Below are 72089 nucleotides of genomic sequence, written 5' to 3'. Positions count from 1 at the left end.
GGACTGCAGCTGTGAACAAAACAGAGATAGACCCGGTCCCTATGGAATTTACATTCTAGTGAGGGCAAAGATAACAAGCGGGAAAATAAGTAAATGAGCAACATAATTTTAAATATAAGAGTAGTACTCTAAACAGAATAAAGCGGTGTGATGTGATGGAGTGACAGAGTAGGGAGGGAGGGATTTTAGAATGGGTGCTTAAGGATGGCCTCTCTGAGGGAGGTGACATGTGCGCTAAGACTGGAATGACAAGAATAAAATGAGTCTATAAAGATGTGCTGAGAAGATAAACGGTAACTCTTAGCATACCATGGCTGGCAAACCGCTGTCAGTTTTCCAGTCTGATTTTTATTCTTCCCTAACACGCACCTGCTGCTCTAGCCAAGTGTGTACAGAGAGTGACAACCCTCACCTCACCCCTCCACGGAGGTGACATCTTTTTCATCAGCCCCAAACCACCTTTCACAAACCCCAAACGTATAGATGGCTCTTACCTGTGAATCTTATTGTTCCTTACTTGATAAAATAGAGATGGGGAGAGGAAAATTTTGTGGTATCGTTGGTATCTGGGGAAAACCACTCCCTCACCCATCCACCTTCATCCTGTGGGGAAGAGAGTAGAGTTTTGTGTAAGGAGGACTCTGCCAAAGATATAAACATTAATGGGGGCTTTTAGAACTCAGTGTCCAGCCAACTGGGGCACCAATCTGTGAACTCCCGGTGGACGAGCATTTGGTGCATTGTGTTGACCCATTTGAGATCTGATCAAACCCCAAAGGAAGATTTCTCTGCTTATTTCCAGGGGGGCATCTGGCAGCAGAAACATGACACTGTGTGTTTTATCTAGGAAGGAATGTTCCCGAACCTGCCACCCAGATTCTGATTTCCAGGAGCATTCTAACAATAAATGTCTCCCCTGTCATGCTTCTCCTGCTTATAAGATTCTAGAATTCTAGAATGCTCAAACCTCTCCAATCTGCCCATGTAAACACTGCCTACCATTCAAAGCCATCTCTTCCCTAAAGCCTATCCCAGTCACTCTGGCTTCTGTGAGGCCCTGCTGTGCTCAACATACTACTCTCAGAGTCTCTGATTTAGTATATCAGTATTTTTTTTTTTAAAGATTTTATTTATTTACTTGACAGAGAGAGAGACAGCGAGAGCAGGAACACAAGCGGGGGGAGTGGGAGAGCGAGAAGCAGGCTTCCTGCCGAGCAGGGAGCCCGATGTGGGACTCGATCCCAGGACCCCGGGATCATGACCCGAGCCGAAGGCAGACGCTTAACGACTGAGCCACCCAGGCGCCCAGTATATCAGTATTTTTTAAAAATAGTTTTTGGAGTACAGGTCTTTTACCTCATTGGTTAAGTTTATTCCTAGGTATTTTATTATTTTTGGTACAATTGTAAATGGGATTGTTTTTTAAATTTCTCTTTCTGCTACTTCATTATCAGTGTGTAGATATGCAACAGACTTCTGTGTATTAATTTTATATCATGTGGTTTTACTGAATTCATTTATCAGCTCTAGTAGTTTTTTGGTGGAGTCTTTAGGGTTTTCAAAAAATAGTATCATGTCATCTGCAGATAGTGAAAGTTTTACTTCTCCTTACCAGTGGGATGCTTCTTATTTCTTTCTTTTTGTCTGATTGCCGTGGCTAGGACTTCCAGTACTATGTTGAATAAATAAATCGGTATCCGTATAAGCCGTTTCTCCCAGAGTTTGTGATCAGCCTGGTCCAAGAACTTACTTTCCATCTAAAGGAGACTCAAGAGGAAAGGGACAGCAAGTAGACAAGTGGGAAAGAGACAGGGCTAGTCACCTCCTCTCCCCAGTTCTTTGGTGACCACAGAAAGACCTTCTCAATTTAGATGAAACTGGTCTTTCTAGTTCAAGGTCACCATTCTCAGTGTCGAAGGTTCTCAAACTTTAGGAGGCAGAAGAATCACCCAGGTAGCCTGCTACAAATGCAGATTTCTAGGGATCAGCCACAGAGATCCTTCTTCAGTTAATTGGGTGAGGCCTGGGAATCTGTATTTGTAACCAGCACCTCCAGGTCATTGGGATGTTGTTTACCTGTGGACATTTTGAGAAACACTTGCATAATGGAAAGTAGGGGACTATTGTCTACCTCTGCCTTCTTCCTTGTGTGACAGGGCACTGTTTTAAGACAGGGTCCTAGGGGCGCCTGGGTGGTTCAGTCGTTAAGCGTCTGCCTTCGGCTCAGGTCATGATCCCAGGATCCTGGGATCGAGCCCCATCGCGCTCCCTGCTCGGCGGGAAGCCTGCTTCTCCCTCTCCCGCTCCCCACCTTGTGTTCCCTCTCTCACTGTCTCTCTGTCAAATAAATAAATAAAATATTAAAAAAAAAAAAAAAGACAGGGTCCTAACATTCTCATTCATCCAGCAAGCATTTACTTAAGCAGAGTACCATACTAGGCATACAAGGGAGTAGAGCCATAAGCCATAAAAATATTTGGGACATATTTATTCTAAAAAATTATCCAGGGATGCCTGGGTGGCTCAGTTGGTTAAGCGTCTGCCTTCGGCTCAGGTCATGGTCCTAGGGTCGTGGGATCGAGTCCCGCATTGGGTTCCCTGCTCAACAGGGAGCCTGCTTCTCCCTCTGCCTGCCATTCTCCCTGCTTGTGCTCTCTCTCTCTGACAAATAAATAAATAAAGTCTTTTAAAAAAATTATCCATTGTTTATCTGAAATTTACATTTCATTGGGCAATATTTTATTTGGCAATGCAATTGGCAGGGGATAGGAGGAATTTTTGAGGTTGGGTCCTCTGGCAAGCAGACTGTGAGATGGAGTTTAGTGTGCAGGGTTTTTACTAGGAAGTGCCTTTGAGATCAACACACTCAGGAGGGGGGAAAAGAAAGCTGTACTGGGTTGAGAAAGAAGGTGAACTGAGATGTAGGCCCAACAGCCTCAAAGAACCCTACAGGCAACCAAAAGCACCCAAGTTGTTCCACATTGGGTCGAAATGGCTGGGACTTTCTACCCCGGCTTCCATACATTCTGGGGTATAAGCTGTCCCAGGAAAGCTATGGCCATAGGCAAGGCATCTCTCTGTAGCTGAGGCCGACCCTGAAGATGCTGACAACTGAAGTTTCTTTGTGGACAATAGTCCCAGTAGCTGGAAAAATCCTTCCCTGTAGGGTGACCTAGGATTCGCCATCCCTGTGTCCACTACAGCCTCTGAGGTTTAGCAATGATCCCAGTGGTTCCAGTCATTCAAATGTGGACATTAAAAATTAATGTGATCTTGTGTTATACTTGAGAGATTTTAATACCTGGTTATAGTGGGTAAATTTGTGTGGCAGGAAGCCTCTGGCCTACAGTCATATATTATCATTGGCTTTCTTGAGCTGGTTTATAGTATGACATTTTTGTAGACACCAACTTTTAAATGCCTACAGCCCAGAAAATAGGTTTCTGAAAAATGAATGTGTGATTCATAGTGAAATCTCTCAAGGTTTAAAGAACAGAACTGATGAAAAGCTGGGATTAGTGGTTAATCATGGGGTGACGAACCCCTCTAATTCCCATAACCCAAGTGAGTAGTAAAGCATGACCAGTTTATCCAACACTGTCTCAGGGTTACCTTGTCTCCCATTCTTCATTCATTTATTCATTCATTCATTCATTCAACAAATACTAATTGACTTTGTTCATAGAAGTACATAATTGACTAATTCCCCACATAGCAGAATTTCTGCAAGCTTTCCATTTGTACAATTTAAGTAAAGAATGAAAAGCTCTTCTTGTTATTAATGTGTTCAGGTTTTTAATTTTTTAAAAATATCTTCCAATGCCTCATTTGTTTTTCTTTGAGATAGGCATCAAAGTCTCTTTTTCCTTTACATAAATAATTTATTTAAAAAACACTGGTTCCCATAGCAACTTCAAAGTTTAACAGCTCATGTGGGCCAGAGGAATCTTCAGAAAATTGTTTATGATAGAATCACCAGGTTTTCCAAAAAAAAAAAAAAGATGCTTTAAACATTTAAAAGCTGCTTAAAACTGTGAGAGAAACACACACATGGAATTGGCTAATGGTGTAATGTGGGATTTTCTGCATTCTAGCATCTTATTACAGTGTAGGAATGGGACAGAATTCCCTGAGATGGATGGGTACACACCATGCTAGGGGCTCTGGGGCTAGAGAAGAGGGGTGGGCCCTAGGTATAGTGAGAATAGTATTGTTCTGTTGCAAAATTTCATGGGGGCTTCTTGGAGAGCTGGAGTTCCTCATCTTTGTCAGATGTTAGGAAAATGCATAAAGTTTGGTACCATCTCTGTGATTTTACAGAGGAGGAATAGAGGCTCAGAGAAAAATAATACTTGGGAGATCAAAGGCCAAGAAGAATCTAAAGGAGAGAAAGAGGATGGGGTGGCCATGAAAATGTACCACCTTTATTTTCTACTGTGAAGAGCAAAATTCCCTAGCTGGCCACAACCTCTGCCTCTCTAGATCCACTGCCACCATTGTGTAGAGACCTGCTTCCTAGGGCTGCTCCTTCCAATTACTGAGCATGGCAGAGGGACTAAGGTGAGCCCATTCTATCAAGAGGACCCTGACTTTGGTTTGAGGACTCCACATCAGCTTGCCAGAGATTCTTCCTTCCCAATCTTCCTTCCTTTCTAGTTTTTAAAATGAAGTAATCTATCTTCTCATTATTGAGTTATAAAAGTTCTTTATATATTCTGGCTATAATTCTTTGGTCCTATATATATATATATATATATGAATATTTTATCCCATTACATGGCTTGTCTATTTCTTTTTCAATGGCGTATTTGAAAGAGCAGTTTATAATTTTAATGAAGCCTTATTTATCAATTCCCTTTTATATTTTGTGCTTTTTATGCCCAATCTAAGAAATCTTTGCTTATCCCAGGGTCACAGATATTTTCTACTATATTTTCTTCTACAAGGTTTATATTTTTAAATATTATGTTTAGATTTATGATCTTAAATAAATTTTTATGCATAATATAAAGTAATAATTGAGGTTCATTTTTTATATGGATTTTCAGTTGTTCTAGCACCATTTATTGAAAAGACAATTATTTCAATTGTCTTCAATATCTTCAATTGACCATATATGTGTGGGTCTACTTTAAGACTTTCTGGTCTTTTCCACTAATCTATATGTCAAGTCTTATGCCAGTACACTGTTTCTTTTTTTTTTTTTTAAGATTTTATTTATTTGACAGAGAGAGAGATAGCGAGAGCAGGAACAAAGCAGGGGGAGTGGGAGAGGGAGAAGCAGGCTTCCTGCTGAGCAGGGAGTCCGATGTGGGGCTCGATGTGGGGCTCGATCCCAGGACCCTGGGATCATGACCTGAGCCAAAGGTAGATGCTTAATGACTGAGCCACCCAGGTGCCCCCCAGTACACTGTTTCTTTCCTTTTTTAAAAGCAGTTTTCCCCCCAGTTTTATTAAGAAATAATTGACATACATCATTGCATAAAGTTCAGGTATACAGTATGATGGTTGATTTACATATATCATGAAATGATTATCACAGTAGGTTAGTTAACATCCATCATCTCAGATAGATAGAATAAAAAGAAAGGGAAAAAATTTCTCCCTGTGATGAGAACTCTTAGGATCTACTCTCTTAATTACTTTCCTATATATCATCTAGCAGTGTTGACTATGGCCATTGTGTTGTACGTGACATCTCTAGTATTTATCTTTTGACTGGAAGTTTGTACCTTTTGACAATCTTCCTCCAAATCCCCCTTTCCGCACCCCCACGAATCTGATCTCTATATAAATGAGATCTTACAGTAGTTGTTTGTCTCTGTCTGACTTATTTCACTTAGGGTAATGCTAAGTCCATCCATGTTATAAATGATAGAATGTCCTCTTTTTTAATGGTTACATAATATTCCATCATATGGGTATATATACCACAACTATCCATTCACCTATCAGTGGACACTTAGGCTGTTTTCATGTCTTGGCTATTGTGAATAATGCTGCTATGAACATGGGGAATGCAGATATCTTTTCAAATTAGTGTTTTTGTTTCCTTTGGATATATTCCCAGGAGTAAAATTGCTAGATCATATGATAGTTCTCTCTCTCTTTCTTTCTTTCTTTCTTTCTTTTTTTTTTTTGAGGACCTCCATACTATTTTCCCATACTGGCTGCACCAATTTATATTCCCACCAACAGTGTACAAGGGTTTCCTTTTCTTCACATCCATGCTAGCATGTGTTATCTCCTATCTTTTTGATGATGACCATTCTAACAGGTATGAGGTGATTCCCATTGAATGCCACTCTTCTTGATTATGGCTCATTTTATAGTAAGTCTCAAAATCAAGTATTTTAAGTCCTCCAACTTTGTTCTTTTCTTTCAAAATTGTTTTGGCTCTTCTAGGTTTTTGCATTTCTGTATAAGTTTTAGAAACAGCTTATCAATTCCTACAGTAAAGTTTATTGAGATTTTGATTGGGATTGAGTCTATAGTTCAATTTGGGGAGAACTGATATTTTAACAATACTGAGTCTTGTGAAATAATAGGAAAAAAAAGTATGTTTCTGTCCCTGGTTCCTGGCACAGAGGTCCTAATACCCTTGTAATTTCTTAAGTGCTGAGAGCACAAGTAGCATCTTCTGTTCTAACATTTAGTCTTTGATCTTGGTTCCTAGCAAAGAGCCCCTAAATCCCTTGGGATTCCCTGGGTGGTAGGAATGTTGTTTTGTTTTGTTTTTAAAATATTTTATTTATTTATTTGAGAGAGAGCGAGCACGAGCGGGGTAGGGGGGGAGGAGCAGAGGGAGAGGGAGAAGCAGACTCCCCCTGAGCAGGGAGCCCGATGCTCCATCCCAGAGCTCCAGGATCATGACCTGAGCCGAAGGCAGATGCTTAACTACTTGACTGACTGAGCCACCCAGTGCCCCGATAAGAATGTTTTTTGTGAGGTGACTCTTCGTGGGTTCCTGGATGGCTTCGGGATGCATGCTGGTCACCAGAAATACGTAGCCACAATTAGAAGCTTTGAACTTTCAGCCCCACCCCCTATTCTTTGAGGAAGGGGGAGGAGCTAGAGATTAAGTTAATGATCAGTCATACCTACACAATACAACCTCCATAAAATCCCAAAAGTATAGGGTTTGGGGAGTTTCTGGGTTGGTGAACACATCCATGTACTGGGATGGTGGTACACTCCAACTCCACAGAGACAGAAGTTCCTACATATGGGACACTTCCAGACTTTTCCCCATGTATCTCTTCACCTGGATGTTCATCTGTGTCTTTTATCATATCTTTTATTATATACTAAACATAGTAAGTGTTTACCTGACTTCCATGACCTGTTCCAGCAAGTTATCAGACCTGAGGAGGGAATCACAGGAACCCTGAATTATAGCAGGTTGTTGGTCAGAAGTATAAGAGATAACCTGGGACTTAAAATAGGCATCAGAAGTGGGGACAGTCTTGTGGTACTGAGCCCTTAAATTGTGGGATCTAATGCTAACTCCAAGTAGACAGTGCAGAACTGAGTTGAACTATAGGACACTCAGCTGGTATTGGAGAGTTGGTGGGTGTAGGAACAAATCCACACTTCTACTACCCAACACTGTCAGAAGAGTTGTTAAGTGTGAGAAGAAAGGAGAAACAAGGAGTTTTTCATAGACAAGTCTATAGTTCAGTCTGGGGAACACTGACATCTTAATAATATTGAATCTTCCAGTACATGAACATGGTATATCTCTCCATTTTGGATTGTAGGTTTAAATACAAGTTTTATTCCAGTGTTTCATATGTCTTCTTCAGGGGTTGGGATGATCTATATCCTTAATTTTCTTTGTCTTCCGTTTCAACCACTTTCTCTCTGAATCTTTTTACTTCCTTCTTTATTTTGTTTCTCTTGTTTATCTTCCTCAATACTCTGTTAAAACTTCATTTGAGTCTATTCTCCATTGGGTACACGGAGCTTTCATTCCTAAGATGATTTTGTCTTTTCTTTCCTGACTTCGATCGATCGATCTATCTATCTATCTACCACTCTGTCCATTTCTGTTCTTGGATTTTAAATTTCTGATTTAAGGTGATTTTTCATATTTTCAGATGCTTGTTTGAGGATATTAATTCCATTTGGAATTTTGTGTTTTGTGGTTGCTCTGTGGTTGTTTTTGGTAAAAATTTTCTTCAGCTGAGGTGTTTTTATCCTAATTGTTTTCTTCCCCTTGGAGTAGCTTTGTGTGGATTTATGGAGCTTCATTTCATGTCATGGATATAGAGTAATTTGCCATTCCTAGTTCAAGATCACCCTCTTCTGTCAATGTAGTGAAGTACAGTTCTTTTAAGGGCTGGTTTTGTTTTTAAGTTTGAGGGTGGATAATTTTTGTTATGCTCTTTTCAGTATTTACCTATTCCAGTTTTAGAATATCTTATTGATTTTATTAATGTTACCTTGTTTTATTTCTTTGAAGATTTCAGACAGATTCATTTCAAACTTCTTGTCAGGTGCTTGTATCTCTGTCACCTTAGGATATAAATCTTTCTTTTGTGACTACTTTTCATTGTGCTAAATGTGTTTTTAAACTTTTCCTGGAAATCTCATATTGTGTGGGAATTTTCTCCTATACCTCCCTTGTCTGTGAGGTAATTTCTTAGCTGCCTTAGCCTTGGTCTCATGGATTGACCAGACTCAACCGATGTCATGTATTTGTAGTTCAGCTCAGAGCTCCCCATTTCTGGAGGGACAATTCCCTACAATTCACATGGTACAGACCAGAAGGGGACTGTGCTATGGACACTGGCCCTGAGCAAGTAGTGTGTTTCTGCCACAATTCTAGATGCATGGATGGAGCGATATCACCCACTGTTCTTGAGTGGGAAGTCCAGCTCAGGTTCTTGTTACAGAAGGTGTATTCCGGCTTTTTCTAGGAGGTATTTAACTCCATTTCTGCCTGCCTGGCTCCAGTCCCATCTTCGGTTCCTGTGACTTAACAGTTCCCTTATTGTTTAAGCTTTACTCTGTGTTTTGAGCCACTGAGATTTTTCTCTTGTGTTTTGAGAGTAGTGTATAAATATATATCTTAATATATTATCTCTCATTCTTATGGATTTGGGATACAGTAAAGAGGATTATGAGTATATTTACTTTGAGAACTTTATCCATAAAAACCTTTTAAAAAGGGAGAATGACAATATGTATCGAAACGAACAAACAAAATCCTTTGATCCAGTAATTCTGCTTCTGGAAATCTGACTTGAGGAGGTAATCCAAAAGGTAGGGGGAAAAAAGCTACAAGGACAAAGATCTTCATAATTTTTTTTTGGTTATAAAAATCTGGATATATTATAAATATTTTTTGACAATAGGGAAATATTTCATAAATATATTCACTCAATGTAATATTGTGCAGGTACTAAAAATAATAATTTACAAAGAATGTGCATATAAAAATGCTTTTATAATGCAAGAGAAAAAATTACCTTCAGACATTTTTTGTTGTTTTACGCAAGTGTGCTTAAAAAAAAAAGCATAGAGGGCGCCTGGGTGGCTCAGTTGGTTAAGCGACTGCCTTCGGCTCAGGTCATGATCCTGGAGTCCCTGGATCGAGTCCCGCGTCGGGCTCCCTGCTCGGCGGGGAGCCTGCTTCTCCCTCTGACCCTCCCCCCGTCTCATGTGCTCTCTCTCTCTCTCTCTCAAATAAATAAATAAAATCTTAAAAAAAAAAAAGCATAGAAAGATAGAACAACGGAAAGAAACCACATCAAAATGATGAAAGTGATTGTGTTTTGGTGACTTTTTCCTTTTATTTTTGATTTTTCCAAAATCTTACGTTATACCTATAAATCTTTTTTTTTTTTAAGATTTTATTTATTTATTTGACAGAGAGAGATAGCAGGAGAGGGAACACAAGTGGGGAGAGTGTGAGAGGGAGAAGCAGGCTTCCTGCTGAGAAGGGAGCCCGAAGCTGGCGGGTGGGGGGGGGGGTGATCCCAGGACCCTAGGATCATGACCTGAGCCAAAGGCAGACACTTAACGGCTGAGCCACCCAGGCGCCCCCTATAAATCATTTTTATAATAGAAAAAAACTTAAATAAATATGTTGTCAAGAAGCTGAATGATAGAAGAATGAAATTTTAGATAGGAATGCTTTCATGATTATAAAGAATGGGTTGGCCACATGAAGATTGATTACAAAACATGGTTCTGATGGACAAAACCCAGAGGAAGCTTTGTGGTGTGGGATTGTTGGTTTTGATCAGATCGCTTTTCAGGAGCACCAGTTGGAGATACAGAGCAAGAAGGCAGGACTAGGAGGGGATGGCAGATGGCAAGAACCTTCAGTTTGCAGGCAACTAGCCAGGATCCAGGCTCTGATGAGCAACTAGGAGACTGCAGTAGGGGCCAGTTGGCAGAAGGCATAATGGGGAGCCAATATTTGTTGAAGGATTGCTGAGTTTGGGCCAGGCACTGTTTGGACCCTGATGATAGAGATGAGCAAGAATGACACAGTTCTTACCTTCATGAGATTTACAGTCTAGGGCAAGGGTTGTCAAATTTTGTTTGGATAGTAAACATTTTAGGTTTCGTGGTGCCACGAAATCTCTGTCATAACTACTTAGCTCTACCACTGTAGCCCAAAAGCAACCACAGAAAATAGTCAATGAACAGGCATGGCTGAGTTCCAATAAAACTTAATTTACAAAAAGAGATGGTGGCTGGATTTGGACAATGGGCCATCATTTTACCAACTCTGATTGAGGGGAAAGACAGACAGTAAATGAATCAACATAAATACTAGATTGTGATCCTTGTCAGGAAGGAATAAAAAGGGATGATGTGGTAATGAATTACTGTGGTTGGCCACTTAATATTTTATCTTTCATTGAGTTGTGACATCCATACAGTAAAACACACAAATCCCAAGATAATATAGGATGTTCTTAACCCAAATGACATGATCTGATTGAAGTTTTAAGCTGACGTGTGAACCCATTTCTTGTCTTGTGCTTGGTCTTTTCTATAGTGGTGTTTGGTTAGGGCTGGAGCTGAAGTGGCATGAGTGAGAAAAATCCATCCGAGAACATCAGTACCGCTGCTGAGCCATAGACGTTGATTTGTTTTGTAAAACACTTCTTTGAAATATTGCTGTGATGGAATTTATTGATACCTGCCACTTAATTGGTAGATGCTTTAAGAGGTGTGTATTAATCACGGACAAAGGCCCGAAAAAAGTGCCAGCAGGGAGCTCAGAGGTGGGGTCAACTGGTACAGATATAGACCCGGCAGGAACAACAGGCAGCTGTAAGAAAGCTTGGTGAGGTCAGTGTGGAGGCACCAGGTGAGGCTGGAGGAGGTGTCATCACACACAGGTAGCATCCAGGAAAAGACAGTCGGAGCTTGTAGGAATCAGAGAGGTTTGGTCTGATTGTGTGTGGCTTTGTTCTGACCGGATTGTTTGAAGACATTGAGTTAGTTAAAGAAAGTTGAATAGTTAAGGAAAGTTCTATGATGATGAGGAGAGAGAGGAGCAAGCAGGAATGGAGTGTGGGTCAGTAATTAGAAACTAACCATTTGGTGTTCAGAGGGTTGAGATCTGCCCTCCCTCCCTCCATTTTTCCCTCCTTCCCTCCCTCCCTTCCTTCTTTTTCTCCTTCCTTGCCTCTCTCCTTTCTTTTTTAAAATATATAGGGGATGAGAGAATAAGAAGATATTTAATTAGTGGGTGCCACCTTATAAGGGTTGCCGTGGAACACAAACCTACTAAAATATTATTTGCTGTTTATCTGACATGCAAAATTAACTGGCATCCTGTATTTATATTTGCTAAATGTGGCCTCCTGTACTTCTGGCTTTGGTTTTTCCCCGTAAGCCTGTAAGGCCATCTCTGGGAAGACAGCTGCCCCCAGGAGGCAGTCGGGTGCTGTGTTGACTCTAGATGCCTGCAGTCTCTGGGCTTCTGGGTAGCTCCGAGTGTGCCTTCCTTTCTCCTCCACCCTCCCCATCCCCACCCCCAACTAAACCACAACTTTCCACTGCTCACTCATAATTTCGCTTTGTTAAAATAGCTAAACTCTAGAAACATTTAAAACACTCTCTAAATGTAAAAGGAATCCATAATGTAACATGCATCCTGCCTTCCTAGTTAATTGCAGTCACAAATTCTTTCTTCCTTTAAAAACCTGAAGTTAGCTTAAAAGCTCCTGTCACTCACTCCGTTGACCTGGGTGTCCCCTCCCCTCCCTGCATTCCTCCTGCCCTCTAACTGCACTGGCTGTTTGCTCCCTCCTCTCTCCACCCCTTTCTTCCTCTGCTTGTTACCATGGTTACAGGGGGACCTGTTTCTGTGGTACCCTCATCTATAGCTGGTTTCTGAGGTAATTTCCCCAGTGAATTCCAGCTCTTCTCAGTTATCTCTGCCCTCATCTTCCTCCAATGAAGAAAAAAATCTGGGAGAGAAGGAAATCCCAGCTGCTCACATATCAAAATTCTATCTGTAACCAGGAGATTTTCTCTAGGTAATGTTACCTCTTCTGTTCGTTTTCCTTTTTTAAGGAGGAAAAGCCACTCTTGTCCCCAGGCCTGTTACTCCCGGTGTCACCCTAAATCCACATGTAACATTTAATTAATTAAGCGCCTTTTGGCCTTGGGGCTATAATAACACCCAGCAACTGTTTTCTTCTTTACATGCCTTCAATTCCGGAAGTTAAAAGGGTCCCTCCAGGACAGAAAAAGGCACTGAACCAAGATCACTGGCTCTGTCATGTTGGGGAGGCATCAGTGTAGAAGGCATCAGCCTGGTCAGTCTGGGTCATAGTGAGAGGTTTTGGAGGACAGCCTCGAGCTGTGTAATGAGATGGTAAAGCTAACGGTCCCTAGAAAAAGAAACTTTCCAAGAGAGATGGAGTGGAAATATCTCTAACAGTTTTCAAGCAGCAAAGATGATTCTAAAAAGCTTTAGGTGCAACAACATGGAAGCGAAGACAGAAACAGCAGAGTTTTGATAAGTATTTCTGGCTTTTGATTTGCTTGGTTTTTGGTATGCTGAGATTCTGTGAGTTAGGTAATTTTCCATGCTCCTCATGAGCTACAGGATAACCTACTCAAATTATGCAAATGATTGTTCAAAGGAAGAGGCAGAATTATGTTAGTGTCTTCTATAATTCTATTGAAACTATGATTCATAGGGTCCATTCTCAAAGAAGATCTGCACCAAATGAACACAGTTGAGCAATATATATATTTTTTTAATGTCATGAAAGGCTGCAACTCACAGAAACACTTCTTAGAATCCCCATGTCCTCGCCCACCCACTCCCCTTCCACAGCTGCTTCTGGGCTTCTCTCTTCTAAAACACAGATTTGGACATGCTCCTTCAGCCCGATCTGTGAGTTTCTTTGTGTTATTCTCCTCCCAATTCTGCCTCATGAGAGCCCCTAAAACAGGAGCCTGCTGGGAGGACCGTGGGAAAGGAAGGAACTGAAGAGAAAAAGGAAGGACCTTCTTTAGCTTACATGGCCAGGGGAAGGACTGGAAATTCATTGCCAGCAATGCTTTTGCCTGGTTAGACTTACATTTTTGATAACAAAGCTAGCCATAATTTCCTTTAAGCATCTGAGTCTGCCCCGACCCTTTGGGACAGTCATCTATTAGGAATAATTCATAGTGGTATGCTGCCCTTGACCCTACCTCTACATGTGAGATGTAAGGAGTCTTGCTATTTTTCAAGGGCAGTAAAATTCAACTATACTCAGTCATCTCTGACTTAACCAAAGAAGAACGGGAGGCAATGAACCAGGCCCTCACTGTGCGTATTGCCTGTACTCACCACCCTCTGAGTGAGAACACTGACCTTCTGGAAAAGAAGATGGAGGGCATGAGATCTATTGGGAAGATGAGAGCAAAGTGTTTATATTATCCCTCTTTGTTGTAGAGGCGGTGGACACTAGGGGCATGGGCAATGTGATGGTAAATCTGTTGGGGCATACAAGGAAGCATGGGTGACTGTTCCAGGCTGAGTTTAATGAATTGTCTCTATCTTGATTGAGTCATTAGGAGTTTATGTTCTAGTCTTCAGCTTTGCGTGATCCAAATCGCTGTTCTTACTATTCCTCTGGGGATGACCAGGCTTTGGAAGATTAATCTCATCTTCCAGGAGGCTGGACCGTGGATTGATTTCAGGGAAGAATATCATCACTGGGAAGGAAATCTCTTTCCCCAAACCTCCTTTCCCACTTTAGCTGTACCTTTTCTAGGGACTACCCTTTGTGGTCCTGGTCTCCTGGAGCACCCATGTCCACGGCAGCTGCCACGGGGTCACAGGGGCCACAGGGGCCACCTGCAGGAGTAGTCTGGTTCTGCTGCCCTCTGCTGGCCACAGTGGGCATATTCTGCCTGTTAACCATTGGGTCTTGTCCCTCGCCCCCAAGAGACTGCATTTCTTGCCCTCCAACTCTTCTTCTTCCACAATCCCTCTTATTATTAAGGAGGTACCAAACCCTCTTATTATTAAGGAGGCTGGCATGGAGCCAGCAGCTTCCACGTAGAGTTTATCTAACATGCCCGGGAGAATGATTCTGGCACCCATCACAATGGATAATGGGTTATTTCTGGGAAGGGCCCTGAAATATGTCCAGGAAATGTCTGAGCTCATCAACTATGCCCTGACTCATTCAGTTTGTTATCAGATGGTGGTATCTCTTGACCTTGCTCCCACATATTATGATAGTTTCTACTTGGGAGCCTCTAAAGAGAAAACCTCTTTCTATAGCATGATAATAATTGTTATTGTTATGATTCATCTACTACAGCATCCTTGAAGCAGTAGCTGAGCATTGCAGAAATCTCAAATCTCAGCATCAAGTTGACCCTTTCAACAAAAAGTGAAGGGGAGAGATTTGGAAAGAAGCTGATGGAGGTAAAATTGGGTATCCTGAAGATAAGGGAGACTAGCTTGAGATAGCCCAATGTGCTGGGTTATCAGGGACTAGTAATACATGCCACATTTCACTGTACATTGTAGATCTCCTCAGAATCTTGGGCTGGCCCCTCTGGCCCTTCCTAGCACACCAGTGCAGGCTGGCAGTGCCATGCTTGGGCTGTACTTCTGGGAGAATTCACCTACCATGTAACTGTTCTTCTTTGTCATGGAGGAGCCTTTTAGCAGATGTGTGTATATATAAGTAGTCTGCACTTTGGCCCTACACCAGTGTAAATATTATAAATATGAGCCATCTGGCTCATGTCATTGATAACTACCTGACATATTGGCCTCAGATTAGGAAGACAAGACAGTAAAATCTTCATCAAAGTAACAGTGATATCTCCGAGGGCTTAGGCCCTTTTAATCTCTCTATTTTGGGGGAAACTTCCCTTGAAAAAAGTTATCCAAATATTAAATGAAAATAATTTTTAAGGGTTGAGAATGTGGAGTGGATGGAATTGATTCAACTGGGTTCCGGGCCGGGCTATGGAGCAGGTAAATGAGCTAAAAGAGAAGGGCAATAAGGCCCTGAGTACGGGCAACATCGTTGATGCATTACAGTGCTACTCTGAAGCAATTAAGCTAGATCCCCAGAACCACGTGCTCTACAGAAATTGCTCAGCAGCCTACACCAAGAAAGGTGACTACCAGAAGGCTTATGAGGATGGTTGCAAAATTATTGACTTAAAGCCTGACTGGGGCAAGGGCTATTCACAGAAAGCAGTAGCTCATGAGTTCTTAAACTGATCCGAAGAAGCCAAGGGAACCTACAAAGAAGGTTTAAAACATGAAGCAAATAATCCTCAGCTCAAAGAGGGCTTATAGAATATGGAGGCCCGGTGGTGCAGAGAGGAAATTCATGAATCCTTTCAACATGCCGCATCTGTACCACAAGTTAGAGAGTGATCCCAGGACAAGGGTGCTGCTCACTGATCCTACCTACCAGCAACTGATAGAGCAACTATGAAACAAGCCGTGTGACCTAGGTACGAACTGTAAGATCCCCGGATCATGACTACTCTCAGTGTCTTGCTGGGAGTTGGTCTGGGCAGTACGGATGGGGAGGAGGGAGTTGCAAAAGCTCCACTACCACCTCTTCCCAAAAAGGACACCAAGCCAGAGCCAGTAAAAGAAGATCCTCCCCAGAAGAAGAAGCAGGCACTGAAAGAAAAAGAGTTGGGGAGTGAGGCCTCCAAGACAAAAGACTTTGACACAGCCTTGAAGCGCTATGACAGAGCCAAGGACCTAGATCCCACCAACATGCCCTACATGACCAGTCAAGCAGCTGTGTACTTCGAGAAAGGCGACTACAGTAAATGCCGGGAGCTTTCTGAGAAGGCCGTTGAGGTGGGGCGAGAAAACCAAGACTATTGACAGATTGCCAAAGCTTATTCTCGAATTGGCAACTCCTACTTTAGACGAGAATGGGCGTGTTCAGGGTGGTATAGCCTTAGATGGCAACTCATACTTCAAAGAAGAAAAGTGCAAGGATGCCATCCATTTCTATAACAAGTCTTTGGCAGAGCCCTGAACACCAGATGTGCTCAAGAAATGCTAACAAGTGGAGAAAATTCTCAAGGACCAAGAGTGGCTGGTCTGTATAAACCCTGACCTGGCCTTGGAGGAGAAGAACAAAGGCAATGAATGTTTTCAGAGAGGGGACTCTCCCCAGGCCATGAAGCATTATACCGAAGCCATCAAATGGAGCCCAAGAGATGCCAAATTGTACAGCAATCAATCTGCCTGCTACACCAAACTCCTGGAGTTTCGGCTGGTGCTCAAGGACTGTGAGGAATGTATCCAGCTGGAGCCAACCCTCATCAAGGGTTACAAATGGCAAGCAGCTGCACTAGAGGAGACGAAGGACTACACAAAAGCCATGGGTGTTTACTGGAAGGCATTAGATCTGGATTCCAATGGTAAGGAGGTGGCAGACGGTTACCAACGCTGTATGATGGCTCAGTAGAACCGACATGATAGCATGGAGGCGCAACATGACAGCATGGAGGTGCAGCAGATAATGAGTGAGCCACCAATGCAGAAGGACCCCAGGCACTCACTGAACACTTAAAGAATCCTGTAATAGCACAGAAGATCCAGAAGCTGATGGATGTGTGGGTCTGATCACAGTTTGGTGATGACTTGCTCATCATCTTCTTCCCTTCGCCCTCATGTGGAAAGAGGAGCTGGGGCTGCAGCAAGTAGCTGGAGCAGAGCAGAGAGCAAGGGAAAGCAAACAACTTCTCTCTATATATTTACATAGACCTATGTGGAAGATACAGAGAGTCCTACTCACGTTACTTGTACTACCACTGCCTTGGAGCCCTCCCAGCACACGCATGGTCTCTTCTGCTGCCCTGGGGTTCCGTGTTCCCTTCCCCACCCTCAATCGCATCAGCTCTCCCATAGTTGTTTTTTTTTTTTTTTAAAGATTGTATTTATTTGACAGAGAGAGAGATAGCGAGAGCAGGAACACAAGCAGGGGGAGTGGGAGAGGGAGAGGGAGAAGCAGGCTTTGCACCAAGCAGGGAGCCCAATGCGGGGCTCGATCCCAGGACCCTGAAATCATGACCTGAGCTGAAAGCAGACGCTTAACGACTGAGCCACCCAGGCGTCTCCACAGCTGGTTATTTTTTTATTTGAGGCAGTGGCCACGTATGGGGAGGGGAGGGTGTTCTTCCCGACCTCAGGTCCCAACTGTCTTCACGTTGTTAACTCCACATGCCCTTCTCCAATAAAACAAGCCAGTTGGGCGTGGTTATAAAAAAAATAAAAGAAAATCATTTTTAAAAAATCAGATAAAGAAATCCAATAAAAGCAGTAGTAGCTGTCATGCATACTTTGCCATGGCTCTTTCCCCTCTGATACTGTTACTTAGTAATGTCCCAGATAGTGGCTATTCCATCAATGCATGCATCAATGCATGCAGATTATGATGACTTGGAACAGTGCTCTCAGTAACATGAACAAGAAATAAGTCTTTATTATTTTAAGCCAGTAATATTTGAGTGCTACTGAAGTATTACCAAATAACCCAGGTTATCCTGACGGATAACAATCAGTGTAAGTATATCAGTGTAAGTCAATCACTAGGGCTCCGATTGCAGAGAGACCTGGTTTGAATCCTGGTTCTGCTGTTAGCTGCATGCCCTAGGTAGACTTCTCTACATCTCTGAACTTCCATTTTTTCTTTTGAAAAAATGGATAATAATAGCATTGTTGAAGGGGTTGAATGACTAAATACATATAAAATATTCAGCACATGTTCTACACATAGTAAGTGCTCAATAAATGGTAGCTATTATTATTATTTTTTTTAAAGATTTTATTCATTTATTTGTCAGAGAGAGAGAGGGAGCACAAGCAGGGGGAGCAGGAGAGGGAGAAGCTTAGCAGGGAGCTACGCAGGGAGGCTGATGTGGGGTTTGATCCCAACATCCCGGGATCATGACCTGAGCCGAAGGCAGACGCTTAACCAAGTGAGCCACCCAGGCAACCCAATGGTAACTATTATTATTGTTTTCAATCATTAACAATATTTTAGCCTATTAATCATAAATAGGCAGGCCATGCAAAGAAAGGAGGAGTGTGTGTGAGCCAGTAGAATTATTAAAGTAGATGTAATACTGCCTTTTAGAAGATATAAAAAGGGGTAAGTTCTTCAAGCTTTGTGGTGAAAATATGTACACATATGACTATTTTGTGATGGGGAGGGGGATTATATTTGGTCTTTTAAAATAGTATCTCTGCTTGTTCACACTCCATTCACAGAACAAGCCCTCTTTACTAAAACTTAGAGAATTCTGTGCTAAAAATATTCCATTCCCATTTGGTGTAGTGAAATGTCATATCCATTAAACACCAACATACCAAATGCTGCTTGCAGATTCTCAACCCAGCAAACCAAGTCAACAGGAAATTATGATCAACCTCGGCTCGTTCATACTGTACATTTTGACAGATTATTTTGGAGAATTATCTAAGGCTTAATTGTTATCTTATAGCTATCATAAAATTATAACTCATTTATTCCAACTAACTAATTAAAAAAAAAAAAGGAAATTGTGAGCCAGGGAGTGAAAGTGACTTCTCAAGGTCACAAAACTATAAAGGCCGTTGTATTGGGCCAAGATCTCTAAACTTCCAAGCGACTTTTTTCTCCATTATAACACAGTTACAGATTTTTCAGAGCTCTAAGGATCTATAGGTTGACCTGATCCAGTTCCAGTATCTTATAGAGAAAACTAAGGCCGAAAGAAACTCCATGTCTTGCTTTAGGTAATCCTTAAAGCTAGCGTGTTCCAAAGCTTTTGGCCAACTTTTGTAACCACAGGCTTGGTGCTCCTGACATGCCACTGGTCAGTTCAACGTGGTTATTTAGAGCAGAGGCCCAGCTAGTGAACTGGTGATGGGCTAGCAACATCACAATCACCTAAGGAATGTTTAAAAATAAAAATTCCTGGGTCCTATTCTTTGAAGATTCAGTTTCAGTGGCTCTGAGTTGGGGTCCCAGGAACCTGTATAGTTAGTTTGCTTTCTAGGAGGTTCTGGGGGGGAAACCAGGTCCAGGAACAATTATTAACAGAAGTCAGTGTTTTATGTTCTTCTCTTCTCTGCTGAGATTGATCTATGACAATTTCCAGCTAATGCCTAGATACCTGTGGGAAAGCTAAGTCAGGAAAAGTCTTGGGCCAATAAAGAGCCACTAAGATTTTAATCTTCAAGCCAGCTCAAGGTGATTAGAGCAAGAAGAGAGCTACCCTTGCCTGGTGAAGATTGATCTGAAGTCAAAGCACATCCAGGAGAACAAAACATGATCTAGGAATGCTTGTTCTCATTTCCCAGGGATGGGTGGCCATGGAATCAGAATTGGCAGCTTGACTTCACTTGGGAAAATATCATTTTGAAACAGAAGATATCAATTTAAATATTTTAAAACAGAATGTTTGAGAGAACACCATTTAAAAATGTATATAGAAATTGTAGCAGTGAATCATCATGAATAATAGACAAAGATGGGAGATTATATTTTGTCAAGTTTTGCAAAATAAGAGCCAGAACGGCTCTTTGAAACCTTTTAGTGAAGGGATTCTAGACACATCTAAGGGTGTGGCCTCTTCCCTGGTAACTCCAGCTCTCTAAATGGAGATTCTCCACAGAGACCACACCTTTGGCTGATGACTTCTGTGTTTTGCCTGTTCAGCATCCTTTCTTTCTTTTTAATAGCACTACAATTTCACTTTAGGGAAATACCCTTACCTCACTTTCAATGCACATGGTTCTCACCTGTGGGTTCCAGGGGTGGGCATATGACCCATGTTTGGCCAATCAGAGCCTTCTATACTTAGAACAATTGCTTCAGGGATGGGTACTGGGCCAATGAGCATCAGCCCCAAAATTTTGCTAGAACTACTGGAAAAGGAGTACCATCTTTCTATTAGGCACAGCTAAACTGGCAAGATGTTTTGTTGGAGCTGCTGATGGGTCTCTCCACCATGAAAGTAGAGACTGACTTAGAAAGAAGTCAACAATAGAGTCAGAGAAAAACAGATTTATGAAAGTATCATCTGAGTATCTGGTCCAGGTATTTCTGAAGCTATACATATTTTTGTATTTAAACTAGTTTAGTTGGATTTCAGCAACTTATAACCAAAAGCATCCTAACCACTATGTCTCCTCAGGGATCAGAACCTGGGTGGAGAAATGATTAATGATTAATTAACTTGTCTAAGTTTATGGAGTTAGTGAGTAGCCACAGTGAAATGCAAACCCAGGTCTGCCTGAATCTAACAACACATGTTGTTAATCATTATGTCCACTGCTCTAAAGAGAGAAATATTGTGGCCACCAACAGGATAGATCTACAGGCAAAAAGCAAGAAAAACACTGGTCATGTTTCACTTCTCCTTTAGATCCCTATAGAACTTACTTTTGCCCCTTTTGTTGTTTCTGCATGCTGCCTTTTAGAAATAAACCCCAGAGGTATGTAAATCCTTTAAGAGTAGGGACAACTTCTTGCTCGTTTTGTTTTCTTTATACCATCTTCCATAGCACTTTGCTTATAATAGATGTTCAAGAAATGTTCTTGATACAATTGAGCTTGTTGTTGTCCATTGGTGTAAATACCAATCAATAGTCCTAGGATACTTAAAACACTCCAGGTTCTTGATTGGGGTGTCTATCTGGCAGTTTACAGGAGTCATGAATTTTTTTTTTTAAGATTTATTTATTTATTTGAGAGAGAGAGAGAGAACACAAGCAGGAGGGGCAGAGGGAGAGGGAGAGAAAATCTCAAGCAGACTTGGTGCTGAGCGCAGAGCCTGATGCAGAGCTCGGTCTAACAACCCTAGGACCATGACCTGAGCCAAAACCAAGGGTTGGACACCCAACCGACTGTGCCACCCAGCCACAGAAGAATTCAGAGTCCTGAATTTTTAGTATATATTTCGTCTTTAAGCACTTCATAGCATGCCACTGATGGATACTATCCAAAATGAATCTTGTCTTTGCTTCTTAACTGGCTATATGATTGGGCAAGTTACTTAGCTTTTCTAAGACTAAGCTTTCTCATTTATAAAACAATGCTCTTATTACAGAATCATAGAGGATGGAATGACAATACAGATAAAGCGCTTAGTATAGTGCCTGGCTCATAGTAAGTGCTTAATAAGTGCCACCTATCATTATAATGAAATTAAAATGTTAAAATATAAATTGTAATATTAAATTAAAATATTAAAATTCTTAAAGTTTCTTTAGAATTATTAAATATGTGTGGGTAGACAGGATTAAGGGAATGAAGGACAAAGGACAGTTGTCCTGGGATCTGGCACTGTTGGGAAGACTGATTTCTGGGACACAGTTTTGCTGAGAATTATTGTTAAAAGCTTCAGCTAGGGAAGATGTTCCCCTTGGGGCATCTCTGAGTAGTGCTGACCATGAATGTGGATCCCTCTTGGGGATAGAAATTTCAAAGGGCATAGACTTTCTGAAAGTGTTAGTATCAAGCTTCTTGTTCTTTGGGTCTCCGTGGATTAATTAAATTAGTTCCCATCCTTCGTTTTTGTGGATTAAGTTTTAGGTAGATTTGCCGCATGTATTTGAATAAAGATTTACTCAGGAAATAAATTGTGTCTCTTTTATCTTCCAGACCACCCCAGTTATACCTGGGAAACAGGTGGTCTTGGTAGGTCTATCCTTTAGGTGTAACCCATGGCCAGGATTCTTTATGAGGCTGGAAATTTGCTGTAGGAGAGGAGGCTGCTTCTCAGATATGCAAACAGGAAGGCTGAAGCTGGTGGACTTAAAGCTATTTCATTTCCACCAGCTTTATGGATTTTCTACAAAGTAGGACTATTCCAGGGGACAGAGGGTGGGATGGGATAGAAGAATCACAGACCCCTAAGACAAAGTCCTGACCAGCAGGGATATGTAACTTGGTAGGAGAGATGGATAGGTCAACAATCAACCATAATACAAGGCAGAATGAATTATGAGCCTTGTTTATGGTAAAAGCCACGGGCTGAGAAAGCTGGAGAAAGGAGAAACCACAGGTAGCTGGTTGGATGAGGACTAAGATGTCCAAAGGTAGGAGAGTAGGGAAAGGGCATTGTTGGTGGTTGGGGTTGCCTAGGCACAGAAGCAAGTACGAACGTGCTCAGATGAACAGGGATTGGCAAATTGTGAACATGAAGGGAGTGTGGGTGAAATGGAGGATGCTGGAGTGGAAGGAGAAGCTGGTCAGATTTTGAACTCCACCTTAAGACTTTATAGGGCCACTTGTAGGTCTTCCTAGGCCTGTGGTGGTCCTGGATGCCCAGTGCCCTTGATAGCAATCATGTTAAAATGCATCTACATCCCACACAAAGATCAACATGTAAGAACTGCGTTGAGTAAGTTGAGCCCTCATCGACTAGCAGTATACCTACAGATGTGGTCCTAGGACCAGTGCCAGGCCAGGAGGAGTTTGGAATCAGTTTGGGATGGAATGAGTACAGGAGTTGAGAGGAACGTTGAGAAACTTTTACAGCAATTTGGCATTGTCACAATAACAAAGCATGTGATCATTTTTCTGGTAATTATTCATTTTTATTCTAATTTCCAAAAATATTGGTCCACAAGACAATGGAAAGACATTGGCCAAAAATACATTGGAGATTTTTTTTTTTATTTCCATAGTTGAAGTTTTTTTTAACATTAGAAAATTTTTTAAAAGTTGAGCAGCTCTGATCTAGTTGGAGTAATATTACTTTTTAAAGAAATTCAAGGTGAGAGATGACAGAGAAGACAGCCCGTGAACTTGAAGATAGATCAGTAAAAAATCACACAGTTTGAATAGCAGAGGAAAAGGTGATGAAAATATCTAGTACTCAGCATCGTACCCACATTGAGGTAACTATGCCTAAACATTCTGCTTAGGTGAAGATAATTGTGTGGCAAGTACAGAAAGCCACTCAAACTAATGCGGAACAAAGCCAAATGTGTATGTGTGGTGATGGTGGGGCAGGGTTGTTATTAGAAGGCTCCAGAAGTACATAAAGGAATTCAGGGGCAGGGAGTGCCATTGGATGCAATGAGGGATGAACGGGAAATGGACAGTCACTAGGAATCTCTCTCACTCTTTTCTCTCTCTTTCCCCCTGTGGTGGATGCTGTGTTGCACTGCCCAGATCCTCCCTCTTTCGGGAATTAAAAACTTACTTTCCCAGCTGCTGGGAGGACTCCCAGAAACAGCTTCTGCTACCGTCTCCTAGTCTCTGGGGATTGCTGTGGCTAAAACACAGCCTCACCTCGGGCCATACTTTCTTCCAGCCCACATCCAGTGACTAATCACCATGGAGGTGGAAAGGTCTGGTGGGTCCCCTCGCTTCAGCTTGGGACACCTGAGAAGGAGCATCTCAGCTCCCTACAGGGCTTTTTTTTATTGGAACTGAATCACGGCTCAGCTGCTCTCTGCCAAATTCTCCTTTCTTCTCCTCCCTTCTAGGTGGCATCTCAAGGGTACTACTTAATAAATATATGTACATTAGCCTCACAGAGTCTGGTTTTCTCAGGCGACCTTACAGGGGCCACCAGACCTCCCCCCTTCCTTTTCTCCCCTTTTCTCTCTCTGCTCTTCCTCCCCTTCCCGCTCAGACTATGTAGCTTCTCACCTCCGCTTCTCTCTGACCTTCAACCTCATTCTCTTCTCACCTTTCAGACCAGCTTCCTCTGCTCTTAGAGATGCTCAGTCACTGTCCCTGTAGCATATGCCATTGTTTCCCACCCAGAGGCTCTTTACTGGGTTGAAGTACCCATCTGCAGCTGCCATGGGTGTTAGTTTATAACAGCCTACATTTGCATACTTCTCTGGAGGATTGTCCTTAGCCAACGGGAACCTTCATCACTGGAGATGTCTGAAAGGTTATGCCCCATCCTCTTGGTTCAATGACTATTAGATGGGGGGTATGAACATCCATCCTCCTTGCCTCAAGGCAGGACACACTGTGTGGTACAATTCATACTCTGGAGTTCCCTGTGGAGACAGTCTGAAGCTAACTTCTCCTGAAAGAACATCTCTGTGTAGCACCTTCCCCTGCCCTAGTCTCATTCCCTTACAGGTGTAACAGGAAATCATCCCCTCAGTCAATCCCTCTGCTTTGAGGGAAACTGATTTAAGATAGTCACTTTACAAATCTGGTGCCTGTGACTAAGTGACCGAGCCTCTCTGTCCTAATTCCAAATATCCAGGAGAAAGAACTGGATCAGTTCTTTCCCAGCCCAGCTTCTGGGTTGAACCCTGGATCAGGAGTTCACTCCAGGTCCAGTCATCTGAGGCTGGAGAGGAGGCAGAGTTATATGGTATAGGGCAGAAGAAGGGTACAGGGAGAGAGGGCAAGTCTCAGGAAGGACCGGCCAATTCCTGTGAAAGTGGATCCTACCATGTGTCCTCCTCCTCAGTTCTTCTTGAATTTCTGTCAGCCTTCTCACTTCTCACCTCTTTCCCATCTACAGTCCCAGGTTCGGATTGGAAGGTGAAGTGTTGAAAGGTAGTTCCATGTGATGAAGATGGATCTGGATTGAATGTCCAGAGGCCTGGCTTGGTGCTGTCTCCCTCTGCTCACTTCACATCTCTGGCTTTCCGGGTTCAGGTGAATTAGAGAGTCGGTTTGCTAATTTAAATAGTCAATGCTTCTGTGAAAACAAACAGAGAAGAATCTAAGCCTTTCATTTCTGCATCCCTGAATTCAGCAGAAGGCCTGGCACAGAGTTCGAACACTGGCAACGTATTGAAAACAAGAGATATCCTTTACAAATGAAACGGCCGTGAATTACATTAAGGTAATAAATGTAGAACATGACCCTGAAGCATGCAATATTCTGGATGTGGAGTTGGCACACTTGGTGAGTGCTAATTTGTGTCAGGTCGGTGTTAAGTACCTTGTATGCTGTTCTGATCACTGCTGCAGTGTAACAAATCACCCCAAAACTTAGATGCTTGAAGTGACCATTTTATGATGCTCATAGATTCTGTGGGTCAGGAATTTGGACCAGGTACCGTGGGGATGTCTTGTCTCTGCTCCGTAATGTCCAGGGCCCCAGTGGGGAAGATTTGACAACTCGGGGCTGGAATTACCCGGAGGCATCTTCACTCACAGCACTGGTGCTTGATGTGGTTGTTAGATGAGACCTCAGCTGGGGCTGTCGACCGAAGCCTGGGCTTCCTCACAATGGTGGCCTCAGCCTCGTGGGACCTTGTGGGTAGCTGTTCAGGGTTCCAAAAGCGATTGTCCCAGTTCACAAGGTAGAAGCTTCATTGTTCTTATGATCTAGTCTCAAAAGTCAAACTGCATCATTTCCACTACATTCTATTGATTATAAGCCTGCCCAGATTTAAGGATAACAGAATTAGGCACTACCTCTTGATGGGGTGGGGGCAAGGTTCTCATAGAACATGTAGGATGGGAAATATTGTGGCCGTATTTGGAAAATTCAATCCACCAAGTGCATATTATCTCATTTAATCCTTCCACTGTCCTTGGAGTAGGCATTATTGTCCCTTTGCAGATAAAGAAACTGAGGCTCAGAGAACTTAAATAACTTGCCTGTGGACAAAGCCAGTACATGGCAAGGCTGGATTTAAACCCAGTCTGTACGAAGCAGGTGTTCTTCAACATATATATCAACATATATCCTGTTTATAGAAAAAGGGAACTGAAGAAAATAAGAAACTCAAAGGCCAGTTCTCCCTGTGTGCCAGATCGGGAATGGGTAAGACTTCTTGTCCCCTATAACTTTAATGTCAGTTAATATCGTCCCACGTGGTAAAGGAATCTGGTTCCTACGCATAACTTCCTGCGGTATTGCTTCTTGGAGGCTGTGTAACTACTGTGTGTACCTTTGGTGTCTCAAGTTTGCCAGATATGTGCCAGCAGAGGGGTTGATGTCTGCCCTCTTCCCCCTACCCATTCATTTGGCAAAGGAGCGTGGGGAGCAATAAGCTGGAGGAAGCTCTGATTCCTGGCAAGAACCAGTTCATGCCAGGAATATCTTCTATGCCGTGATCCCCTTTTGAAACCATATCTCCCCTTTAAGTTAAAACAGGGACCACTTCCTCCAGGAACTCATCTTCGATACTCCTGGGATCTTTATAATCAGAATGTTCAGATGATGATTGGCACTTACGGCTTACTCTGTAGGTTTCTGTGTCTTTTTTTTTTTTTTAAAGATTTTATTTATTTGACAGAGAGAGACACAGCGAGAGACGGAACACAAGCAGGGGGAGTGGGAGAGGGAGAAGCAGGCTTCCCGCGGAGCAGGGAGCCTGATGTGGGGCTCGATCCCAGGACCCTGGGATCATGACCTGAGCCGAAGGCAGCCGTTTAATGACTGAGCTACCCAGGCGCCCCTGTAGGTTTCTGTGTCTTAACCCTCCAATTAGTCTAAGGCTCCAGAGGGCAAGGGCCATGCCCTATTCCTCCTCAATTCTCCTCCCCAACACCACAGGAACAATACCCCGTTCTTAATAGGTACTCAATAAATAGGACTGATTAGATCAAAGGGACTTCGGAAGTTTATTATTATAACAGGAGGACACACATGCGTCTTCTAAAGCAGTTTTTGAGGGCCTAGCCTACCATAGGCACTGTGCTAGGTGCTAACAAACCATGTGATCCAGGAGTAGGAATTTAGAAAATCAAATATGAGCCTCCTGGGCACTCTGCAGCATGTCAGTAACATCCAAACTGATGTCTAGAAGTGATCAGATCAAGAGGCCTACATATTGGGTGAATCTGAGGCAAGTACTATAAGGTTACAATCTCAATTAGCTCTCAGATGATTCTAGGGTCAGACACTTAGAAAGTCCCTAAATAGCCTTTTTAAAATTGAAAATCTTGACTTTTGCTTCTTTTATAAGTTTTTTGAAGAATTTTTTTAGCTAGAGCTGTCAGGAAAAGGATGGGTCTTACTATTTATCTCAAATCAGTCTTCTTGAAATAAGCAAATTTCTCTACCCTGCTTTAAGTTTGTCACCATTTTACCACAAAATGTTCTTAAAAGCATGACCTTTGGAAACACCCTTGAATGTTCCAAATCAGCTGATAAACTTGTTCCTAAATCTTGGGTAATGAATATCAGTGTTTCATCTTCACTCCTTATTCACACCATAAGCTCTTCATCTAAACATAACCCTATTGTATAAAACTATTTCCTCAACGTACCGTCACCAAGAATAAAACAACTGTAAATAATTACCTTTGGGATATGAAAGAAAATGTAAACATTTTATTTGGCAGTTGTTTCTGAACACATGAATAAATAAATGGAAAAGTACATATTAATAATTCTTTTTGGAGTAACAGATACCATTAAACACTTATTTACACATCTTCACTGCAAAGAACAGTCACACGATTCAATTTTGTCTTATAAAAGGTCACTTCCCACATCACTGGACTGGACAGTTAAGGATGGAGATACTGGTAGTGCTTGGTTCTAGCAGTCTCAATGTTTGAAAGGCATTCATTTGCAAGTGTGATAAGAAGAGTCATCATGCATTGAGTTCATCCGGATCATGTACTGTAGAAAGTTTCTGATGGCAGCCAAAGAATTTGGTGTGTCATGCGCTTAAGTCAACTATGACATGTTTGTAAATCTGTGTATTTCCCTTAAAACTGGAAGCAAAAAGAAAATTACGCTTATTAATAGACACATGCGTGAATGATCTTGGTGCCTGAACATTTAATTCCTGAAATTTCACAAATTTGGCTTTCTCTGCATCCCAGTTATACACTTGCGTAAAGGAATAATCACTTCCAAGAATTGCATATTGGTAGTTATTTATCTGAAGAGGCTGGAACACCATGGATCCTCGTGATGGCATCCTCTGAATATCCTGAAATGAGGAGCCTCCCCATTTCATTACTTTGGAATCACCAATGAATCTTGTCAAGCAAATGTACACGTCACCTTTCACTGAGAAGTGCTTAACGGCATATACATCCTCCATGTTAGGGATGTCAGTTTGGTTAGTGAATAATTGTGTTGCTTTGTTCCACTGATAAATTACAGGACGCTGGGAACTACTAGACAGGATTAAATGAGGCGTTCTGAGTGTCTGAGGTGTTCTGGCTATTTCTAGATATTCCACATCAGTGTCCCTGTACCACGCGTGTAAGGATTGATGGGAGTAGAATCCATTTCCATTCCATTTATAAATGGTAGTAAAACCAGCTTTTGAACTGTCAGCAACAACAAAGTACCAGTTGTTTTCAATCTTGAATGTTTCAATGTCATTGGGTTTTCGGATTTTGAGAATTTCAATATCCTGGATTTTTATAAATTTATTTGCAAAACTGTCTCGCTTATAGATGTGAGAGCCGCCAAACAGCTGGGCCACAATAACATAGAGCTGAGTTTCAATGACTATAGGCTTGCACACTACAGTGGACGTGCCTGGGAAAAGACAAATGAGAGATTAGTTGGATGGCCATCCTCTTTTGCAGCATGTAAACATGCAGCCTGAGGCCATACAACTTCCACCAAAATCAGCCTGGAATAAGAGATTTCCTTGGTTGAATAGGCAAGGCCAATTTCCAAGGCCCAATGGCAGCAGGATCCTGAAGTTCTGTGCCTTTGTGCCTCACAAGGCCTTGTTACCAACAACTGAGTTGTCAAGTCACATCCAACCTGCACTAGACATTCAGGACACACAGCTACAGCTTGAGTTTTCTCCTCTCACTTCTTGCAGAAAGAAAGAATTGCTTTCCCTGACACATCATGAGTTAATTATAGTAATTCTAGTGAAAACTTCCATTTATTGATCACCAACTATGTGCTTTGTCAAATCATCTCATTAAAAATTCCCCAAAATCTTATGAGATAAATATTATTATCTTCCCTTTTGCAGATGAGCAGACTGAACTCAGAGAGATTCAGTGTTGTTAGAAGGCAGAGTTGGGATTCAAACTCAGGTCTACCAGCGTCTCTATGCTTTTAACCCAACCTGTGGGGAGGTGAGCTATTCCAGGGCTTCTGACTTGGGCTAGGATCCCACAAGTTTCTAGAACCACGCTACAAAGTCTTGAGCAGTCATCTGGGTAGCCCATGGTAGCCCATGGTTCTACCAGAAATTGGTTTGTTCCTAGTGTGAATGGCTTCTTGCTCTAAAAATAGGTGATTTTCCTCTAGGAAAGGAGAGAGATGCCACTTGTCATTTTTCTGAAGCTTTAGGTCACTGGTGGCAAGAGAGAAGACAAGGAAGAGAAATCCTTGAGAAAAATGAAAGAGGGGTACAGTCATAGGTGATACTCCTAAAAGTTATTTTGAGAAATCTTAGAGAACAATATGGATCAGTATCCTTGCTCAGTATCTTTTTGGTATCAATAAATGTAAATATCATTTATCAGTAAATATGGACTAGAGGCAGCTTGGCTCTAGGAAATCCAAAGAGAGCAGGGCAAATCTGGGCCCCAAGCCTTTTCTAACTTTAGAAGCTCCAAGGCAGTAAGTTCTGCATCAACTCTTTCTACTAATAGGTGAGATTATTCTATTTGTGACCCTTTTCAGGACTCAACTGATTGTGTGTCTTTGGGAAAAATCACTTAACTTCTCTGGAATTCAGTTTTCTCTTCTGTACAATAAGGATTTGACCTAGATCAGGAATGGTCACTAGATTTCAACTATGTATCAATACTGATCAACTGACTGATTGGGAAACTGCCTGAAGAACTGTGTTGAGGATTCTGTAGTCGGGGCTGCACTCTGTAAGCAAGAGCATTGACATTGATTAGTGATGTCTTTCTGGTGTAAAGGAGGTCATAGTGACAGCATATTGGGCATATATTTGTCATCTTAGATGAGATGATGTCTTCTGAAAATATGCATATATGTGATTCATTTCTTTCAAGTATTCATTTTAAGATTCATCTAGAATAACTGATGGACATACACAGGTAAGAAGAACCTGGTTTAAACTGCACAAAGCTGCTGCAGTTCATTGGAGAATTGAGGGGGCTTTGGGAAAAAGGGAAGCATGACCTTCTTCCTTGAGAAAGAAGGAGGTTTCTGGGAGGACCTCAGTTTGGAGAAGATCCCTTCATCTGGGCACCTCAGTCTCGAGCAAGCCCCAGACTTGTCTCAGTCCTGTAAACAATGGGGCTGGCGGCCACCAACACAATCTAATTATGACCCTTCCCACCCAAGAAGGGAACTCTTTTACAGGGAGGTTTGAATGTTCTCAGGAGCAGATTTAAAGGTATTAGAAGCTAAAGCTGATGGAAACATTTTAGAGGGAGCCCCATATTCTAACTTACTTAAAAACTATAAAGTTGTTGAAATGAGAACAAAATTTAATAGGTCACCTAAGTAAAAGTTTTCATGGAAGAAAAGTGGTTTCCAAGGTCAAATTAAATGCACAAAACACTGGAAAGAGGCTTCCTCACTGCTAGACTTCTCAGGGCCTCTAATGCATAATTATTATGAATCTCCAAGAGGGAGATATGGTTCACAGATTTATTGGACCAAAATCCCTTTTTGTCACAGGAGTACATTAACATTTTGAGGGGGTCACGTTTGTACAACAGAGGTTGAGACTCATTGATCTAAAATAACATCTTTATTTTATAGTTAAGAAAAAGGGAAGGCCCAGTGAGGATGAGTGGCTCACCCATCTAGTTTGTGGCAGAACCTAGATTAAAACTCATGATTCCTAGTCCAATATTTTTCTTTCGAAGAAAAATAATCTACCTTTTATTTGGCATTTACTATGCTTGGTTCTATGCTAAGTTTCTTGAATATGTGATCATATTATCTTATGAATACATTATCTTACAACAACCCCGTGAGTTAGGTATTATTATTCCCACTTACAAGTCAGGAAATTAAGGTTTAGGGAACAATCCCCAGTCATTTAGTAAATGGTACAGCTGGGGATTAAAGGACTCTAGCATGCCCAACGATCCCCCTATACCGGTTGTCTTTTTCTGTTGCCCTTGGTCGAACCTGCTTAACTTTCTATTCAAAATACAATCAGGCTTTTCATACCTGTAATGTTGTCATAATTTCGGAAGGTCTTTTCTACATGGTCCCATTCAAGGAAAATGCACTTTCCAGTAAAAGGCTGAGCAATGACTACATACTCATCATTCATATAAGAAAAAGTATCTATGGACAGTGATTGATAAGGCAGGTCTTGAGACTTTGTAAATTCTGCAAAAACAGGAAATGATGATGAATAACCATGTACTAATGCCTCGTTCCTTGGCTAGATCTCAAATGTCCTTAAGAGATACATTTATTTAAGAGAAACAGTAAAATGATCATTTTACTTTGCTTTTAAACCCACAAAGTTTTAATGCTTTATCATATTTTAAAAATTAAAATTGGTCATTTGGTTTTTAAAGATATAAAAAATATCAATTCCTGCACACACACAACATGTAGCCCTTAAGTTAGCTTTATGAGGTGGAATGACTTGGAATACATTACCTGTAATGATGCAATCAAAATCCTTGGGCGAGAGACTATTGATTTTGCGCTTCTTGTATTCTGGGGGGCCTTCGCAGTAGATGTCTTCAACAGTTGCATTGGTGTGGCCCAGCCATTCCACTAGCCACTTCAGTTTACAGTCACAATTAAATGAATTCCCTCTCAGGTCCCTGAAAGACAAACTTCAGTTGATTTTGCTATATGAGGGTCCTACCTACGCATGTATGATCTCTACCTCAGCAATTAACATACGCAGAATGCCTTTACCCGGCTTTACATCATGCCCCATAATCTACCTTGAACCTGACTGACCATTCACTTTGAGTTCAGAGAGTTCCCGCAGTGCACCCTTGAATGCCACCCAGTCAATAGAACCTCATAAGTTATTCCCTCTTGGATCAAAAGCAGCTCTGTTTAGAGCTGTGCTGTCCATAGAAATATAGTGTGAACTACATATGTAATTTAAAATTTTCTAGGGGCACCTGGGTGGCTCAGTCCATTAAGCATCTGCCTTCAACTCAGGTCATGATCCCAGGGTCCTGGGATCAAGCCCGTGTGGGGATGCCTGCTCAGCAGGGAGCCTGCTTCTCCCTCTCCCTCAGCTCCCACTCATTCTTTCTCTCTCTCTCAAATAAATAAAATCTCTAATTTTTTTTCTAAATTTTCTGTATTTCTAAAAAAAGTAACAAGAAATAGGTGACATTAATTTTAATAATATACTTGATTTAAAATAATTTATTATTTATTTTAAAATAATATATTTTATTTAATATCTCACACAAATATTATCATTTAGCTGTGTAGCCAACAGACATTATTAATGAGGTATTTTACATTTTTAAAAAATATTATGTCTTTGGAGTCTAGTGTGTATTTTACACTTAGAGCATAACTCAATTTGGATGCTAAATTTTCATCAGAAGTATGCAATCTGTATTTAGATTTCATAAAATTTATAGTTGGAAAAAAATAGTCTCACACATCCAAGTTGTTCCAAACATAATTAAGTTTTGCAATAACCGAACTGAGAATCAGTTTTTCAATTTAACTTAGTTTTCTACTTAATTTTCTAAAAATTAAGTAAAAATTTAAAACTTTGTTCCTTAGTTACACTTAGAACACTGCTTGGTGACCACATGTGTGGCTACTGTATTGGAGTGCAGGTCTAGAGGATAGAATATAGTGCTTATTATGTCATATTTAATTAAATCAGCTATTTGCTTTTGTTCTTCCTCAGAGATGTAATTCATCCTGATCCTATTCCGTGGTCTACAAATTCAATTTTAATAGGAAATGACTGACACAGCAGAGTTAACTCAGACATCCAGCAGCTCATGTCTGTAATAAACTATACAGCATGGATCATTTAAATTTCCACACATGATCCCAACTCACCAGGTTTTCTGTGTATTTGCATTGCTTCTGTTCAGAAATTCCAGCTCCTTCCTAAAACCCTTCTTGGTCACACAGAATTCCCAAGATAGGTATTGCTTAGTCTCACACAGCACACGAATAACTTTTAAATGTTGAAGCATTTAAAAATGCTTTTTGGGGGATACATTCAAGAAAACCAAGAAATCCTCTAAAAGACAAGCTGTCAAGGATCCTTGTTCTTAGATAATTCTTGATTTGGGCGTATTAAGGTAGGCCCAAGAGGCCAAACCCATTATGGGATTTCCTTAGAGACTGAGCCAATTTCAAGTGGGTTTTGTTGTTGTTTTGGTTTTTGCTCATGCTGACACAAGGATGAGCCAGAAGATGATGCCCGAATAAGCTGTATCCCCAAGTCGGCCATGGTATATCATCTAACTTCCAAGACACCCCAGGGCTGACTTCATCTCCCAAGAATATTCTGACCCCAAATAATGAGTGTCAACTTTTCTGGGTGATTGTAAACCAGAACGGCTAACTGTGGTCTGTCCGAGACTCTCTTGGAAGTGTCCTGCTTCCTGCACTGTCTTGGAAATAAACCATCATTCAGGACTTGGGGTAATAGGCATTGAGGAGGGGCTGGGGAAATACCACAAGGAACAAAGAAAGTTTTTCATTAGCTTACTGATTTGAAGTTAAATACTAGGTTTAGGAGAAAATACTTGACTCAGATCTTTTGTTATTGGAGAAAAGTTGTTTTGAATAAATATTCTATAGCAAAGTACCTGAATTGATAAGAAACATTTTGTTTTCATATATCCTTTCATTTGTTCCTGTATCTACCTTATGACCATTTAAATACCTTTCTAATGTCTGGAAGGCACTTAATGAAGCTAAATTGCTTTTGAGAGAGTTAGGCATATATTACTTGCTTTGCTTACAGCAAAATATACAAATTCCTTACAAAGATCTTTCACTCTGAGGCTTAAAAGTCAAAGTTTGAAAGCTCTTTTGTTTGACAAAGGGTCAAAAATAATTAAGTTCATTCCCTTCCTGGGGTTTAAGCCAAATTCCTGGGGATTAAGCCTAGAGTTGTTGTTCAGTCTAAGGAGAGAAAAGGCAAACTTGCCTCCCTTCCCCCACTTCCTGCTCCATTTCTCTGTTGACTGACCAACCCATGGGTGTAACCTTTCATCTGTACTCTGTCAGTTTCCCAGACTCCTTTAAGTTTTTCCTTTGTAGCCCCATTTCCTGGACCTCGTGAGAAAAAAGGCATCTTGAAATTTCACTCTGGGCCTCCTCTTCCCACCCCCTCAAAGTCCCTTATCAGCACTCCCTCCCATAGGATACACACTTTGCCCCAAGGAATGCCTGGGCATTATATATTCAGAATATAGAATATATATGTTGAGTCTTCACTATAGAAGACTCAAACATTAGTTCAAGTAAATTTAAAATTTAAGCCAATTTAAAATTTAAATTGTAAAATTCTTATTTAATTTTAAAGCCAATTACAAATTCTAAACATCAATACCAAGTTTCTTTGTTAACTATTGCAAATTAATTAATCAGTGATTTCTTAGGTCCTCTTACACATTTGTTAAAGAATCCAGGCCTTTGAAAATATCTTTTGGGAGTGTCTGGAGATTGTTGTTTGCGAGGCTCCTGGAAAAAAAAAAAAAGAGCGATGTAAACTGTGATCATAAACTAAATAGATGCATTTTATGATAAAACTTAATTATAAATCCCTTTTATTCTTTCCTGACTACACTAAATTACTTGCAGTACCTTTTTTATTTCTTCTTCTAAGATACTACTTAGATTCCCGCTATCACACTTTCTTTTTTTTTTTTTTTTAAAGATTTTATTTATTTATTTGAGACAGAGAGATTGAGAGAGACAGAGAGCACATGAGAGGGGGGAGGGTCAGAGGGAGAAGCAGACCCCCTGCTGAGCAGGGAGCCCGATGCAGGACTCGATCCCGGGACTCCAGGATCATGACTTGAGCCGAAGGCAGTCGCTTAACCAACTGAGCCACCCAGGCGCCCCACACTTTCAATTCTTGGTCTCTTTGCTTCAATGCTCACTCAGTATTTATGGCACTTATGTACCATGGCAAAAAAGAAACTAACAAACCAGCAAAAAATGATATTGGGCATTGATCTTTCTATGTAGAATGGAATATGAGATTCATACTCTTAGACATTCAGTCTAGGGCATGTGTCCCAAATAATGACTAACTAAATGGGTGACAGTGCCCATTTCCCCTCACACTCAGCCTGCCCCTGCTCCTCCCTCTCTCCTTCTCACTTGCTCCAGACAGTGGCCAAACCCCCAACTGATAATGCCAATAGCTCTAGAGTTGGGGGACCTTCTAGCCTATCCCCCTGCCGGCACATCCTTTCTTCTTTTCAAAGCATATACTCCCTTTTTATATTTTTCTTTTCTTTTAAGTTCCATTCATTTGACCTCAGAAAACAGCTTTCTCACAAATACCCATCCATCCATCCATCCTCTTTAATCATCTCCTTTCCTTCTCTTCCAGTTCTTATTGTCACAGGAACTGTTTTCTCTTTCTCTTTCTATTTTTTCTTTCATGAATCACTGGAATAATTCTAATCAAAGCTAATGAGTAAGGAGTAGTCCTGATGATATCAAGAAAAGGGAAATGTGTCCATGCTGCAGAAATGTGGACGTAACAAGTAGTAGCAAGGGATGTAGGAACTGATAATTTTCTATTTTTAATCAGCATTGTGTGTGTGTGTACACACCTATCTATTATATAGGTATGAAATTTTTTCCACAAAAAATTTAAAAACTAAACCAAAACAAAAAGAACTTATGTTGTTGGCCTCCAAAGTCCTTGAAAGTTCTCTCAAATTCCATTTAAAAGACTCTCAAAACTCTTCTTCTACCTGCTCTAATTAATATGAGATTTCTCAAGTGCAAACATTCAAGACTTTTAAAACCCATTTTTAAGTTAATTATGTTGTTTTCCTGAGTTTTAGAAATTGCGACTAGTTTGGAAAACTTCAATGAACCTTGGAACATAAGAATGGGAACTGAATCAGAATGTTCCCGTCTCAATGACGGTCCATTATGTAAAGAAGGGCACAGCTTTGGGCCATTCTGAGCTTTGTTTGAGTCCTGACTCCACTAGTTTCTGGTCGTGTGACTTTAATTCTGAATCTTCTTCAGGACTCAATTTTTTCTTTTTTTTTTTTTTAGGCAGGGGGATGGGTAATAATACCTCATGTCACAAGACAGAAAAAGTAAATGAGATAACTCGGGATGGTACCTGGCTTCTGGTCTATGCTCAATAAAGGGCAGCAGGGAGGAGGGGGAGAGGAAAGGAAGGAGAAGGGTTTGCCTAAGAAATAACATTTAGAAAACTGGCCATATGAAAGAACCACTATGACTGTAGTGGTATTGGGATTAATAAAATGTTGCTAAGGGAAGACTTTTCAAGAGAATGTGTCTATAATTCACCTTTCTGCCTAGTGGCTGAATGAAGAGACTTCCTGGTGTCTTGGTCTAGTCCTGAGTCACTCCCAAGTTATGTGTCTCAATTTATTTTCTGGCACCATGTGTCTTAAAGTTCTCCTGTGAACTTCGAAGTGGATGAAACAAACTGCAACTGGTTGCAGGGCACGAGGTTGGAGGAGGCTGGGTCACAGGACAGCAGACGTGAAATGAAGAAACAGTCAAGTCGTGAATTACGACTGCCACCAGGGTTGCCCAGGAAGAGGCACCATGTTTGCATTGCTGCCCAAGGCAGTTCTTTTATTATTATTCTTTTTTCCAAGGCTGTTCTTTTAAACAATGAGCAAATCTGGTAGTTCCACTTCCTGGCCAAAGGATAGAGCTCTAGACCTCACATACCCAAGGTGAAGGCCAACCACAGAAGCGGCTGTTAAGACACAGACTTGGAGCTACAAGGCTCTTGGGGTAAAGAGACATCATTTTTCCATGAGAAGATGGAGGACTTTTAAGTCAACAGAGTTGGGGGCTGGAGCCGATGAAGGCAGGCTGACCTTCTTGGGCTGTAAAATGAGGCGTTATGCCTTTTGAGGACTTCTTGTAACAGGGAGGCTCTCACTCTGGGGACCAGCGGGAGGGGGAGGCAGAGTGGCATGAGGGGTGCCAGAGGCAGAAATGGTGGCTGGATTTACTGCACTCAGTGTTACTCGTTTTCCTGTTTCACTGCCAAAATTCAGTGAAATACTGACTCACAGTGGACTGTTTCTGAAAAAGATAGGATGGGGCTTCACGCCTAGGTTTGGTGAGGAGTAGGCATGAGAAGTCTGCCTGGACTCATAAAAGAGGCAGAACCAAGAGGAAGTAAGACCCAGAAAGGAGAGGAAGCCTTCCGAGTCCCATTAAGTGGAGTTCAGACAGCTTCCCTAAAGTCTTTGGGAGGCCTCAGTGACAGGGTTTACGCTTGTGTAAGAAGAAAGCAGGCAGCAGGGACTGGAGCAGAGAATGTCTTAGGAAAACAATGCTGATAAAGCCTGGGCATTATTCTGCAAAACAAATGTAACGGGGTCGTGATATAAAGGAGCCTTCCAGTGCGGGCTGATGGGTCAACGGTGAAGGATGCATTAGGGCACATAGGAGATCAGCAAAATCTGCAAAGTTAAGAAGAGAACGATGAAATGCCTCCACACATTAATTAGCTGGCCAGTTAAGAGTATTTACCAATTTACTAAGTGAAGAGAGCTGGAATTATTTTGAGACCCACTGCACAACTGGGGAAAGATATTTAATCTAGCATTATCTATAGTAGAAAAGATTTGGAAACAACCTACGTGTTCATTAATAAGGGATTGTGTAAATAAATGATGGTATATACTTAACATGGAATACTTTGCAGGAGATTTTAAAACATGAGGTAGATCTCTATGATTTCACAAGAAATGATGCCCAAAAGAAAAAAAAAGGAAATTGGAGAATAGGATGTAGAGGGTAATCCCACTTGGGGAAGGAGGATACATGGCTAACAATGCATGAAGAAAGGTCTGGAAGGAGATATAATTTTTTTACATTTGGAATCTTTTACTTTTGCTATATAAACATCTGGATTGTGAGAGTTTTTATCATCAAGCATGTATTGTTATTTTAAATTCAGAAGAAACAAAGAATAAAGTTGAGGTTTTAAAAAGACCCCATTGCTTAGTATTTGTGTATGGAATGGTTCTGTCCAGTGAAGATTTAGTGATTCTAAATCAATTATTTTACTTCATTCATAAAGTCCCGAAGTTACCGGGCTCACCAGAGTGTAACTATCAGGGTCAGCACAAGGGGGTCTGAGTGGTCAGATGATGTTGGCTCTTGCATGAGATGGGTTTCAGGATGGAGTTCCCATTTTTCTCACAAGATGACCACATGGCTTCAGGCCCTCATCATCTGGGGAAATTTAGGACTGCAGTCAGTCCAGATTTGGAGCCATCCCTCTGGGTTCCTTACACCAGCTGAAACCCAGCTTTGAGGAGGGCCTGGAGCTTCAAAAATCATCATGGGCATCTCTGCGGGAAATTTTCTGTGGGGGTGGAGTAGGGGTGAGAGGGCTCCTGAGGGCTCTGCGCCAGGGCTGCCAGGAAGAAAAAGTAACAAGTCCCTGATGCTCCCTGAAGCTTCCTCAGCATTTGGTCCTTAGGTGAAAAGGGTGAGGATCTGCTGCCTATTAGGTTAAACAGCTAGAGATATTGAGATAGCATTTCATGGGTTAGGGTTAAGGTTTTTAGGCTTGATGTTAGGATCATTTGATTCTTCAGATTCCATCTCTGCACTGAGTCTTGCTATTGGAGAGCAAAATGGAAAATCGAATTCATTCAATTTTCTCAGTTTCTCCTTTTCCTCCATCATCCCCCCAGCTTCACAGACTAACAGCTTCATATTATTATTCCCTTTCCCCTAATAGATGCTCTGGTTGAAATACGTTCTGTATCTTTTGTAAAATGGCCGTTACTCTCATCCCCAGCATCACTGAGTACAGTGTGGTCATTTGGGGGGTATTGGTTTCTGTCTCTCCATCTGCAAAACTGAACAAAGAATACCGATTTCATTTTTTGGTGAAAATTAACACACACAACTACTAATATTTTTTATATACACACTTTTGAAATGGATTCCAGGGGAAAATTTGGCATCTGCAGGTGAATGTTTAAGCCTTATGTCAGATAATCAAGACTACAAAACTAATCTGTTTCTTTGTTGTTGTCAAAACCAGTGATATTTAATACCTAAGCACTTTTAAATGCTCAATTCTGGAGGCTGAGGTCATCTATTCTTTTTGCCTCTCTGAGTAGACAGAACTTTATGCCTTGATATTTTTAAGTGTCCCATCTTTTACTGATATATATATATATATATAAATAAACTTTATTTATATATATATAAATAAATAGTGATATATATGTCACTGGAATATATATTTTCTGATATATACACACATATATACATATATATGTAATAATACTTACTATTTCATCAAGAAAATTTGGAAAGTGTAAAATTATTTTTTTAAAGGGTGAAATAATCATCCTGGCAGAAGTAATCACTATTAAGATTTTTGTCGTATTTTCTTTCAGTCATTACTACAGAGTTCATCTCATGAGGGATATTTGTGTGGAAAGCAAGAGATTCCAGAGAGACATGCTACTGGTCCTGAAGGTCTAGAGACCTTCTCCCCTTTCTTCTTTCTGGTCCAGAGTGAGATGGCTTGAAAGAGCGTGAGCCTGAATTGGTGTGGGGGACCTCTTTCCTCTTCGAAAGTCTGCTAGGTGGGCAAGGGTCAAATCAGTGCTGGATTTTTATTTTTTTTTAAGATTTTATTTTTTTATTTGGCAGAGAGAGACACAGCGAGTAAGGGAACACAAGCAGGGGGAGTGGGAGAGGAAGAAGCAGGCTTCCCTCTGAGCAGAGAGCCCTATGCGGGGCTCGATCCCAGGACCCTGGGACCATGACCTGAGCCGAAGGCAGACGCTTAACGACTGAGACACCCAGGTGCCCTAGTGCTGGATTTTTAAACTAAATACAAGTATTACTAGGAAGAAGAGGAAGACACATTAGAAGGCTGATGGAGAGAGAGAGGCAAGGAGTCGGACGTGGCCATGAGTGGTCAGGAAAAGACGTTGTGTGTGGTATGACTGAAGAAAATTCTGGTGACTATCCAAGCCGACCCCTTGCCTGTCCATCCTCACCAGGGCTCCTTGGATTGGGCAGCAGAGCGGGGTGGAAATGACATGGTCTGGGAATGGCATATCTGGGTTTGCGCTGTGGTTGTTTTCTTTTCTACAAAGTGAACGATCACTTGGTCAGAATTATCTGCAAGTTCTATTCTAGATCTTAAATCACATCTTTATATTTTTCACCATGAAAGGCTATGGCTTCATCTTTAATAATATTAGGAGAGACAACACTTTAAGCCATGTAGTTTAGAGTCAGTGAGTTTGACCACAGGTTTTTATAGGGAGTAGGGGTGCACTGGAATGTCCAGGGGGTGGGGAGCAGATAGAACTGATCAGGAGGAGTGAAGATGAGACGAGGAAAGGTTTTTTTTTCTTTTTTTAAAGATTTTATTCATTTATTTGACAGAGAGAGAGAAAGAGAGCACAAGCAGGGGAAGCAGCAGAGGGAGAGGGAGAAGCAGGTTCCCCGCTGAGCAGGGAGCCCAATGTGGAGCTCGATCCCAGGACCCTGCGATCATGACCTGAGCTGAAGGCAGACACTTAACCGACTGAGCCACCCAGGCGCCCTGAGATGAGGAAAGGTTTGAGGACATATTTCATCCATGTTAATTTTTTCTAGGTTGATTCTGTAGAGCGTTCTGGAAGGAGGCTCTTCTTACCACCATATTCCTAGTGCCTGGCAAAAGTAAGCCCTCAGTAGATACTTTGAAAGGAATGAATGAATGGGGCAGGCTGGAGTGGAGGAGAGGAAGGGCAGCAATCTAGACAAAGAAAAGAGTAGAGGTTGCTTCTCTTAGGCCCCTTGTACCAAGACACTGAGTTAGGAAGAAAGTGCAAAGCCTGTGAACTGCCCTATGCCACCCACCCCCACATCACAGGGACCTGCTGCTCACAACGTGCCCTCCCTCCTCATCACCTCCCCATGGCAATCATTCCAAAACAATGTGGAGGCTCTTTAAAGTGTGCCTTCCACTAAGCACCGTTCCCTAGTCCTGATTCAGAGCCTGCCTAAGGAACATTCTTTAAGACACCAGGACACTGCCCAATTGAACATCTAGTTGTCTTGAAACCAGCTGAGTAGGGTCAAGCATTCCCAAGGACAGATAGTCTGTCCTTCCCAAAAGAGGGGACGACCATTCCCTCCACTTTGGTGTCTTCCTGGTTTACCTGGGAAAACCTCTGATGATGACTATGGAACCTACTGGAAAGTCTCCTCTCTGAGGCAGACCACACTGGCTTTGACAGCAAGTTTGTTTCAGTGCCGCTGAGCTCTGCTGCTAAGAAAGCAGCGCCCACAGCCATCTGGGGTGCTCCTAACCTCCCTGCAGTGCAGCTTCGCCACTTGAGTTGGTGTCTCATGGAATTTGCAGTGCTTCAAGTGCAGTTATTTTAATTTCATACAGAATCTTTAAAAGGGATAAAAACACCATAGCACTTGAAATCCTGATCCAGGACCAAGAGAGGTTAGGCAGGGAGTTTTAGTTTATTCCTCTATAACGGTGTTTCCTGCATACCAGGCTCTAAGCACTTTGCATAGATGAACTCCTTTGATCTTATGACAACCTTAGGAGCTAGGTACTCCTAAGCACTTTCTTATCTCCTGTCCCTGCTTTTACAGATTATTGTTATCACTCCCATTTTACACAATCGAAATTTGAGGTACAGTGAAGCTAAGTGACCTCCTGATATCCCACAGCTGCTCAGGCTTTGGACCTCGGCAGTCTGGTGGCAGAGGTCACCCTCAGCCACTACCCTGCACTGCCTCTTTACATGTATGTCATCGTGAAGGCTGAAATGAAGACATCTGCCTGCCTGACTGGGGACACACAGGCACCCTGAGTTTGGGGACTGCTATATGCATTTTTTGTACCCCCCAATGTTGAGCAACCAGCAGGTGCTCTGCAACACATATAGATTGATGACAGTTTTCCCCAAATATTTTTTTTTTTTAAAGATTTTTATTTATTTATTTATTTGAGAGAGAGAATGAGAGAGAGAGAGCACATGAGAGGGGGGAGGGTCAGAGGGAGAAGCAGACTCCCCGCTGAGCAGGGAGCCCGATGCGGGACTCGATCCCGGGACTCCAGGATCAGGACCTGAGCCGAAGGCAGTCGCTTAACCAACTGAGCCACCCAGGCGCCCCTCCCCAAATATTTTTATACATGCATGCCAACAGTCCTGTCTCTACCGGGCCTTAGTCACAGTGACACATATGTGATACCAAAGGAAATCATTACCAAAAAGGCTCATGGATGTTAACAGAAACTAATACCTAATGTTTAGAGATTTCTGTCATCATTGGCCATAAACTATTTTTAATGCATTTTCACCCTGATTTCAAAAGTAATACACAGTCAGCAGAAAAATTCAAACCTTGTTGAAATATATATGTTATACGTGTTTAACTTTAATGTTTGAAGTTAAACACATATAACATTGGGACAGTAATTCAGAATAAAGTAATAAATAGAGGGTCCCAGGATTTGACTGGCATTGTAAGGACAGAAATGTAAGGAATTCTCCCTTTTCTGAAAGCTAGCTTGAAGGGGAGGGGGTATACATAGTAACTTTTAAGTTGTCTATAAATCTCTCTTTAGAAGTTAGGTCTCCTGAGATAGATGTGTAAGAAAGTGAGATAAGTTTGTTGCTTCCTTGGGGACTAACTGAATCTGTATAAATGCTCAGGTAGGCCCATTGAGGCAGCTTCGATGTTAGGCCAGAGTGGAAACCAGTTGGATCTGATGTCTCATTCCAACTATTTGCATTTGGAGACTAAGAGTGAGGCTAGGGCCCTGTCTTCAGGATTTCTCCTTCTTCCCCAGTCATATTTGCGCCTCAGACGATGTCCTGTGGAAGGATCCAAGCAGCTCAATCAAAGCTTTCTGTCCCTGCTATAACTGATGTGGTGGGCAGGGCATGAGACATCTCATTAAAGACCCCAGGAAACTTCTGCCTTTATCTTATCAGCTGGGGAGCAGCTTAAATGCAGGGTGCACCTCCACGTTCTCATCTATCAACAGGGGCAGTGCTATACCCTCTTTTGTAAGGTCACCAGGAGACTATAATGAGGTCAAGAATCTGAAAGAGCTTTGTAAACTCTTCCACCAGTATACACAATTTAGAGGGTCAGATGATAACTCCTCACTGATTCAGTGTTTGCCTTTGGTTGGGAAGAGTTGGTCTGAGGTAGAGGAAAGTACACTTTAAAGCCTAAAATCTTAAAAAGGAAACTAATGGCTCAAACAAATGTCAGATTTATTTATAGGTGGTAAACAATGGAAAATTAACTTGATGTACTGAGCAGTCAGAGGGACATTTGGGTTTCAAATCCTCCCTACCCATCTCTCCTTGAAAGAAAGAAAGGAAAGGAGAAAAGAAAGAAGGAAAGAAGGAAGGAAGGAAGGAAGGAAGGAAAGGAAGGAAGGAAGGAAGGAGGGAAGGAAGGAAAGAAAGAAAGGAAGGAAGGAAGGAAGGGAGGAAAGAAGGAAGGAAGGAAGGAAGGAAGGAAGGAAGGAAGGAAGGAAGGAAGGAAGGAGGGAAGGAAGGAAAGAAAGGAAGGAAAGGAAGGAAGGAAGGAGGGAAGAAAGGAAGGAAGTACATCTTGCAGAACAGCATAATAACTTGGGGACAAAGGCACTCAGTGAGAAAATATTTGTTTGTCTAATTCCTCTTGCCAGACTGAGCTCTTCCAGGTTGGAACTGGATCTTATTCATCTTTGTGTGGCACTTCCTAGAGACTATGTAGAACGAGTCATATGGCATTGCATTTTTGTAGATCAAAAATAGTCTAATATTGGCAATGCCATATGAGTCAACCTAAGTGTTAGATAAAGATGCAAGAGACCTAAGGGTCATATTCACTCAGTCACCTTTAACCTGTTCCCTCATAACACCTTCCCACCTCTAGCACCTGATCAGAGAGGTTAAACTTTCCTTTCACTGTCTGACCATTAAGATTCATGCTGCTCTCTTTGAAGACTGACTTTGGTCAGCCTTGAGCTTGAAAATGTCTGGATGCTAAACACATGTTATACCAGTGTCCCCTTCTTATAAGAGGCCTCCTTAAGACCCAAATTTCAATTCCCATTTCATTTAATGGACCTAACAGGCTCTAGTCAAATAAAATAGATGTTCTTCATTAGGGTGTTGTATAGATTTTTTTTCTTTCTCCCTTTGCTCCCCATCTCTCCCCTCTTTCCTTCTGTTTTCTCTTCCCCTTCTTTTCTCCCTTTCTCCGTCTCTCCCTTCATTAACTCTTCCACCCATCCTTTTCCCCTCCCTTCCATCCATCCATCCTTCCTTCCTTCTGGGTCAGGTAGTCCTTTAGACTGGAGAGAAGATACACTTGAGTGAACCAATGGGAATAGCAAGGCTTATGTCATGAGTTCCCAGAGAGGACACGTGGATCTTACATCCTTCCTTCAGTCCTTGATTATGCTGAACATCAGACAAAAGCTCTGTTGAATGGGATTTATGTGAGTGAATTAAGCACCTCTCAAGTTGAGGTCATGACTTCTATTTCTCCTTCCATATATTTGTTTCTGTTTTTTATTATTTTCTAAACAATGATGTTTGGTAGTGTTTGGCTCTGTGATAAAATGGCATAACATGTATACCATACACAGCTATTTCTGTATCACATTACAGGATTGATATGTAGCACAGCAAAGCAAATGTTTTTTATTATAACGACTTTTTACAGAAGACTTGAAGGGTCTAATGATTTGTGTGTAATACATCTGGCCATCAGTGCCCCTTACTGCAAATCCAAACAGCAGTTGAGACAAGGTTTGGTGAGAGGAAGCATTATGACCCTGTGGACACACTAGAATGTAGACTCCAAAGGCAAGTATTTTTGTCTGCCTTGTTCCCTGCTGCATCCTGGGGCTTAGAACAGAGCTGACAGTGAGGTATTATGAGGGAACACATTAAAGTTGACAGAATGACACTGGGATCTCCTGCATCTTTGTCTTAACACTAATGAGACACATATTAGGCACTTGAAAAATAGTCTTGAATGGATGATAGCCATTGCAGTTCAACTACTGAATTGATGTTATAATCCCATAACTATTCAGCTCACTAGTCACATATCCCCTCCAGGTCTCTGTTTTCTCATTTCTAAAATGGGGATTATTGTGCCTATCTGGCAGGATTGTTGAGAGGATTAAATGAAAATCCATGTAAAGCAAATTGACTGACATAATAGTAGGCACTTAATAAATGTTAGTACCTTTTCTTCCCATGCCCTCTAGCCTCCTTCAAAATACGTGTGTGTGTGTGTGTGTGTTTGTGTGTATGTGTTTAGGGGGCGAGAGAGGCTAGGAGAAATAAGTTATTTGGTTCATGTTTTTCAAGGCTTCCCAACCTCAGCACTATGCCATTTTAAGCTGGATATTTCTTTGTTGTGGAGGCTGTCCTGTGTATTGTAGGGTGTTTAGGATCATTGCTGCCCTCTACCCACCAGATATCAGTTACAGCCCTGAGTTCTGACAACCAAATTGTCTCTAGATATTGATGAATGTTCCCCAGGAGACAAAATTGTCTCCCGTGAAGAACTATGACTATAGCTATAGTCACCCATTGAATAAGTATTTCATTTACAAACAAATTGTTCATGTACTGTGTAGACATTGCTGGTGGTTATAGTATATGTTTAAATGTATATAAAGTCAGGGCTTACACAGAAAAAGAAAAACAGCACATATCAAATTAAGCTATATAGTCAAACCATAATTATTCATGAAGTGAGTAATGATGTAGATAATAAAAAAGTTATTTCAGTCACACAGTTTCCCTGCATTAGATTGTTTTCCTAATTATTGTTGGATTAGGCTAATCATATTAATAGCAATCAGTTTTCTGAACCCACATTGGCTGATGAGAGGGAGATATGGCAGTGTACATGGGGAGAAATCATTTGGGTTTCTTAAGTTTCCACGGACTACCCATGAAGTGGGTGTTTGAGCCACAGGTTATCAAACTGCATTGTCCATTAGTAAGCTTAAAAAGTAATAGCAACATTCATACTTACAGGTGAATTAAAGACTTTAGTCCCCGGAAAGTATGTCTTGAAATGGACTTGATGTTGTTGTTTTCTATGAATCTGCAATAGGTTATAATATTTGTTGTCAGACAGCTGTAGGAACCTGAGAGCACTTGTCCTGAATTATCATGTCAAAAAAAAAAAAAAAGTTTCTTTACTTACAAATACTCTAGATGTGGAAGACCAATAAAAGCATCATCACTGATCACATCAAAGGAGTTCGATGTGAATAATCTGCCCAGAAAAAGTACACAATGAAAATGGTTAACCTGACAGACTGTCAATCTTTGCTGCTGTTATCTCTTAGAGAAACAAGTGAGAGTTGTGTATGAAAAAGTGTCTGAACATCTGCCTTTTACAGTGTTATTTATTTAGGTAATCTTTGCAGCTTCCCCGCCCCCCCCATTATCCCCTCATCAAATACTCATTGAGAGAGGCCTTATGCCCCACTTCTCACAGTGGTGGATGTCACATGCCTTGGGTAACATTTTGAGATAAAACTGGACAAGTATAACAGTCAAAGCAGTCAAAGCAACATTTTGCACATTATCACAACAAAGACACTAACAATCTTTCCCTCTTGCTCTAGAAACTTCTGGAACATTCTCATCAGCTCAAACAATGGTGCCTCAGGGTGGGAAGCCTGGAAACTCTGGAAAAGCAGCTCCACTAAAGCCTAGTCATGCTTTGATATCTCAAAGTAGATAAGCCATTGACACTGGCTCAATGAACATCAACTAACCTTCTTAGAAAATAGAACAGGCTGAAGATGGGAAACAATGAAACTTAGGAACGGTATTAGACCCATTTCATTACTAACTAGTTGAAAAGAACAGTTTCACTTGGACACATTTATTTGCAATTTCAAAATCCACAAGAATTTTGTTTTGAAATTACTGATGAAAAAGAACATCAACCATCAGTCCCAACATCCTATTGAACAATTTGGAAGAGTTGCCAGTTTCTGAACAGGAGATTTAAAAGAGGTGGTTGTAGGCCAGATAATACAAATACAAATTATTTATTTTTTTTTTAGAGTGAGTATTAATTTATGAAATTCATTAAAGTGTTGACGCAAGCTAAAAATAAGGTTTTAAATGTACTGATGACAAATTTATATTGGGTTCAAGTGATGTTCAGTCTACATATTAAGGTTCTTGTGTGGGGAACCTCTTATTCCACTTATAACTATTATCCAAAATGTGACCATGGTCACAGACCAGACCAGATGCTTGACGTAATTTGACAACTCATATTTCACACATACCATTTAACTGCACTATGTAAAGTCCAATATTCTTTTAGTAGTCTTTTGACTTACTTTGAAGTCTAGGGATTAAAAATAATTGCCACTAACTAGCTTGCTGACTTCACCTCTCTGTGCCTGTTAACTAAACAGATTAAAACTAAGAGACCTCACTTTCTGAACGTTTATGAATAACTTATCTGACAACCGGGATTGCTTTAGAATAGTCAGAGGAAGGAAAGCAGTGGGTTAGAGATGAATTGAGCATGATCGATAGTCTTTGAAGGTAAAAGATGGGTACATGGAAGTGAATTTTACTATTATCTCTACTTTTATGTATGCTTGACATTTTCCATAAAAATGGGGGAAAACATGAATTAGACTAATAAAACTAGATGATCTGTTCCATTTCTTCTTAAGCTATCAATCCTGGAGTGATGTTGGATTCTCTGTCCCTCCTCCATCATACTCAAATCATTCACTAGGCTCTGAAAAGTCAACACTATTGAATAATGATACATATTAGATGCTTGTAATTATTAAAACAAATTCAAAGGTTTATGATTTCAGTCTAACTTTGGCAATTGTTTCTTCTTACTTCCTGGTTCTGGAAAGCAACAAGATTGCTCGCTTTACTCCCAAAGTAAGCTAACATCCAAAGCCTTCTTCAGGTTCCAGATTTTTGTTTCATTCCGTATAGGCAGTATCAAGGATGGAGAGAATAGAATAAGGCAAAATAGATACAGAGAAATACCTCCCATGCTCACTGATTTATAAACTGCCTCATGGTTGGACCAGCCACTTCAAAGCTGTACACTCCAAGTCGCCAGAAGAAGTAGCTTTCAGCACTAGTTCCCCTTATGTTGAAAGCAGATGCAAAACAGAGCGGGAAATGGATATTAGTGGACAGAACTTGCCCACACATGTCAGGGAAATAAAACAGAGAATTTCTACTAGAATTTGTATCTGCTTGTTCATTGCTTATCCCTAGCACCTGTAACACTGCCTGTCCCATAGTGGACACTGAATAAATATTTGTTAAACAAAAGGAATTCACTTTACATTAAATTCTTGTTAATACTACTTTACTAGATTGATTGTTCCTTATAGCAGGGACTTACCCTATTTGCTTTTGTGTCCCCAGCCCTGAGCACAGTTCCTGGTTAAATAATGCTTATTGAACTAGATTTCAAGGATCAAAATCTCTGGCTAAAGCTGAAACTACATGCAAAAATATGAATGAACCAGAACACAATAGAGTATATCCTATGCGACTTCACTTATATAAAGTAAAAAAAAAAAAATACAGCAAAACTCATCTATACTGGCAGAAATCAACATAGTGGTTACCCTTGGAGGTGGGTAGTCACTGGAAGGGAGCACAAGGGGAGCCTTTGGGGTGAGGATAGTGCTGAGTTTCTCCACCTGGATGCTGGTTACAAAGGTGTTCACTTTATAAAAAATCATGGTGGTGGGGAGGGAGGAATGAATAGGCAGAGCACAGAGGAATTTTAGGGCTGTGAAAATACTCTGTATGATACCGTAATGATGGGTACATGTCGTTATACATTTGTCCAAACCTATAGAATGTACAACACCAAGAGTGAACCTTAATGTAAACTAAGGACCCTGGGTGATGATGTAGGTTCATCAATTGTAACAAATGTCCCTCTCTGGTGGGGGATGTTGGTAATGGGGGAGGCTATGCACGTGTAGGGTAGGGGGTATATGGGGAATCTCTGTCCCTTCTCCTCAATTTTGCTGTGAACCTAAAGCTGCTCAAAAAAATAGTCTTAAAAATCAAGATAAACACTTAAGATATATGCACTTTTCATTATGTGTATTATATATATTTTTAAAGATTTTATTTATTTTTTTGACAGAGAGAGACACAGTGAGAGAGGGAACACAAACAGGGGGAGTGGGAGAGGGAGAACAGGCTTGCCTTAGAGCAGGGAGCCCGATGCAGGGCTTGATCCCAGGACCCTGGGATCATGACCTGAGCCAAAGGCGACGCTTAACGACTGAGCCACCCAGGCGCCCCATGTATATTATATTTCAATAAAAAAGTTTCTTAATAAAACTAAAAAAATCGCTCTGGTTAAGGTAATAATGATTATCTTAGTCTTTTGATTCTAAATTCAACTGTAGATTTTTTTTTAAAAGATTTTATTCATTTATTTGAGAGAGAAAGCATGAGCAGGGGGAAGGGCACAGGGAAAGGGAGAAACAGACTCGCTGCTGAGCAGGGAGCCCTGTGCAGGACTCTATCCCAGGACCCTGGGATCATGACCTGAGCCGAAGGCAAATGCTCAACCGACTGAGCCACCCAGGTGCCCTCAGTTGTAGTTTTCTATGGACAAGGATTCTGTGGACTAAGATGTATAAAATTATACATACACTATAAATATAGTTGAGCAGGCTATATCCATTTTATTATCCTATATATACTTAAAAGATTAAAAACCATGTTCTATAAAGAGGGTAAAACTCTGATCCTCAATTTTTATGAATTTCTTGGAAATATGTTCAATTTCAATATTATGATTTGTTATTGAGCTAGATATTAAAGAATCTCATAGTCCCTGTTAAAAGGAAACTGTGCCACCCCACACCATCTACTTCACACGCAAAAGACCTGGAGAGGACCAAGGTGGCCATGTTTTATAGCACAAGACCTCTGTCCCTTCCCACAGATTATTAGGGCAAGAAGGGCTCAGATCTTCATCCAGAGTAGCTGATCCTGAGGTGGGTCAGCCTCCTAAGGCCCAGATGCCCTGGTTCAAAAAGGCATGTTGGGCTAATGATGAGTCCCTTCCTGGGGATTCGGAATCAGCAGAGATGGAGCCAGCCATCAGAGGAGCCAAAGGAGAAAGGATGCCTCAGGGTTGAGTTAGCTCCATGACAGGCAAAGTGTGTGCAAGGCACACTCAGGAGAGAGCAGAATATGGAAGAGGCCTTGCAAAGGAAGGGTGTGTGAATGTTGGAGCAGGGGAGATGCCTAGATCTGTGTTCAATCCTAAGCCACTGCTTCTCAATGTTGGTTGCACTTGGGAATGACCTGAGAAGCTTTAAAAATACTGATACCTGGTTTTACCCTGAGGGGTTCAAGTTAAAGTCTACATTTGGGGTGTGGCCTGGGCATGGGGATGTTCAAAAGCTCCCCAGCTGACTCTTATATGCAGCCGGGGCTTTCCTTCCAGGTCAGTTACACTACTCCCCTCCCCCTTTTACCTGTGGCTGCTTCCCTAGAGAGCAGTCTGCTCTCCTTGTAGCAAGTCTGGTTGGAGCAGTGGCTCTGGACATGGAGGTGCTGTGGACTGTCCTGTCCCCATAACTACATGTGGTAAGAGTCTGCAATAATAAGACTCAGATTTGACAACCATCCTCACAATTGCAGCATCCTGGAAGGGTCGGTGGGGACTAATGTGCCATATGAATGGACTTGTTACTCTGAGCCACAAATCAGAGATCTGGATCCCATAGCCTTGCCAAGCAGCCATCCTGTGGATTTGTGTGGAGATAGTGTAGAATTTGCCCTTCCACCCTGGTCCTGTGGGAACCTGTGAGGTCTCTGCCATTTCCTCTATTCTCAGGGAAGGAAAACACCAGGCATTTCCTCGTCGAGTTTTGGTGGAGGGATGTGTGATGAGCTATCTGTACCTCACCCCCAAAGGAGACGCACTTATATCCCTTAGTCAGCACCCTCACGAATTCAGTAGAAAAGGGACTATAGGAGGAATGGGGAGGACTTTTTTTCCCCTCTGCAACCAAGGGAGTATATGTTTCCTTACAAGAAGGAGACTTAGGAAGATTGTACAAACCAACTGCTAATTCCAGGCAGGCAACAGCTCATTGTTTAAAGGATGGTTGTTGCCTTCATAATAGCCTATATTTCATAGACTCCTGCTGGATTATATTCTTTGGTCTTTGGAAAAACTCTGTGAAACTGGTAAGGGAGGTGTTAATATCTGTTTGATGGGAGGAAACTGAGGCTCAGAGGGCTGTTAAAAGCTTTGCTCAAGGGGCGCCTGGGTGGCTCAGTCGGTTAAGCGTCTGCCTTCGGCTCTTTGCTCAAGGTCCTGAGGCCCGAGACTCCTCCTCCAGTGCCCTTTTGGCACAGCTGGTAGCAGCTTAGTATGGGGTCACGTAATGACTTAATATCTCCATTCTGGCAGACAATCATAACAACACTGCTCAGCTCATAAGGATTTAAGAAATCCGATTAAATAATAATCCCTTTTTAAAAGGAATTAATTAACCAATTTAAGTAGACTCAAAGTGACATTAAGATCATTTAAACCTGTGTTTTTCTTCAAGTAAAGACTAAAGTTTTGGAATGCACTTCAGTGTATTCTGCTTATGAATACAATATGCTCATTGTTGAAATTCTGCAAAACACAGAAAAGTTTAAAGGAAAAAATAAAGATTGCATAATCATACTATCCAAAGATATTGATATGCGTATACATGATACATACATGAGATATACACATATATATTAATAAAATTGGGATAATGATGTTATGTTTTTCTGCCCTTTTCATGTGCTTATTTTATCATGAACAATTTCTCATGTCAATAAATTTTCAATAGTATAATTTTAACAGATGAGTACGTTTTGTGTTATAGATGTAATTTAATTTTTTATTGTTGATTCCAATTTTTATTATTATAAACACTACCATAACCATCCTCATATACAAATATTTTTGCCTATTTTACCACATCAACATTTATAATTATAACTTTTGTTTCTTTTTCTATGAAATCATGTCCTTTGACAATTTTATTGCTTTCTGAGCCCTTTTATATATTAAGAACATTACTTATTCTTTTCTTTATTTGATGCTAAGAGTTTTTCCCTATTGATTATGATTTGTCTTTTCATTCATGATTTTTAACATATAGAAGATTCACATTTTTAACAGAATATATCAGCTTCTATTGTATATTTTCTTTGCTTTTATTCTTAAAACATTCTTTCCTACATAAAGATCAATGAAATATTACCTACATCTACTCCCTTAAAAATTCTTTTTTTTTAACATGTGACTCCTTGATCCACCTGGGACTTACTTTTATGTATAATGTGAGGTGAGACACTGCCTTGATTCTTTCCTAAATACTCAAATTTACTCAAAACCTTTTGTTGAATAATTGATGCTTTCCCCATTTATGAGTGTTGCTTCCTTCAAATGTCTGCTATTTTATTGGGTTTTTCCAAGAATCAAATCTTGGATTTATTTATTATTCCTAGTGCTTCCTAATTTATTATTTTATCTGATTGCTATTTATTTTCTCTTAATTTCCTTAGGATATTGAGTTTAGTGCTCAATTCATATATTTTTATTCTTTTTGATTTAGAAGGAAAGTATTTAGAAATATGACTTTACTTCTGAGTAAGGCATCCAGTAAATTTTGAAGGTAATAATCTTTTAAAATTGCATATTTGATTTCCACAAGTATTTAGGATAATACTCTTAAAATTCCCCGTCAATGATAGGATTTTTAAAAAAGCCTTCAGGATTTTATTGTTAATATAGCACTGGGAACAGAGGATGACATCCCTGAAAGATATCTGCTCACCTCGAGCTCTAGCTCCTCCTTCTGGTGTCTACATCCAACTACCTAGGTTGATGGGTCACATCTCTTCACAATCAGTAAATTAACACCAAGGCCGTAAAGTTGTTATGGGCTTCCTGGTTGAACTGAAAAGCTAGCACCAGAGCATTTAATTCAAAAGGAGCAAAAAAGTGGGCATTAAGGTTAGTGTGGAGCTCGGAGTCCTGAGGGAAACCGAGGTGGCAACAGAGAAGCAAAGAAATGAGCAGATCAGAGAATGCAAATCTAGCTAGAGGGGAAGAAAGTGAAGTTTTAGGCTGCCCGATGTCCAGCCAAGAAGGTGGAGATGGGGGTCCACAAGAGCAAAAGGACTGGGCAAGCCCAGGTGTCGATGCTGAGGCTGATGGGCTGCTGAAGTGGTTTCCTGCCCTGGTTCCTCATTTTTCCAGGTTCCAGGGAAGGAGCACAGTGAAGAGGCAATCAGAAAGCCTGGGTCTTAATTCCTGTGAATTGGTGGTAAATCCCCCGTGTGGCTTTAAGACTTCTCTCTATGTTGTCAAATGAGGGGGCTATGTCGTTTCTAGCTTGAAATATGTAGAAGTCTATGCTTGCAGCGTTGTGGGCTTCATTCTTGGAAGAGTATGAATGGGCTCTGCATGGGAAGCAGGGAGTGGTGTGGAGGCAGGTCTGCAGAGAGCTGAATGGCCGTGTAACCCTGCTGAGAAAATCTCCCCTTGTCTCAAACCGGATTGCTCATCTGGTCATGTGCCAGGTCCCCCTGGCTCTACTGATAATTCTCAAACTCCCTCCAGGCACTTGTGACATCTCCATTATCATCAGAATTGTCATTGACCCATGAGTGGCCTGCATGGTGCCTTCTAGCCCAGAACAGATTCTCCTGGCTATGGAGGGGAGATGATTTGGGGGGGGGTGGGGGGTGGGGGGAGGGGGGTCTCCCATATAATCTCCCCTCAGTGAGGACTACTCCCGATGAAGAAGAAGAGTGAGCAGCCAGCACTTGGTTGTCACTTGGAGATGGCAATGATCAGATATAGAATGGAGAATCTGGTTTCTAAGCTTGTGACTGCCACTCATTATGTACATGATACATAAAGTAGGTGAATCTGTTTCATCATCTGTCAAGATAGGAATTATAATATCAAAAAGACTTCCTGGAAGATTCTAAGAATTACATGAGATGACGTATGTGCGCATGTCTCCTCTGCTTCTGCCAAAGAATATCTAAGCAAAGAGCATAGACATAAAACATCAGAGCTGGAAGAGCCTTTAGATGTAGTGAAGAACCTTAGTTTTACTGCTAGGGAGACTGAGAGCTAGTGAGATTGTCGCCTGTCCCAGACAACTGTTATGGGTATTGTCCAGGGAAAGAGGCAGCCATGGGTAGTGTGAGTAAACACAGAAATGCACAAAACCAGGCACATCTGTGATGTGTATTTGCATATATAGGTAAGAGAGAGATGAAGCCACACAGGCCACAGTCTGCTGGAGGAGTTAGGGGCATAGCTGGAGGGACTTGACAAGTTGTTTAGAGCTTGCTGTGCTGAAATGATTCAGCCCCTTCAGATACTAATATTCTCCTTTATCCAAAAGAATAGGGCTGGTTGAATGATAATTAATAATAGGCTGATGATTCACTTTAGTTAAATACGCACATTCTAAGGGCATGTGCCATGTGAATAATTTAATTTGAATATTTAAAAATACGCTTTTAAGGCAGGAAAGCATTAAAATGGGAAGCATCATACATGAGCACCTTATGTCACAGTATTTTGTTTTTTGGGGTTTTTTGGGTCTCTCATCCTTGAAAAACATTTTCAATGAAATTCAGCTGATCCTTAAGTAGACCACCACCTATTAATCTGAGTTGATGGGAAATAACCCTACTTTAGCTTCACATAAATCTGGTGGGTGGTGAGGGGCACTCCAGAGAGATACGTAGTTCAATTCCTCTTTTTACAGGTGAGGAAACTGAGGTCTGCAGAAGTTAAGGGATTTACCCAAGGTCATATACATCTTTTATCAGCAGCAGGGCCAGGATTAGAATGTAGGTTTCAGGGATCCCCTTGGAAATATTCTTTTTTTTTTTTTTAAGATTTTATTTATTTATTTGAGAGAGAGAGACACGGCGAGAGAGGGAACACAAGCAGGGGGAGTGGGAGAGGGAGAAGCAGGCTTCCCGCGGAGCAGAGAGCCCGATGCGGGGCTTGATCCCAGGACCCTGGGATCATGACCTGAGCTGAAGGCAGATGCTTAATGACTGAACCACCCAGGCACTCCTCTTGGGAATATTCTTGGCATGCCTACTAGCAAATATCAAAGCATGGATCTACCTCTTTGCTTTTATAGTCTGTTATCTCTTATCCCAGGACAGTCAAATTTTCCTTTCTAGGAGTTGGCATAACTAGTCTAGGAATTGGCATAACTAGTCAACAGCCTACCCTCCTGATGTTGTTTATAAATTCAGCCTATATCACCCTGGTCCTGAAGCACCAAGGAGAAGGGACTTAACATTTTATGGAAAGCCTATTCTGTGCCAAGCCTCATCTTCAGCAGCTTGCCATCTAGGAACTCATTTTAATCTTAAAATGAACACTATAATTTAGGTTTTATATTCTCCTCTTAAAATATGAAGGAAACCGAGGTGAGAGAGGCAAAATAATTTGAAGCTTGTAACTGGCAAAGCTGGGATTCTGTGCTCAGACTGGTGACGGTCATAGGTGAGGCCATGCTTTCTCTTTTTAGTCCCATCAGATCTGCCCAGTGTCTGCTGCAAGTCTAGAACAGCCTTGGCTGGTAATTTCCAGAGTCTATTCCCTGGAATACAAGGCCTTCTTAGGGTCGAGAGGTTTTACATGAATGGAAAAATAGATAAGTCTGGAGAAAGTGGGTAAGTAAAGATCATTAGAGTTCTTAATTACACTACTCTTTCTATCTTTAAATAAATTGAGACTCTTCAAAAGGGAATGAAATACGCAGTTTCCCAATTTTATTGATCATGGGACCCTTTTATCATTAAGCCTTATGTAAAATGAATATTCCATGAATCAGACCCAGGGAAATGCTGGATTAGCCATTTGAGAAATGGCTGTGAGGGAACCTGCTCCAGACAAAAATAGCGAGAGTGTAAATGTAAGCTCAGGGGAGTTTTTCCTGTTGAATATGCTGCAAGGGGTAATCTACTTCCTCAGAAAGATGGAGAATTCACTGAGAGGTCCCCAAGGCAGCTGTGTGTGCCAAGCTGCTTGACCAGGTGGACAGCGTGGGAGGGAGGCATGCTCCCAGATATCACACTCAATGAATCCACACGAACAAAATTGTCTGAGTTAACTCCTTATATGGAGATAGATGGTTTAGTGTATCCTTTAAGATGGAATTCTTTGTACCTGCCTAACCACTGCTAGCAAGCCTTTCTAGAACAAGGTGAGTATAAATAATTAAGCTAATAAATAATATGAATACCAAAGGCATAGATTCCCAATATCCTATGAGATGTGAAGAAAAGCAAAATGACATAAAATAATTCCAGAGGCTTTTCTAAGGCAAAAATGCATTGTGAGTAGCCAAGGTGGGGGGATAAAATGTACAGTTTCCCGAATTTATTTGAGCACAGACCCTTTTCTTGCAGGACAACGGTTCCACAGGACACAAGTTTAGAAAACATTGATCTAAGGCATAACTTTAAAGTATGTAAGTCCTTTTCTTTTGCTATTTTCTTCTCTCTCTCTTTTTTCCAAGCAAGGAGACCAGGGCTTACACATACAAATGAGAATTAAATCCTAGGGAAACGAGTTGCTCTTGCCAATAATGCTACCACTCTTTCAAAGGGCTTTTGAAACTCCTTCTCATTAATTGTTCTCAGGAATCAGGACACATTCCCTTGAATACCCTTGTTAATGGCAAAGGTTGACCCTTTGAAAGAAGGTTGGATTTTGGGAACGGAACTATGTAAAGTCAAGCCCAGTGATTCATGTTCAAGAGGAAGTAGATGCAAGTAGTTAAAAGTGAGGATGTGGGGTTAAGCCCCAGATGTGCCACTTAGGAGGGATGTGACATTGAGGAGGTTACTTAAAACCCTTTTATGACTCAGTGCTTCATCTGTGGAATGGAGGTAATCATATCCCCTCATAAGGTCATTGTGATGATGAAGTAAAAAAATGAGATCAATAAAGTGCTTAGCATCAGGCAATACAAAAATGACAAACACCCCCTAACAAAATTTTGCCTGGTTTTATTGCATGGCTTGTAAACTGGCAGTGAAGACAGTTCTCAAAGAAGGATATAGAAATGTTTAGCCATGGAAGCATAGTTGGGAGGAATCTATGACCTCCCACAGGAATTCTCTAATGACTTCAGAGTTATTTGTACATATAAATTCTAGTCTTTTTTTTTTTTTTAAGGCTCATTGCTTTTTAATCACATTGTGCACAGGCAAACACTTGCCATTTTGCCATGTAAATGGGCACAACAATTTTTCTCTAGTCCCTGACCATGGGAGGGATAATGAAATATTGTTTTATCATCAGCCACCATGGGGAGGTCTTGGTAAAATCCCAAGGGATGTACTTGGAAAATTGAGAACCACATTATTATTTTAATAATGACTTTATAATAGCTAATTCCATATTATGAGGCTCTTTCATTTAATAATCTAATTTACTGGTTTGTTAGAATTGATCCAATAAATTTTGTCCATTTTCTTTAACAAGATCACCTTCTATATTATATTAATTTAAAGTAACTCTATTTGTAGAATGGAATACAATACAATAGAATTTTTTTAAGCCAGGAAAACACCTCAGTTAATTGAATATATAGGTCCCAAAATGTCAACTTATGTTTTGTTTGGTTTTTATCCTTTTTAAAAATCTGCTTCCAGATTTTTGCCTTCCCCTGAAAATTAGGAAAATATGGCTCCATGTTCATGTACCATATTCTCATCATCAATGATTAGCTGGAGCCGAGGATGTCATTTTTAGGCAAGGCTTGTCTTCTCTGGTTTATCCCAATCACTACCACCCCCTGTTGTCTTCTACTCAACTGCTTCCTTTATTTACCCTATCACCCAACCCCCACTGGCATTTGAGTTCAAGAACCATAATTTTATCTATCTCTGGCATTTTATACATTTAAATTTTAGGCCCAGGGATATTTTGTGACCAACCCAAGTTCAGAAAGCCCATTAGTGGCTGAACTGGATTTGAAACTCATGTCTTCTAGTTCAGACCTCTTTCCATCCTACCATAGAACCACTCATCTGAAGACTGGTCAGTGTTAATTATTTTGAACAAAATCATATTTTACTAAATGTGGTGCCAGTTGTTTTTCCATGAGGAAGAAGTGAGAGGATTCTGCTCATCTCAGTCTTCTACCCCCCAAAAAGGCAAATAGTTCATGTTTTCTGTGAGAAGTATTTGAAGGAAAGATTTCTTAGCAGGTTCTGATGGAGACCTCTGGGTAGAACAATAACATTTCGAATCTAGGATCATAAGCAAATCCAACCCATACAATCAGATGCTAATCTGATATTGTGGTAGGTCAAATTAAAGTGATTTTCAAAAACCATAATAAAAAATAACATTTATTATTGAGTTACAGGAACTGTGCCAAGCACTTTACATTTATTGCTTCAGTTAATCCTTACTGTAATCCTGTGCAGTAGGTATGATGGTTATTCTCCATTTTGCAGATGAAGATCATGAGGCTTGACTAAACTTGTCCCAAAGCATAGAACTAGTAAGCAGCAGAGTGGGGATTGAACCCATGTTTATTTGACCACAAAACCTGCATTCTTTGCTACTTGCCACATTGTCAGCTCTCCAGGCTTCGCCACTTTGATATCACAGCTGTCACCATAAAGCCCCTGTAATCATTTTGTAGCCTATATCTCAACAGTTGGCAAAAGTCACCATCATAACCAATCAACTGAATATGATTTTGAACAAAATAAGAAAGCCTATCAAGACTACCTTATGATAAAAAAATTTTTTAAAAGTCTACCTTATGATGCATTCAAACACAGGCAATTATAATTTACATTTTTAGGGATCACTGCCAACTTGGAGCTGCCATATCAGAGCAGGGAGGGAGAGAGAGATGACACTCATCTTCGTGTCCCTCACAAAGCCCAATGCTGTGCCTGTTGCACAGTAGAATCCCAAAATGCATTTACTGAAATGGGAGGCTTTTGCTTTCATTTTGTTACTGCTTGCAGCACTACAATGAATACCTACTTTTAGCTAAGCAAATATAAATAAGTCAAAAAGGAAATAACCTTTCTGTCAGTGATTTTTTTTCCATCTTAATACTGCTTAACCAACATTTCCCTTTGGATGTCTTGTCAGACTGAATAAAGGGGGAATGTTACCCTTCACACCACTGATGCTAGTCAACCTCAGAGTCAACAGAGAACCTGGGAGGCAAATATGATTTTTTTCATGTCAAAGGCCTAGAGGAAGTCCAAGTGGGACAGAAGAGACTCAGGCAGTGGGTCTAAGAAAGGCTTTAAATGCTTTGCCTTTTAAATTGTGGTACACTAGAGATCTCTGTTGAAGAAGTTTAATATCATAACGCTAGGGTTTTATCCTTTTTTTTTAAAGTATAATTTATATCTACAACCAATACACATGATACAGAAGAGGGGATTGGGACAGCCCAGGAATGGGTGTGAAGAGACTGGGAAAAAGGCAGCAAGAAAGTGAAGAGGCAGTGAAGAGGAAGGAGGTGTCCACCATGCAAACTGCTGCTCTCCCTGGCCTCTCCTGGGGAAGACGATGTGCCTGTGCCTCCCAGACTGCCCTCCACTATTTTGTTCTGGTCCCAAAGGCAAGGTAGTTTCCTGACTTAGACTCTGCCTGACCCATTCAAATTTAGTCTGTATTCAGGCCTCCAGGAGGGAGGGTAGAAGTCCTCCAGGAACTGGAGCCTCAGACCTGGGGGATCCCCCCATGATGGCCTGTTGTGTTCTGTCTCATACCTTCTACGTTACCTGGGTCCCTAGGACAGATTGGGGAGCTTCTCTTTGGCTTGAGGGAGTATCATCCAACCATTACTCTCTTTGTAGGGGTAATCCTTGGTTTCTAGGGAAGGAGGCCAATTCCCAACATGAAATGCCAGTATGGGGGAGGTGACTGAGTCAGTGAACAACACCTTTATTCTCAGGCTGAACAGAATCTCTTCACAATTTTTGGGTTCAGTTCACTTTCTAGACCTCCACGCACTTAGTTCACGTGAAATCTGATAGGGTACACCAAACATAAAAAAGAATGTGACTATCTACTGATAGGAAAGCAAGACTCTTTAGTATAAAATCTGTGAAAATATGGATTGAATTCAACAAATATATGCTAGTCTAGGCTTGCAACATCTAGGCTCTTTTCTAGGACCTTGGCTATTGATGACCCTCCACGATGTCCAGAGACATGAGGCAGATAGAAGCACAGATAGCTCTAGTAAATGACAGGAAGAACTAGAGATATCCAAAAAGTCTATAGAGTTTGAGAGAACAGAGGTCAGGGAATAAGGTACTTCAGTTTGTTAATGGACGGAGCTTGGGGAGTGTTTGTGTGCACGTGTGGTGTCAATATTATGAGATGACCCTGGACAAATAGCCACATTCTATTAAGACCAACTCAGGTGTTCAGACTTTCTCTGTTTCCGGGAAACCATTAAAAATGTCCAAGCACAAGGGTGACATGATGAGATCTGTGTTTCTGGAAAGTAACACTAATGGAGGTGGATAGCAGGGGCACCCAATGCAGAGGCTCCCGCAGCAGCTCGTGAACCCCTGATGGCAGCTTCAGTTAGGGCCATGGCCTTGGGTTGAAGAGGAGGTGGCAGGTTCTCATCCTGTTTGAGAGAGGACTTGTCTGGTTGGAAAACAGTGAAGGAGGAGGGGCCGGTAACTCATAAGTTTCTTGCTTGAATAATTGAGGGGATGAAATATACTTTCAGAGAAAACATTGGTTATACAAGGTTACTTTGCAGTCACAACAATTAAGTAATTAAAAAGTTGAAAATCAGAGCTATGGGTCATGAGGCAAATTGTAGACAACACAACCTACTTGCTGACTGAAATTTTTACTTCTTGGTCTATTGCGGGGGGGCATCAGCTGGCCACAAACCAAAGCATGCTTATCCATTACCATCTAATAATTCTTTGAGAAGCCCCCTTAGCTTATAGGTCTAGCTTGAGTAGTCATTAAAGAGTGCTACATTTTTCTTATGCTTGTAACATAAGGAGAAATAGAAGAAGGGGCTGATAACTGCAGAGGTGAGATAGGCCATGGATATTTTCTTGTGGGCAAATAGTATTTTGAAGTACTAAATGATAAAACCTTAATAAGTTGGATGTATTATTTATCTTGCTCATGGTATTGCTTTTTCCTTTTTTAATTTTTTTACTTCTTATGGGCTATGTACTTGTGTGCTTATTGTGGATTAATAAAAGAAATAGTGATATTTATTTCCCCCCAGAGGGATCAATTCTATTGCTTCAAACAAGACCAAATCTCACTGGAATAAATAGAATTTTTTCTGACCACATTGAATTCTTATATACATGGATTTTTTTTTAGCATGATACTAAAACCAACCTTGTAATTTGCTCCCTGCAAAGAGAACTCTCGCAAGAGTTGGAGGGATTTAGTTTATTAAAAATTTTATAAACAAATGGCAATGTTGCCACATTTTATATTCTTCAGTTAGAATTTTACTTCCTCAATGAGCCTTTATCATTGGGGATTTCAGTCTGTAGTTGAGAAGAAGAGGGCTTTAATGTGTGAAAACACATTTCTGTAAATTGCATTTGCTACAAGCACTGTTCCCCACCCCTAAGAGCAAACCCAAATGAATAATCTTTCTCATTGGTTATGTTTCACAACTGGCTCTATGGAAAACATGAATGAAATCACATTTGCTTGGGCAAAGTTTTGTTATTGTGGCTGTTTAAAACCAGAAATAAGACATTTTTAAACTGTTTTGTATAACGTTTTTGATGAATTTTTATTATATAATTCTATTCTTTCTCTCCTCTCTACAAAGTGTGCGCTTTTGTTGTTCTTGCTCTCCAACACACATTGTCTTTTCTCCCAAAACACTGTATGTAACTTAAGGAGGGCACTGTGTCTATTCTCCTCAGTACCCCAGGCTGACATTTCAAAAAGTACTTCTCATCATGCTTCTGCAGAAGGTCTGAAAAAGCATCTGGGGCCATAACAAAATTATCAGATTGTTAGCATGGATCATGGGAATGGGTCATTTCTTTTCCTTTTTTCAACAACAGAGCAAGAAACCAACTGCCTTTGCACATCAATCAAGCAGAATCGAGTCTGAAGTTTCTCTCTTCACAGGATAGGACAGGTCAGTTTGGTAATCCACGGTCACAAATGCTGTTAGAATTCATTGCAAAGCATAAGCCATGGCTGGTGTGATCCAGGCCTCGTCTGATGGCCAAAGTCATGCAAAGGCAAATTCAGGCCCCTTCGTCTTCGTGTTCCGGGGGGGGACTGGCAGCCCACGTGGGGTTTTCAGGGCACTGGGTGGCCATGCCCCACAGAAGAACTCTTTTAATCTGTGAACCATCTATTTCCATTAATATTATGATTATGGCACAATCCCTATTTGGAGCCTTATGATTTATTTCCTCCTCAGTGAAAATGAGCTTATTAGACCCTTTCCTGAGGAGAAGGAGGAAGCAAAGAAATTGGGCAAGAAGAATCGGGAGCAAAATCTTTAGGAAACAGGGTGCTGAGATCAGAGACAAACTTTGACACCTGACACTTTTGCATAAGTTCTGTTCTGGCACAAATCTGCATGTTGAAGTTAGCCAATGTGAGTTAAGTAAGGACATATAGGGCAAGAATTACTCGCCCTTTTGTTATTTCTGAAACCTGAACTGCTTTTAGAAATAAGGGCTGGAATGTTCTTTAGGAACTCAGAGCATGGGACACAGGGGCATGGCACACACTCGGTGTGGGCTATTTAAAAACCAGTTCCTTGGCTTCCCTCTGTGATTCTAAATACGTGTAATCACATTACCCTGCAGCAGCCGGTAACTATTCCTATACCACTGTCCAGCATCTGTGCTTGTGAGGTTGGTCCACCGGTTAAAAAAAAAAACAAAACACAAAAAATCAAAGTAGACATGTTCTAACTGATCGGGTTGCTCAATCCAGGTTTTCTATATTACAGCTAACGTCTATTTAATGTTGGAATATTAGTATGTGTTGACTGATGCTTCTCCTTGAATTTTAAGGACTCATCTATTCAACTATCCTTGGGGGGGGAAGAGGTGCCTTAGCTCCTGAAAAGGATGCTTTTTAGATGAGCCATTTATTTATTTAACAAGTGGACAACATAAGCACAATTACCACTTTTTCAGATACAACCAATTCTTATGCTGCGGAAGGATCCCAGCATTGGAGACTTTGCCTCTCTATGTGCTAAAGACTCTTTTTTGGATTTGTTTGATGTGCTAACCCTTCCCCTAATCATACCACTAGCCATCAGTCAGATAAATCCCTTAAGCATATTCTACTCAATTGCATATCAATCCAAGACATTAACTAGTAGAAAGACATTAGCCAACATTGTTATATAATGTCCAAATACCTGATCAGGTTTGTGAATTCAATGAAATAGTCAAACCAGTTTTGGAATTTCATATAGATAAAACAACAGATTAACAGGTTTAATTTATAGATTTTTTTTTTAGCTTTTTAGCTTTATGTAAAAAATTAAAAGCCCTACCGTTCATAAAACTTGTAACCATTTGTCATACCTGATGCCAAGCATTTTATCTACTTAAATCTTATTTATCTCTGATAACAATCCTTCAGTGTATCATCACCTCCATTTTACAGATGAGGAGACTGAGGCTCAGAGAGATTTAGTCATTTGCACAAGATTCCATGTCTAGTTTCTAGTGAGTAGTGGGGTTAGATTTACACAGGTCTCTCCAATTTCAAATCATGCTGTTTGTCTCCGTATATATAACCTCAAACAGCCAAAATGGCCAATTAAGGCAAAAAAACCCAAAAAACAAAAAACAAAAACCCACCCACCCAAAAACCAAAAATCAAGCAAGCAAAAAACTTGGGTCCTGAATCATGCAGTTCAGATAACAAAAACTCAGTTGATCGACAATTGGCTAATTTCCTCCTGGACCCATGTCACTACAACTCCAATCTGTCACCTGACACCTGAGTCTGGGGAGACCTCTTGACCCTCATGTGGTCCTGCTCTAAGAACTAGCACTCCAATGGCCAAACATTACACGTCAGAACAAATTATGCATGTGATATTGTGCCTGTGGGGAAATCTGATTTCTTAGTCAAATATTGTTTTTTGACTATTTTGAGACATAGCTGGAATATGTGGTTCCCTCGTGGCTAACTCAAAACACACAGCAAAGACTAATCCTTTGCACCATCCTATATTAATATTTTCTTTGCCTCCTTGTAAGGTGACTAGTTATAAATGACGGGAGATTAGAAAACAATCTCATGAGAGTTAATATATTAAGGAGTTACCTAGAAAGAACCCGGATTTGTTTTTCCCCACATGGTAAATCATACAGAGTAGCAGCCTGCCCCAGATCCCCGGGAGACAACATCTTGAGCGCATATGTTATGCAGGGTTCAGTATCGACTAATTCAAAAACTACAGGGCAAAATAAGCAAAGTTCCCAAGTCAAAAATGAAAGTAAAATAGTGGCATGGAATTGGGAGCATTGTTGCAAACATTCCAACAACTTCATAAATAGCCATTAAAGTAGACAGCATTACAGGTTAGCAAATTTACCATTGCAAGAATCAACCTGCACTGCCTGTGTCAAGTCGCAAACAAACCCAGCTACCTCTGACTTTACTGATAGTCTTTTTCTTTCCAGAAATGCAATCACATTTGACAAAATTAATATTGAGATCGTTTTACTAGAGGGCTCATCCAAATATATGCTATATTAAAAATAGTCATGATATAAATATTTCTCACAAGAGCTGCAGCGATGGTGTGAATAAAAAACTCCCTTCTGAGATTTCAGTAAAACCAGATCTCACAAAGGATCTGAAAGAAAACAAACAAAAAACAAACAGACATACACAAAGAGACACACACACACACAGAACAAACCTTATGTTAATCCGGTTTAGCAAAACAGGCACTATTTTGACACTATTTTATGAAGTACCATACTGTTCCTTCCCAGATGGAGTAGGAGAGATGAATCGGCTACAGGTTTCTCATAATAATGTTCAGGGGTAGGGAGTATCTAAGCATGTTCCATAGCAGCTTAATCAAAATCAAAATTTCTATATGCAGCAAAATGTTAGCACTGTCAAATGGCCAAGCACGCAAGAGGAATTTCTCTCTCCATGCCCTCCTACCGATACATACAAAGCCCCAAATACATCGGCTGGAATTTTTAAATCGTAAATTAGATATCAAAATGCTTACGGGCCTTACAATGAGATAACATCAGGAGGAACGGTGCGTGGAATGGATCTGGCATTCTCACATAAAGCATTATCTTTGGTACAAGTACACACGGCAGGGCATTTTGGCTTCGCCGGTTTCTTCCCCTCAGTCAGCAAAAGCGCAGATAAGAGACATAGGAAATAAGCAATTCTTTTCAGGGGGATGCAGGCATTTCCCATCCTCTGGCTTCTCTCTGATTCCATGCAGTCGAAAAAATATCCCCAAACATGAACAGGGCTTCTGGAATTCAGCTGGTGATTGTCTTGCTCTGAGACCAGGTCACACAAGAGTCCACCCTTTTCCTCTGCTTCTGTGTCTCTGCTTTTCAAAACGGGGACCTGCAGCTGATTCGTGAGCTGCTCTTCGCTCCAGCAGCGCACTGCTCGGGGAAGAGACCTGTGAGGTGCTGTACGATGGGAGGGACCCAACTGCTGGAGGAGAGAGCCGACTTGCATCACCAAGAGAACACTGAGCACAGACCAGCCTTCGAAGGCAAAGTGAAGTGATGTAACAGAAAATAAACAGCGTTCTGCTTGCACCGGGAGGCCCTTTAATTGCTACCAAAAATAGGATGGCTTTATGTCTTATTAGTGGGTGGGTGGGCGGGTGGGTGGGAGCAGTCATCTTGTGTCAGATCTCGGCAGTCTCAGAAACCTCTGGGAATTTGCTGTGCATGTAGCAAACGACCGAGTCAGAAAAACTTGCTTCGGAGCCAGCCCTGGCTGGAAAAATGAAGTTAAATGAAACTCTCTCCCTCCGCAGCATTTGGCTAAAACCTTGGTATGGCTGGCTGAATCCACCTGACTGATGCCATCGTTGAAAGACAAATAGGAACACATGGAGAATGTGACTTTGAGGGAATGAATGTGAGTAAATACTTTTCTGACACTTATCAACTCTTATGAATTCTTGCCTCTCATAATGGGCCCCCCTCCCCCATGTGTAAGCCATCCCCTCCTTCCATGATGAGGGAGGAAACAAGAGTGTAGACTGCCCCCGTGCATAATCCACCCTCCTCATTTCTCACACTCCCTTCGTTAGCTATAGGACCAGAAGCTTGAGGGAGTGCCCTGCCAGCAGGAGGCTGCCAACTTTGGCTTCTCGGGGTCCCTGTAAAGGACCTGCTTTAGCCCTGGAGGCTCAGACAGGGTGGGGAAAGCACTGGATTAAGAGCCGGAGCCCTGGCTTTGAGGTCCCAGATCTGCCACAAACTAGCTGGCCTTATCCCTGCATCTGTTTCCCTGTCTGTGAAATGGGGATGGTAGCAGAGGTGTTCCATAAATATCACGAACGTTACATCAAAATGGTAGGCCACGTCACTGTCATAGTTGATGGGAAAGAGAGCATACCCTTGGAATAGGAAATTTATTTAAAGAAAAAAAACAGGCCTTGACATTGGGACATTGGGGCAGGGAGGTGTAGTCCAAGAGGGTGGGAAGACCCTTGCCTTGGAGGACAAGGAGGAGAATAGACCCTGGGTCCTCTTACCACACTGAAGTCGGCCACCCTGGAGCTGGCCCAGCTGGCCAGGGGATGTCAGTCTACAGTCCTTTCTCCCGCTCACCTTCTTAGACTGAAAGCAGTAAAAGGACAATTTGAACAAATGTGTGATTATGACCAAACTCATCCTCCACTGGAGCTTGATGCATTGGCGGTCTACCCCTTCCCTCCCATCACATGCCCCACACTCACTGCAATCACTTGTTTAATCTCTGTAAGCTCTGGAGGTGGGAGGAGGGGGGAAGTGGCAGGCATGTTCATTCTTGTATTTGATTACTGTCTGTTCACTCAGAAGACTCTAAGCTTCATGAGGGCAGAGACCCTGCAGTGAATCCAGTGCCTGGACAGCGTTGTGCACATGCTGGGCAAACAGTACACCTAGAGCAACAATGGGGCGTAAAGGCTATTCATGACCAGACCACGCTCATCCAAAGAAACTTCACATCACATCTCAGAGTTATAATAGAGGAATTTGATCTCATCAAGGGGGTCAGAGGACAATTCCCTGAAGAAGTAATGATTGAGCTGAGTTCCCAGGTAAGGGGGAGTGAAAGAGAGAGCAGGAGCATTCCAGGTGGGGCAAATAGACACAAGGGCCTGGCCTCGACCCTGAGAACAGCGAACACCTCTGCAGTGTTTTAGGCAAGGAGTGATATCATCTGGTTTGTGCTTCAAAAGGACCAGTAGATTATGATCATTAAACCAACTCTTGAGGGCATATAAATATGTTGTATTTTTACAGAAGAGGAAAAAAACCTCAATCCAAGAGAAGTAATGATTTTAGAATAGATTCTACTAATGTTTCACTGTCAAAGTCTCTATGGAGGGAGGGAGTATATGATAGTGTTTTTAGAAACTGTGACCCATGGGCAAGCCCCACTTGAAATGGTAAAAGTGTCACTTAAAAGTTGGCTGCAAGCCAGATTTCTGTAAATTGAATCCTGTTTCAAGCGCACAGTGGCAACTGGCTCCATAAAATAATTATGTAGTAAAAATTTTATAGAGGACGTTTTTTATTCTAACCACCCATCCCCTAACTTATCTGACTTGTAAATGATGCATTTTGTAATTATAAAATAAAGACCCCGAGAACCTTCGGGGACCTCAGAGTTCTCAGATCCAACCCCAAAAATGTTATAGGTGGGGTAACTGTGTTCCTGAGAGGTCATACAGATGGCAGGGAACAGACCTATCACTCTGTGTGGGGTGACATTCTCACAGAGACTTGGTGAAACTGATCAGTGTGGTTAAACAGGATAATTCACTCCCTATGTTTCACTTTCAAATGTATCAAATTATCAAGATTGTTTGATCAGTCCTTGGGTTTGTACTCTGTAGACACGGTCAGAGAAAGGGTGGGCAGTCTTTCATTTTTGACTGGACAAAGCCAGAAGGGCAAATGAATGAGGGAAAGAAATCATACCCATAACTTCACTTTGCAGCTGTATTTATCTGGTGGTTCAGTGTGTCAGTTCCAGTGGAAAAAGGACCATGGGGGGTGGGGGTGCACTCTAAAGACAAATTACAATGGGCATTCTGAAAAGACAGTAACTTTTTCTCTTTCTATGGCATTTAAAGCCCAAACTTGAATTCCCTATTCAATTAAAACACCCACTAACCCACTAAGATCAGGCAAAATTATAACCATGTAATGTGGAATGCTGATGGACTTTTAAGGGAAGAGAAACCGCCTGACTCCAGAATTGGATCTGAGGAGGGGGCTAGGAAGAGCAGTTTGCCATACTGAAGACTTGAAGGGCCTGGAGAGGGGACTCTTACTGCTGATGAGACTTCCCCACAACTCCTCCGCCTCCTCCTCCGGGAAGCCCTGGTAGGGCACAGAGAGGATGTGGGAATCGGGAGGGTGAAAGCTTAGGGGTTTCCACCAAGTTGGACACCTTTAGATAAGGTTTGATAACCCACCTGTGCATTACGGTGGGGGCCCTTGGGAGAGTGGCTTAGAAAGAATGAAAACAGAGCTGGAAGGAGGCGCAGGGGGTACTGGGAGGCTTGACTGAGGAAGGCTGGATGCTCAGGCCCAGCTGTAGAAGCCCAGTGGGTCCCAGGCTGGCTTTGCACTTTGCCAGCCTATGACCACAGGCTACAACATAACCTTTCTAAGCCATAGTTTTCTCTTCTTTATCATGAGGATAATAGTAATACATATCACATGGAATTGTTGACAGAATTAAATGTATCTAAAGTGTTTAGCATGGGGTCTGGTACATGGGGAAGATTTGTTATCATCCTCCTCATCATTGCTGCAACAAAACTTGAACTCTGAACATGTGACTCCCAAGACCTGGGAAGCCAAGCTCTCAAATAAAAATGGGTTTATCCTAAGTCTGTATTCGCTCTAGGAAGCAGGCACTTCTGGGCAGGATGACAGACTGTGGCCTTGCCAAGAGTCTATTTGCATAAAGCAACCAAGGATCCTCCTGGGAAAGAACGAACTCACCAGTCTGGGTGAGAGTAAGAACATCCAAGCCCAGTCCAAGGACAGGGTCCAGAGCTGGAGAAAAAGAAGGTGGTTTTGGTGATGAACACAAAACGGAGATTGTTTTCAGCCTGCTGCCCTTGAACACGCGTAAGTTAGAAGGGGTAAGAAGAATCTACATTTGAGTCCTTGGAACAAAGGGGGTGCTTTCTAGGTTAGTGGGCATCATGGCCTTGCACGTGGGTGCTGTGAGGAACTGCGCCCAGCGCTGCGGCACCGGAACTGCCATGGAATTATAACAGCGTCCCCATCCGAGCCCGTGACTCACACGTCACCAAAGCCACTGGGTTTTCCACCAGGAGCAGCTCAACATTAGTGGCCTGGCAGCAGTGACGGCCACACCGAGGAGTAGGCAAATGATCCCAGCAGGGAGCCAGAGCACAAGAGAAGGGAAACAGGCCCTGGCGTGTGTTCGGGAGCACATGTGTGATGTTCTCTGGGCATCCTCAGAACCGGGACAGGGGCTTGGTGGAGGGGCCGGAGATTCTGGGAGAGCTGATGAAAGCAGAGGGAGAGAGGAACAGCCTGTGCTGGTTCTGATCCCAGCTCTCCCCTCAGGCTGGCGTGGCCTAGGAAACACGCATTATGCAAGTAAACAAATCATTATTATGAGCCTCAAAAGGTCCAGCTTGGCCCTGCCTCCCTTTTACAAACACTCACACATGCAAACGGGTGTCAGTTCTTCTGTGTGTGTGTGTGTGTGTGTGTACGGTTGTGATGTAAAATGTTTCTTACAATCAGTCTATGACCAAAAAAAAAAAAAAAAGAAAGAAAGAAAAAGAAAATGCTTCATTAGAGGATGCAAAAGATCTTCACCCACCCCAGGAGTCTGTGAAATGGCAGAGAAATGTTGATCTCAATATCAAAAAAATTCACTTACTGATTGAGGGCAGTAAGTAGACTGGTTTGAATATCATTTCTGTTATTTACTAGCTGTGTGAACTTGGGCAGGTTGCTTAGCTACTCTGTACCTCATTTTCTACATTGATAAAGTAGCAGTAATACCATCTTTACATTGTTGATATTAGGATTAGTGATAATGCATGTGGAAGGCATGTCACAAAGAAAGCATTCAGCTACTGATAGTTCTGCCAGAAATTAGATGGGAAGTGGGCAAGGCCGGTGAGCAGAGGACCAGATTTTACCTTTTTTTTTTTTTTTTAAGATTTCACTTATTTATTTGAAAGAGAGATAGCAAGAGAGAGAGAGCATGAGCAGGGGGGGAAAGGGAGAAGCAGGCTCCCCACTGAGCAAGGAGCCTGATATGGACTCAATCCCAGGACCCTGGGATCACGACATGAGCTGAAGGCAGACGCTTAACCGACTGAGCCACTTAGGTACACCGAGGACCAAATTTTAAAGATTACTTAGAAAGAGGGTGTCACTTAGGACTCTTTGGTAGAAAGTGTCAGACATTGATTCTGCCAATCGTAGCATAAAAGGCCCTCATTGCCATGGTGATATTGTGACTCGCAGAATCCAAGGACGGTCTGTCCAAGCAGGTTTCAGAAAGGAGAAACTTGTGGGAGCTCGGGGATCTAGGCAGCAGGAGGTGAGGGACAAGGACCTCAGGTGAACCTGCTCCAACCAGTTCTTGTCCCCATGTTCCTCCCCAGAGGAGAGAGCCTGGTGGGCTGAGCTGGGGTCAGGTACCCATCCATTTGCCACGGGAAAGCACGACACCTTGGCAGCAATCCCACCAAGAGTGGAGGTGGTGGAAGGGGTGTGGCACCCCAAAGGAAACTTTGGTGTTACTACCAGGAGCAAAGAGGACGGCTGGGCAGGCAAAATCGAGGGACACTCACTAGGGGATGGTATGTGTGCCAGCATTTTTTAGCTAATATCATATCCCTTGTCCCCAGCCTATCACCCCAACCAACCAACCTCATGATTTTTAAGAGAATGACCCAAAGGATAATTTATACAAACAGATATGGGTAATTTCTCAAAAGACAGATGAACCCTTATGTCCTGACTATGGAATTGGGGCATTTTTTACTCCTATGGTCCAACTTTGGCCGAGAGGAGTTGCAAGGCAATAGGAATAAAGCTGACACTTACAGAATGCGTATTTTGTGCCATCAGCTGTTCTAAGCCCTTTATGTAATTAATTCATTTAATCCTCATAACAATCCAATGGGCTAGATATTTATTATTATTGTTGTTGCTGTTGTTATTTCCTCTCCACTTACAGAAAAGAAAACTTAGGGCCAGGAGATGAAGTAGTGTGCCCAGGGT

The 72089-nt window shown here is 41.5% G+C and overlaps 1 protein-coding gene and 1 pseudogene across 4 annotated transcripts; one reads left to right on the top strand and one right to left on the bottom strand.

Moving 5' to 3' along the window:
* Window positions 1–15460: 15460 nt before the first annotated feature.
* LOC110589458 lies at window positions 15461–17098 on the top strand (annotated as a pseudogene).
* A 10394-nt stretch (window positions 17099–27492) lies between these two features.
* LGI1 (leucine rich glioma inactivated 1) lies at window positions 27493–66405 on the bottom strand. 4 transcript variants are annotated; one of them, XM_021699881.1, is made up of 8 exons: window positions 65843–66405; window positions 65372–65443; window positions 46711–46782; window positions 46537–46608; window positions 34906–34977; window positions 31942–32111; window positions 31498–31662; window positions 27493–28908 (listed from the first exon to the last, which is right to left on the bottom strand). In XM_021699881.1, the coding sequence occupies exons 1-8, from the start codon at window positions 66307–66309 to the stop codon at window positions 28073–28075; spliced, it is 1926 nt and encodes a 641-aa protein (XP_021555556.1). In that variant the 5' UTR covers window positions 66310–66405; the 3' UTR covers window positions 27493–28072. The 4 variants fall into 4 exon arrangements, with proteins under 4 accessions (XP_021555556.1, XP_021555557.1, XP_021555558.1 ...); XM_021699884.1 differs by having other exon boundaries at window positions 28090–28127; window positions 65843–66057; XM_021699882.1 differs by lacking the exon at window positions 65372–65443 and having other exon boundaries at window positions 28039–28908; window positions 65843–66057.
* Between the last annotated feature and the right edge of the window lie 5684 nt (window positions 66406–72089).

Source organism: Neomonachus schauinslandi, chromosome 6 (assembly GCF_002201575.2).
Source record: "Neomonachus schauinslandi chromosome 6, ASM220157v2, whole genome shotgun sequence".
Classification (NCBI taxonomy): Eukaryota; Metazoa; Chordata; class Mammalia; order Carnivora; family Phocidae; genus Neomonachus; species Neomonachus schauinslandi.
Note: the sequence above shows the minus strand (reverse complement) of the source record. Positions and strands in the feature narration are given on the sequence as shown.

Bases quoted from the DNA above. Each gene is read 5' to 3' on its own strand.
- LGI1 (XM_021699881.1), bottom strand. From the start codon at position 66,309: ATGCAAGTCGGCTCTCTCCTCCAGCAGTTGGGTCCCTCCCATCGTACA. The intron at 34,978-46,536 runs GTAAGTATGAAT...TTTTTTTTCCAG, and splicing joins CTAAAGTCTTTAATTCACCT to GAGCCTCGCAAACAACAATC. The intron at 31,663-31,941 runs GTAATGTATTCC...CTGTTTTTGCAG, and splicing joins TTTTGATTGCATCATTACAG to AATTTACAAAGTCTCAAGAC.